Raw genomic sequence first — 60,948 nt, 5'->3', positions numbered from 1 at the left:
AGCAGTCTACTCACTCTCTACTCCAATAATTTTAGATTAGTAAAGGGTGGTATTAAGACAAAATTGATACAAAAAGTTGAAACTAGTCAACAGTCAACTAAACAAAAGGTTTGGAGAACATGAACTTTTTTAAAAATGAAAAGAGCTGATTTTAAAATCTATAAAAAGTTTAGAAAAGCACACACACAGTATGATTTTTACTCATTTTATTTAATTATTTTTTTATATTTATATTTTGACAGTTATAGTTTTACTATATTTAAAATGTATATTTATAATATTTATCAAACATGAACCCTTTTTATCTAATACTTGAATAGAAGGCCTTAAGATTTAGGGGTGTAATATCAGGCAGCAATTCTTGCCTGTTAAAGGGGTTAAAATCTGAGGCTTTTTCTGTGCCCCAGTTTCTGGAGTAACAGCACTGACGGATGCTGGTGTAAAAACGCGTTCACATCAAAAGCTGTCTGTCTGTCTGTCTGGCTGTTGCATGGTCGGATCTGTACTGAGCCCCGCAGTGTTGTAGAACAGCGTCCTCTGCTGATCAGTGATTAAAATTCAAGACAAACCCCACAGTCTGGTGTCCAGTGGTGGAATTTTGTTATTGGACCATCCTTTCTCATTTCTAAATACATGCGTATGTATTTATTTATTTATTTACTTACTTACCTACTTGTTAACTTACCTACTTACTTACCATTGCATTCTGCACAGACACATAATTACACACACACAGAGGAGTGCAGTGCTGGCTGAGTTGAACATCTGGCATGTGAAAGGTTGGGGATGCAGAATGAAAAGTGAGTTTTATTGAGCTGGAGTTATTTTTTATTTTTCCTGTAAAAGAAAACAGGCGGTCAGCGGTGCAGCTGTGCGACGTGAAAGCGACCTGGACTGGAGTGCTCCCTGCTTTTTATTGGCGAGGAAGTGAGGATTGTGTGTACACACAGGAAGAGCTCACACACAGCGATACACAGAGAGAGAGAGAGGGGGAGAGGGGGAGTGTGGAGCTGGAGTGGACAGCGGCTATGGATGAGAAACGACCGCTCGGCTTCATCACCATCTAGATACAGGAGCGAGCAGCGCCCGGAGGTCGTGCAGCCGGCGTGGTTTGGTGTGAGCAGTGTGAGGAAGGCGGTGAGTAGTGCTGGGGGCTCGCAGGCTGCAGGTTTACTCAGTACTGCATTACGCGCACAGCTGCCTGGACAGAGACTAAACATTAGCTAGCCTGTTAGCTAGCTGAACTAGCTAACGAGCCGGCAGGGCTTTAATAAACACAACCCGCCCGTCGCTGCTAATGTCTGTGTATGGTGTGACAGTTCTCCGCCCTATCCAGTGCTAAACTATAACAGGGGGCTGAACCAGTTACCTAGAGAACGTTAGCCTACCTAGCTAACTATTACACACGGTGCTTAACTGGGAAATGTACTTAGCTTGGCTGGCTAGCTTAGCTCCCCGCTAGCTGCCTGTGAGTTGTCATTTCAGCTAGCTTGGTTAGCTAGGTTAGCTTGTATTCCTACCTTGGTTCAGGATAGCTAGTTTTAACAAGAATTAGCAAACGCTAGCTAGTTCATTTGACTCATTAACGTTAGCTAACTAATCACTCAATGTGTAACCTAGTTGTCTACACACGGGGATATTTAGGTTAGCATAACTAGCTAGATTATGCTAGTTAAGCAGGTTAGCTTGTATTTATACCATGGTTCAGAATAGCTAGTTTTAACACGAAGATAGCATATTTGACTCATTAACTAATTGCTAAATGTGTAACTTAGTTATCTACCGAAGGGGTTGGTTAGCTAACTAGCCAGCTAGGTTAGGCCTGCCAATTAACCAGGTTAGCTTGTATTAGGTTAGCTTGGTTCAGAATAACTAGTTTTAACACGAACTAGCTAACGCTAGCTAGCTAATTTGACTCTGACTTTAACTAATTACTAAATGTGTATCTACACAAGGGAGTAGTTAGCTACTAAGTTAGGCTAAGTAGGTTAGCTTGCTACCTAGCTAGCTACCTCCCTTCTGTATTAGCAGCGTGGTATTAACCTTGCCCATATAATAATATAGCTTATACATATATATCTATATAGGCTGGCTAGCTAGTTAGCTAACGTTAGCTAATTATATTGCTGCAAGTAGTGTTACATTGGACTGTATTTTTTTTCTAAAGTTTTTTTTTTCTAAGAATCACCATAATTTCCCTCTGGGATCAATAAAGTAACGTTAGCTTGTATATCTATCCATCTACCTCAGCAGCTGATCCTCACTCCATGTATTAAAGCTAGCTAGGTTAGACTATTCAGTCAGCTGTTACATATCTGGCTCTGGATCTGTGTGTGTGCACTTTCATTAATAGTGAACTGAAGAAAATAATTTACATCGGCCACCTAACCCTGTGGGGAGTCTTTTTACTGTCTGGACTCTGAGCTTTTAATTCATATATCTATCTAAATAGCTTAGCTAGGCTACAGATGCTGGTGTGAGGGGCTGTGGTGTGTCTGCAGCGGAGGGCTGTCTATGAATGAGCGGTTGTGTAGAGAGAGAGAGAGAGAGAGAGAGAGAGAGAGAGAGAGAGAGAGAGAGAGAGAGAGAGAGAGAGATAGAGTGAGAGTGAGAGAGAGAGAGTGAGTGAGTGAGGAAGCTGGTTGAGTGCTGCTGGCTGCGTGTCTGTTTACTCAGCCTGCTGTAAGGTGGTGGCACATGTAAAGCCAGTGTGTGTATAGGTTAACGGCTCTGCCACGTAGAATACATGCTTGTTGTACACTGTATGTTGTGCAGTGGGTGTCTGACTAACTGTTAAAGTCCACGTAGACTCTGGGATCTCTACACTCCTCCTATTGGTGGCTGAGACTTGACACCGTCGTTTTCCCCGCCGCTGGTGAGCACACAGTGGGTATTAGGTGTTGTGAAGCTGTGGGCTGCTTTGTGAATTTGTAACTTCCTCTATCTATCTCTCTGTCTTTATCTCCCTCTCTCTGTCTCTCTGAGGGGACACTCACTGACTTACCACTGTGGAAGGCACACCCACGTGAACCCACGCTTCCTGGCAACTTTGTGACGACAATAATGTGAGATCACTGGTTACTGGATAAATATATTACTGATTGTGGACCCGTTAGTTTTACACTTTATTTCACACCCCACGTCAGTTTAAAGGCCTCCTCCTTTAAAGGCCTACACATTCAACCAGCAGCAGACCTGTGGTCAGAAACTGACCTATAATAAGGGCTAGGGGATGATGTGTACAGAGAGGAAAAAGAGTAGATAGCCTTTGAGAGTACACCTACAAACAGCTACAGCTCTGTAAAAATAAAATAAAAGACCACTTCAAAATGATCAGTTTCACTGATTTACTATCTATAGGTGTATGTTTGAGTAAAATGAACATCGTTGGTTTATTCTATAAACCACTGACATTTCTTCCAAATTCCAAATAAAAATATTGTAATTTAGAGCATTTATTTGCAGAAAATGAGAAATCAAATTAATGAAAAAGCTGCAGTGCTTTCAAACCTTAAGTAATGCAAAGAAAAATTGTTCATATTAATTTAGAAACAAGAATAATTCTAATGTTTTTTCTAAGGAAGAGTTCAGAATCAATAATTGGTGGAGTAACCCAGATTTGTAATCACAGATTTCAGGTGTCTTGGCATGCTCTCCATCAGTCTTTTACACCTATAATAGTTGAAATGCTTTTACATGTGTTTTACATGTGTGTTTACATGAACTCCGTCATCTTATCGTGATCAAATTTCTGCAGTCATATTATATATTATTTAAATAAACATTGTGGTTCAGTTTTTTAAATGGGATCAAGGCCTAGAAATCCAATAAAGAGAGCTGGATTTTAACTCAGTAACTGGACTTCTCATCACAAGTATATGCTTTTGTGGGATGCTTAAAAAAGTTTATCTCAGTCTTTGCAGCATTATTGAATACGCTGTAAGAAAGACAGCTATGTGCACTATTAGAAACCAAATAAATAAACATCCATAATTTCCAGTAGTCTGAAGTTTAACTCAGATTCTGCTGTGATATTATTGGCTGGGTTACCAAAAGGTATAGTATATTTTCTTACAAATAGTGAATTGCTATATTATGTTTTGCAATACACTATTAGTATTGATTTTTAATTATTACTTTAATGTAAAGCTTGGTGTCAGACAGTGGTTCATTTTATGTTATGCTTAAACTAGCAGTGTTCTTTGTTTTTGAATGACTGTTGTAATTGGATAAAAGGTAAAACCTTGCCTTTACTCAGATTTATGCATATGATGGTGTGTTTTTATACAAATTGGGTGAATCCCATTTCTCCCCTTGGCCCTACCCCTTACCCCTACCCCTTCTTTTCGAGTGTAATCCTTCCCCTTGGAACGGAGTTACAAGGGGAAGGGGTAAAATCCTACCCCTAGGAATTGGGACAACCCTTCAAGCACCCGGTGAAAGGTGAATCTTATTGAAAATAGCCTCCATAATATACTAGAAATTGTATATCACACTGGTTCCCAACACTGGTCCTGGAGCAGGTAATGTGTTACAAAAACAATATAATGTGCAAGAATATGGGTCCTCAGTGACAGAGGAATCACTGGTATATCACAATGACGTTTGTCAATGAACAATAAATACATAAATAAATAGCACTGATTTATGACCAGGCTACTAGCGGTGGTGTGTAGGTGACCCTGCTGGGCTGATGTGATGATAGCAGTGGAGCGCTAAAGTTCAGTAGCCTAGCTGCTGGTTAACTAGTTAACTTTAGGGCATTGTATGTGTACAGAAAGGGGGCAAGAGGTGCAGAAATTAATTAATATTGTCCATTCCTTAATTCCTCTGTGATGGGGAGCTGAAATTAGCTCTGATTATTTTTTATTTGATTAATTTTTTCCGTTCCGCCTTAAATGCGGTAGCGCCTACCTTCTGTTGCACCATTTAAGGTGGAACGGGAAAGTTAGCTAGCTAGCTAGCTACCGAAACGAACTACTAGCGAACTTTTTATGCTTGTTACGAAGAATTCAGCCATAAAACATCAAAACTACACAATAAACTAAGGTAATACAGTGCTAATCGTAATTTTTAACATGGAAAATACTTTCTTTGGTCGCTTGTTCCGCCATCTTGCCAGTCATTCTCATACCCCTTGGTACGAAGTGTGGGTCTGGAAAATCTCCGTTTGAAGGGCTAACTAGCCCTACCCCTTACCCCTACCACTTCATCCTAACAGGAATCGGGACACCCCTACCCCTTGACGTGCACGCGCAAAACAGAGGGGTAGGGGTAAGGGGTAGGGCCAAGGGGAGAAATGGGATTCACCCTTAGTCAAGTCAAGTGAAGTAGTTTTATTGTCAATACTGCATATTTACAGGACATACATAGAAACATCAGTCTGAACTGTTTCATTCAAAATATGATTCCAGGTTTATTGTGCATCTCTAATATTAACAGAATGATTTGATAATCATATTGCCCAACAGGGAGGGACAATTTGAATGAAGTGTTCTGTCCTGACTAGTTTACTATTTAAAGTTGAGATGTAATAAATGCCATTTGAACCTGTATGAAATAACATTTTTCTGGGAGCACCATCTGCTTGAGTTTGGACTGAGTGCTAGCTTGACTAATGATGAGGTAGGTCTGCAAAAGAGGTTCTGTGAGTAGTGATTAGCTGTCAAGGAGGGTTCCTGAGTGTGTTCAGTGGAACATGTAAGTTATATGAATGCTGATTGTCTAGTTTACACCCTAGACAGAAAGTAGATACAATTATAAACCTGCCAGGCTGTCCGTGTATTTATAGCACATCAGTCTTGATTGTTGTACTGATACAATAGGAAAATCTGTTGTTATATAATGTTGTTTAGCCAGGTGACATCAGGTCTTTGCTTTTCTTAGGGTGCTTTTACACACCTACCTTGTTTGGTCTGGACTGTTGAAGTGTGATGATGGTGTGTTTTTATACAATTAGTCAAGTCAAGTCAAGTAGTTTTATTGTCAATACTTCATATTTACAGGACATACAGAGAATTAAAATTGCGTTCCCCTTTCCAAAAAATCCTAGTATGTAGCCAGGGTTTTGCCAGTTCACAGCCCAAGTTGCAGTAGAACTCTTATTATTGTCTGACTTATGTAAACCTGGAGTTGTTTCATTATCTATATAGTTAGAGTTTGCATAAACGCATTAATTGCGTTACTGACAAAACCTGAATTTATGTGGATTGTAAAGTGTAGTAAATTAACTGTTACTAAGTGTATTATACACTATTGTACACTGTATAATTAAGTGTATTATTTTATGTTTATGTTAGGATTCAGATTGGTGTAAAATAAATGAACTGTTGAACCTGTTTGCATTTAATGTAGTTGGGTTGATTAATCCTTTTAGAGGGCCACAGATGTCAGTTCTAAAAGGTTGGGAACATCCCTTCACTTATTTATCTTTGTGCATTGGCGTTGCTTGCATTATAATCTACAGTTTTGTAAAGGTCATTATGTAAAGATCTTGCTGGGACTGGGTCACAAATGCAGTAATGATGTGAACATTTAAACTTGTACTTGTTGGCAAGTATAGTTCCTATATTTGTTACTTGCTGTGAGTTTGGGGTTTTCTTTTTGTCAGCATGTTAGTATTTTGTGTTTTTCATGACTGCTTAATTTGCTTAGATCTTGACTTGTGGCTGCTTTGTAGAGGTGTGCCAAAAAATCGATTCACATAAGAATCTTGATTCTCATTTACTACGATTCAGAATCGATTTAAAATGTCCCAAAATCGATTCTAAGGTCCAATCCCATTTCTTCCCTTGGCCCTACCCCTCACGGTAAGTTCACACTGCAGCGGCACGAAGCGTTTTTCGCTCCGCCTCCCACTGCCCAAAGCGACCGTGGCCGCTGCAGTTTGAACTTACCGTCAGACCCACACAGAGCGTAGGTGTTTGAGAATCACCGGTAAGATGGCAGAACAAGCACTATATTACCTTAGATTAACGTGTAGTTTTAATGTTTTATGGCAGAATGCTTCATAACAAGCATAAAAAAGATCGCTAGTAGTTAGTTTCAGTTTCTGTTAGCTAGCTAACTAGCTAACTTTCCAGTTCCACCTTAAATAACGCTACAGGTGGCAGCGGGCTGCAGCATTTAAGGCGGAACGGAAAAATAACAATAAGCTAATCAGAGCTAATTTCAGCTCCCCATCACAGAGGAATTAAGGAATGGACAATATGAATTAATTTCTCCACCTCCTGCCCCCTTTCTGAAGAAATACAACGGCCTAAAATTAACTAGTTAATCAGCAGCTGCTCCTGAACTTTAGCGCTCCACTGCTATCATCACATCAGCCCAGCAGCGTCACCTACACACCACCGCTAGTAGCCTTATAATAAAGCAGTGTTATTTATTATTTATTTATTGTTCATTAACGTCATTGTGATATCCCAGTGATTCCTCTGTCACTGAAGACCCACATTCCTGCACATTTTATTGTTTTTGTAACACATTACCTTCTCCAGGACCAGTGTATATTTTGGAGGCTTTTTTTTCAATAAGTTTTCAATAAATTTTTATAAATCAAATCGTTTTGAATCAAAAATCGATTTTGAATCGAATCGTGGCCCCCAAAATCGGAATCGAATCGAATCGTGAGATAGTAAAAGATTCCCACCCCTACTGCTTTGGGGCTTCATGTTTTATAGCTTGGAATTCTGTAACAAATCTAAATGCTTAATGTCAGACTGCCGTTTTTGTTTTTTTAATTTATATTTATATTTGATTCACACTAACTGGTATTCTACCTAATTTGACTCGTTTGTGTATCTGGAAATGTGATCAATTTAATGTTGCTAAATAGTCAATTCAAAGGTGAAATGATGAAAAAGATGAAAGATCTTTGCATATTACATTTTAAGCTACTTTTACTCCCCTTTATGTTACTGATTGTGTTTGTATCATTGTTGCATTTTGTTTTCATGAACTTTGAAAATTCCAGCCCACTGTCAGTTTAGCATTTTGACGTTCCAGTGGGTGGATGAAAAGAATTAATTTCTGTGGCTCTGGTTTGACTGGAGGAACGGTGTGCAAGACAAAGACATCAATCACAGTCAGGTTCTCTTCCCCAGGCATAACAGTAGAAGCAACCAAAGACAGTAGGAGAAGTATTTGCTTGTTCTTTTCATAATTCTGCAGTGGAAAATAGTGCATGCTTTAATGTGTGTATACTTAATTCATCATGTAGATCACACATCTATAGAAACCCAGTGTGGCATATCTTATGTAGTTAAATCCAGTCTGTATTTTTGTACAGATCTGTGTTTGAGTGAGAGCAATTTGTTTCTCTTACGTCTTCAGGTTTTTATTTTTTTTGCATTCTTTGTCTAAACTACCATGCACCCTTCTTCAAAGCATCATCTGGTGTCCTCGAGGTGCCATTACCGGACATTATTGTCCAGTCATCATCAGAGAGTTCTCAGAAGGCTCAGAGTAGTCCAGCAGACTAAGACGCTGGCACTATGATGTGAAGATCACTGGTTGGAATCACAGATCATGCCACTTCACCATCGGCAGCTGAAGTTCGAGGGAGTGTAATGGTTCCTGCTGGTTTAAATGTGCCAACATATAATTACCAACCTTGGAATTTGATAAAGCCAAACTGGGGAACAACATGCAATAAAATTCAGATCAGTTATTTGGTGCACAGTTAAAATGAAAGAACTCACTGATGAACTCAGACATCAAATGCATGCAAAACAATGGAAAACTGTTGTGGTTTTCCTGGTAAAGAAAAACCCTCTTCACCACATTTGGCCAGATCAACATTTGTACAAAGATCAACTTGGCCAGAATGAAGGGAAAAGAATAGTGTGAAGCGGAAAAAGAACTGTTTATAAGCCACAACACACCATCTCACCTGTTAAGCATGGTGGAGGTGTTGCCATGGACATGTATGGCTAGCAGTGGAAGTGGAAGTGCCTTATTTATTGTATTTTTTGACTTCTGAAGTCTCAAGTAAGATTATTTTATCTGCTTAGATTCAGCCAAGTAGAAATGGACAATAACCAGAATTACTGTAAATTTTCTGTACTTTCTGTCAAACAAAAATAATTGAAATGTTTCAAAAGGGGTTGAAATAGTAATATTTTACATTGACCTATTTTTCTTCAGCTCCTATTGTTTTAAACATAAATAATAAACAGATAGTCTTGAGTTTAAAATGTATTTTTTTCTACCTGTTACTTACTCCTCCTTTCTTTCTCTCTCTCCGTTCTGTTTTCTCACTTCGTAGTTTTCCGTTTCCTGTGATCGGTCTGTCTCCTGCTCATGCAGTGCTGGTGAGCAGGCTGTCGGAGGTGCGATGCCCTGGGCGTGACCTCGTGTGACCCTTCCCCTCCACCACCATGAAGCTGAAGCAGCGCGTGGTGGTGCTCTGCGGAGTTCTGCTGCTGCTGGGCCTGGCCAAGGTGTTCCTGCTAGATGGAGGCGAGGGCTCAGCTGCCAGCCGCCGTGACCTCCGTGCCTTCCGCAAGATGGAGGCCAGCTTGCTGTTGGCCAAAGGTGCACGCCTCACGCACACCCTGCAGTCTCCATGGGAGGTTGCCGCCCAGTGGGTAGGGCCACGTGAGGTCTATCCAGATGATACGCCAGAGCTAGCTGCGGTGCTCAATGCCCTGGCCAGTGCCCGCGTGGAGAGGGCTGACGTCGGCTACAAGGGCACCCAGCTTAAAGCCCTGCTGGTGCTGGATGGAGGGCAGAAGGTGGTGTTCAAGCCCAAGAGGTAAGAGGATGGATGAGTGTGGTCGTGACACTAGTAAGAAATGTAAAAGATGTACTCTGTACAGGACAAGAGAACATTATACATCACAAGCATACATGTTATGATTTATTAACAAATAATTATGTATTTTGTTAATTGGATATGCATATTCAGCGACCCAAAAGTAGTCAAATCAGCCTATGCTTGCTGTTTTCAAATACATTGTGGAAGAACCGTAATCAGCTGGATGTATTTTCAAGTCTAAAAGAATTAGTCTAACTTAAATTCCATTTTTTGTACACCAATATAATAACCAGATTTAAGTTGTTTTCAGCCAATTTGGACAAGCAGAGTTAGGCAACATCTGAATTAGAAAGAACAATTCTCACCAACTCTTATTTTGGTTGTTCCCACCTTCAGCAAAAGATGCGAAAGGTTTGTAATGCTATACTGTAAAATGATGTATAAAGTCTGCTGTTGTAGTTAGAACTGCTGTTTGCTACAATACAGTGATTTCCCATATAATTACATCATTACATGTTTATGGAAGTAAAACAGTGTCACCAGATTTTGAATTTTAAAAGCACTTGAATATTTAGCACTGAATTATTTTACATTGCATTTTACATGCAATTATTGCATGTGATTTTTTTTGCCTCTGAATTAAACACTTTAATTTTTCAGTATATCATTTTCACTTATTTTATTTGAATGTAAAAAAAATTCAAAAGCAAAAATTCAAGTTTTAAAAATTCAATTAAAATAAATTCAGGTTGCTCAAATTCGACCTGTCAAATTCGACTGCTAAAATACAACGCTCAAAATTCGCTGTAAACATCCGGGACACACAGGATGAGCAATCGATTCAGTCTTCAATCGAGCCAACAACCAGCCAATCACATCACGCTCCGAAGATCACGTGACAGGTAGCGCCTCAGTACATCAGAGCCGCTCAACGCAGCTCGCAGCCCCCTCCGCTGCTGCTCTCGAGAAGGTGAGTGTAAAACAGCTGAAAACAGGGCATTTACCTCACCACTGTGGCCATGTAATATCACTTAAACGGTGTAGAAATCCTCACTTTAACCACGGTTTGCTCTGTGGTTTGTAAACATATTAAATTAAGATAGATATCCAGATATACCTTGTTAAACTAACTAACTAAATAAATAAAGCTCCTCTGTTCATTTCAGAAAGAGCTTCAAACACGAACACTAGATCAATTATTTATAAATACAGCCAGACTGTGAGGAAGATAATTACTACTGTAGAATCTGAGATAGTAACTTAGTTTGCTAAATTATAGCTACCTATCTTGCTAGTTAGCTGTGGGACTGTGTGATTATAGACAAGATACTACCTAGTTAGCTGTTTGTTTAGCAATACCTTATTTACACTTTGCTGCAAAGTATGTTGCTTAGTGTACTGGCCACTGTCTAAATAAATATATTGAGCTATATTACACTTACTGTACCCCTCTCAGGCCGGTCCTCTTATTAAATAAAGGAGATTTATTACAGTTACTATATACCTCTCAGGCTGGTAACTAGGTCTAGATGTATGTGTGGGGATTATCTAATTTGTAATCAGTGCAATATTTATTAGTGATGTCTTTTATACATTTTTATTTATATTTAGGTCATGTTAATAAATGAGAATCAAATATTGCAACCCATGAGAGAGTATTATTAGTAATATTTATTAAATGTTTTATGTTAATAATAATTATCACATTTTGTAAATGCTGTCGCTAAAAGTGAATCTGATGTTTTTATTTAAGGTTGAAAAGAAGATGAAGTTTCAGCTTGCAGCTATGGAGAGTTCACCACGAAAAGAACGAAGTCAAAGAATACAAAGATCTGTCCATATTCTGAAGTCACCACTTGAAGATTTTATGCAGAATTATTTGGATTATGAATAGGAACCACATTATTTGCAACAGCTTTTATTATTTATACAAACAAGTTGAACATGATATGATGTGCCAGAATATAGGGAGGCTGCCTAAAACATACAAAAAAAAATACAGAACACATGTAAACAACTAAAGAAAAACAGAACATGGCACATGTAAATAAATCAAATAAACACAGCACAGACTGCATGAAATTGGATTTCTTTATTTGTTCTTTAAAAGTTTGGAGAAAGGAAACCTGTGGAATACAAAAGAAACTTGAAAAATTACTGCATTTGACACATGAATATAATTAAACATTTTAAGAACATTACCTACCTTTTATTATCCTTTCTTTTTCTGGGAGAAAATATCCTGTTTAAGAAAATGAAGGCAAGAAATATGACTGTGTTAAACTTGGTGTTGTTTGGATTCAGTATTTACTTCATTTATATTTATATAAAACATTTTTGCAATTATTATTGCATTGGTTTTGGCACAAACCAATTACTAATGCATCTCAGAAAATCTGAAGATCATGAGAATATCATAATTTAACAGAAATTATACATTACACTACATGTAAAGTGACATATTCCAAATCATTTTTACCTGGCTAAAAGTTCATTGAACCAGAATTACTGTCCTAACCTTAACCCAGTTTACTAGAATATGTAGTTTAAACTTAAAATAAAAAAAAGTTAAATGTGTCGCTTTAAACATAAGGTGACCGTTTACTGAACGATATTAAACACAAATATATATTTTTCACTTTTGAGATGCACTAGTAAACAGGACTAATCATGCTGTATCTTAATTACACAAGCATTTTAGGACTATTATTTACTGTTGATATCCTCAGTTAAAGCCTGAGTTGAATTGTTAACAAATTTATAAAATATATATTAAATATAAACTCAATATCATAAAATAAATACTGGTCATATCTTAAATTATCTCTGTTAAATTAGTTAGTAAAGAGACAAAAAGCAATTCTAATAAATTAAAAGTGCTTTTAAAATTCAAAATCTGGTGACACTGTTTTACTTCCATACATGTTTGACATTGTCACAATCCAAACAAGAATCGAAAGAGGTAGAGGCACACTGTGCAGGAATTATTGTAACAGCATGTTCCTCACACTAAACTTTGGTGGAGTCACATGATACAGTTTTCATGTTTGTTGTAAAAAGACACACAGACACAAAAAATTACTGAGAAATTCCTGACAAAGTGAAATCTAGAAATCAAAACTACAATGTCAGAAATTCTTTCAAGATTTTTTTTGTGTTTGTGGGTATGTTTGTGATTTTGTGTTTGTGGTTGTGTGTGTAAAGTTTATTGCAAGTAGTTGGTGTCCTAATATGATTGGCAAAGTGGTTTTGAATGATCATTTCATTGTTGTCCAATGAAAAACATGTATTTCCAAAAGATCAACTTTAGAAAAGAAAATGAAAACCTTTTAAAACTTTTTTTTTAATGGAATTTAATGTAAAAATAATTTACCCCTAATTATCACATCAGGGTACTACACTAATATGTCCAGTATGATTAATTTTACTTTAATCCTGGATATATGGAGATGAATGCAGTGCATTATTAGTATCATGACTTTCTGGATCAGTGACTTCTGGTGCAAATCTGATAAAATTCTTCTAATTTTTAATATTTCAGTTAGGGGTGTGCCATATCATATCATATGCAATAAAGGAATTTAATTTCCATTTGTTGCAGTAGTGTATTCTTAAAACCATTTTTTTAATTCAGTGTTTTGTCATATCGCCAAGAGTATTGTTATTGCAAAAAATAATATGAAATATTGTGATATTATTTTAGGGCCATAACGCCCACCCGTACATCAGATCATCACCTTTAACAAACTTATTAATGTCTGACAATGTGAAAACGCAGCTGTGCCAAGAAAACACCATATTGTCCTGTGCTAGACTGAGATCAGAAGAAATAAAATAGGGTTGTCTCATAAACACACAAACTGACCCCCTCTTACCAGTTTATCTAATTTGATTGAGTTAGTTCTGTAACATTTAAATCTTGTACAGACCTTGCCTGTAGATTCCTGGAAAATATGTGTTTTAAATACCTCTCACAGTAAAAAAAAACAAAACTCCTAGTAGATAGACATTTGCCGCTTTTTTCAGAGTAGGATTTTTCTCTTTCTATATTCTAAGTCTGGAAAGACTCTGCATAATATGCTACTGTTCAGTTTAGCATATTTTCTCATTTTAAAAATGTAAAAACAAATATGAAACTGTTCTGGACAGCAGCTCTCTTGTCATTTGATTAGTATTGTGGCTTTAGCTGTGATGAAATAAAGCTGGGTTCATTAAGCAACCATTTGTTTTTTCTTTTCACAGGTACAACAGAGATTACATAGTAGAGGGGGAGCCATATGCAGGATATGATCGACATAATGCAGAAATAGCTGCTTTTCACCTGGACAGGTAAGTAGGAAAGAATACAGAGAACCAGAAACCACAGGCATGGATAATAAGATAATAATATTGACAGAGCATTTCGAACCGGTTTTATGCACCTACACACCTAGACACACCCTTGTATGCATACAGATAGTAGACGTTAATAGTAAACTGTTACTGAACTACACTGATGAATTGTTGTATTTTTTTTTTTTACAGTTTTATTTGCATTGAGATCTAGTTATGAGAACAGTTTTTTTGTCTGTGAGGATAGTTTATCATGTTTGCCTTCTGCAGGATCCTGGGGTTTAGGAGAGCACCTCTGGTGGTCGGGCGATTTGTGAACCTGCGGACAGAGATAAAGCCTGTAGCTACAGACCAACTACTGAGCACGTTCCTCATGCATGGTAAGTCTTATCCACTGTTTCTCTCTATTTATTTATTTATTTATTTAAATATGCTGCCATTCTGAGCCACTCCATGAGAGTCTGGCACAACTTCCCATTATTTATTTATATTATCAGAATTATATAGTAGTATGTGGAATACCTATATATGCTGCCGGACCAAAAAACCTCATCTCATTTTTATCTCAACTCCTCTCCATTTTTTGACTTTTTGGCGTAATGTGAATCTGAGAGTTGTTTACTATGTTTACATATTCTCAAAATGTATTGATGAATGGACCAATAAAAATGATTCAGAATGACTTCTTTTTACATTAACTTTCACTGGATAACAGGAAGGTTTTTTTTTTTTTTCATTTTCCAGTAAATGATCAAATGTAAGTAGTTAGCACAAATTTGATTCAAGACAGGGAAAGAGGAATTTCAGTTGACAATAGACAAATTTGTAATTTCTGGTAAAGTTCTCTTTTTAGTTCTGCTTTTATAGGTTTCATTTTTGTTACTGGTGACAAACATTTGGTAAATTTCCGAAAGTTAGCATCTAAAATACACGTGTTATTTGGCAGGACTTCTGCAGTGTTTTTATGTGACAAAAAGAGAAGCAGTTCTGCTTATGAAGGATTCTCTCTTCTATTGAAGCTGTGGCCAGTTTCCTATTCTATTACTAGACAGAGAGGTCAGTGGAGGAACTTTCTGATTGCTCACCTGGTGTTAATATCTCTCTCAAGTGATCTGCTTACAAACAGTGATTATAAACACCCTGCAATTAGAAACACCGTAGAGCCCAATAAAAAAAAAACTGTACAGTGATTTGTGTTGCACATCCCTGGCTTTATTAGTAATATTATTTAGTTATGCAAATGTTACTGAACGAAAGATGGGATCACTGAATCATTTACATTTATTTGTTTCTAATCACCATCAGAAAGCCTGTGATTGTTTTAAATGAGTGTTTTAAAATGAGTTTATCTTTTTTAGGGTTCAAGCACCGAAGGTGCGTAGAACCCTATTGTTTTTGCTAAGATTTTTCTTATTATTATTATTATTCTTTTTCTCCTGTAAAAACAGTTGTGCAGCCTAAACCGTAAGTCATAGAGAAATGAAACTTGGTAGGTAGATGTAGGGTCAGTGCATCTCGGTGGACAACAAAAATGGCACCGATTGGTCAAGTGGTGGCGCTATAAACAAGGAAATTCATTTTTCACAATTTTCTCAATAACTCAAAAACCATAAGACCTACATTCAAAATTCTTTTTTTGATGGATTCCTTGGGTCAATACCAACAACTTTCCAATTTGGACCATGCACTTCCGTCTATATAGATTTTTTGCTAATTTGCATAATATGCAAAACCTACTTTTGCAAACTAGTCCTAGGAATTTTGACCAATCCTGGCATGTTTGGTATCAAAACACTCGTGAGAGCATGCGCTTCAATATTCATTAAGAAAAAGTTGAAATATGTAAACAATATGGCCGCCATATGCAAATTAGTCCTTCCGGATATATGCCCCATTCACTTCAAGAGGTAAATTTGGAACACTGTTTCTCAGCAACCGTGCAACCTAGCAAGTTGAAACTTTGCATGCAGAATCTATCATACAGCCTCTAAAGGATGTTCAAAAGGCAACTTAATCAATCAACATGGCTGAACACCATCAGCCAATCAGCATTCAGCAGACATTTTGGCAGGCTGAATGTTGCCCAATCTGGATGATATTTGGCAGTTATGTTCAGGTGGAGACACTGTAGTGACCTGCAAAGTGCTGAAACAATCCGCCCACTGGGGGGCGCTGTTCCAAAAAAACGAGTATATGTCAATCATGCTGTACTATTTTGACATCTAATTGTTTTTGCCATATTTAGTACAGTGGCTCTGACAAATTTCTCAATACAACTATGTTTAAAAAGTGCTTTGTTCATTCATAATTGCTAATTGTTTGAAAATAGCTATATTGAAACTACTCTCTGGATATTTGGCCTATCACCTCCATTTCAGTCTTGCTGCACACTGTAGAGTCTCTAGGTAAATGTTCATTAAAAACATTTGTGAAAATTTCACATACAATACTCTCCAGGCATCAAGCAATCTGTGCGTCCTTGGAATTTCTAACCTAAATTGCTGTAACTCTGCAGTATTTGCTGTAATCTCACAATGTTAAAGACCTCTGTACAATATCACTCTGATGAAGCGCCATTTAATACAGAACTAGATTAAGAATAACTTGACATTACATGTCATATCAGAACATTCACTCCTTTGTGCCTCTGCTCAACATTAATCACAGGTGAAAGACTTTTGATCATTTCTAAATGTGACAGAATGTCTCCAATTGTGTTAGACCTTCTTACACATCACCATCCTATGCTCTAGTAGGCACCATTGTGCTAGTTGGTGCTTGATGAAGCGCCATTTAATTCAGAACTAGATTTATAATAACTTCGTAATTACATGTCATATCAGAACATTCACTCCTTTGTGTTAATTTAAACTTGTTTGGTCAAACATTTCAGCTTGTTCTGCAAAGGTTCAAAGGTCAATCTGAATACCACTTTGTGAACATTCTGGTTGAAGCCACCTGATCAATACCAATAACATGTAGACACCTTTTGACTAGTTCTAACTCACTTAATGAATATCCTACAAAGTTCACTAGATTTACATGTGAATTTAAGCACTGATCAGGTTGAAAGGCCTCTGCTCAACATTAATAACAGGTGAAAAACTTGATAATTTCTAAATGTGACAGGGCATCTCCAATCATATTAGACCTTCTTACACATCACCATTCAATGCTCCAGTAGGCACCATTGTGCAAGTTGGTGCTTGAACCCGATGATTGCCGCTTGCGGCTATATTTATTATTTTGTTTTTAATTATTTATTATTAATTTTAACCTTTTTATTCTAATGTTTTATATTTTTATTCTTAAGTTCTTAGTTCATTATTATTCATTTTATCATTACTTATCATTCTTATCATTTTACTTTACTTTTACTATTATTATCTTTTCTTTATTTGAATTCTTTACTTTTTGTGTCAATTTGTTTTGATTGTCTATATATATATATATATATATATATATATATATATATATATATATATATATATATTAATCTATATAAAATGTTGATTTAAAATATATTTAAAGTATTTATTTTATTTATTTATTTTAATTTTTTACTATTTTTTTTCCTTATTATTTTTTTTCCTAACATATTTCAAATAAAACTGTGTGTGATCTCTGTCTGTTGTCTCTGTAGGGAATAATACGTGTTTCTATGGGAAGTGTTATTACTGCAGAGAGAGTGAGCCCGCGTGTGCTGAGGGTGACATCATGGAGGGCTCAGTGACTCTCTGGCTGCCTGATGTCTGGCCGCTACAGAAACACAGACACCCTTGGGGGCGCACCTACAGAGAAGGCAAACTCGCCAGGTACGCCCACACTTTCACACATGGTGTCTTATTGGGTGGCAAATCATCAGTCAGAAGCTTCTAATAACTGAAACTAATTGAAAATATAGTAACAATATATAATAATGGTACATTTCATTAACAGTACTAACAACAGATTATCTCAACTAATTTTTATTTGACACGAGTTAAAACATTATCACAACTCATTCCTCAATTCACTACTAGTAACAGCACTACTTCTTAAGCATTAAAATTTAGCCTTTTCTTAAATGATTTTGATTAAATGATCAAATGATTAAAGATATTTAGATATAGACATTTAGCGTTGTTCTGTGTTATTCTGTTTATGTATTATTCTAAGATATTCTCTATAAATAGTAAATGTATTATGTAACTGTATATACACTGTCTCTCTGTCTGAACATTTCTATGGAAAAGGAATATCTTAAGCAAGTATGGAATGAAAATGCAAATTTGTAGGTAGATTTTGAGGTGCTTAATTTAAGTTATTACTTCAGCATTTTAAAGAAATGATTCGGTTCTATGAGCATGTTTGCTATAGAGTTCTTTGTTTACTGACTTTTTTTTTTTTTACCCCACCATGGATGTTAGTAATTTAGGGAGAAAAAATGCCTTGACAGAAACTTTCAATTTCTATGAAAATCATGTTGCTTATGTGCTTCTTCACATGCCTTTCCCGTATGCTGTACAAATGCATGCTGATTGTGGCTAACCACAGAATAATCCCTTCTGGCTTGTTGGGCACAATTTCACACACTGGATCTGTATCTCTACTCACATGTCTGTCTGGCTCAGAGGCTGGTGCATTTAACTACACATTTCTCATTATCTTCAGTGTGGAATAATCACAGTGCCTCGGTAATGCAGAGAATTTCCTTACCTTTAGATTCTTTTAAATGGAAAACCTAGTGATCAAAAGACACATTTGTAAATGGGCTGTTGGTTAATACTGACTTACAAATTGTAAGTACTTTGTGAGATCTGCTGATACCCTGAATCCTCGCAGTCTGCTGAGGACCAGCAGACTGCGAGACAGCCCCATCCATCAGGCTGTGAGGATGCTGAACTCTCTTCCTGCTCTACCCCCCATCCCAATCCTGCCCCCAGCACACACTCACTCAGCATCCTGACCCCCCCACTAATAAAGTACTGAAACTCTGCACTACAATGCACAAAGTACTGGTCCCTTGCAAACGGACTTGCACTACACAACACCTGCACTACTGATATACTTGCACTGTCAATACGCACTTTAATTCCACTTAATTAAACTGTGAACTTTAAGGACTTACGCACCCATTCACTTTACCAGCCTTAAGCTATATACCATATACTGTATTTGCACTACTGTTATTTACTATTTTTACTGTCATTCCATCTCAATCACCATCAATATTGCACTATTGTCTTACGTATGTTTATTGTGTCTTGCTGTATTGAACATATAGTGTCTCCCACTCTTTTATATTATAATTATATATCTATTTTTACTTATTTACTTATATTTATACATCTATTCCTCCCCCACACCACTGCACCTTGTTTTTGTCTCATGTATGTCTATTTGTGTCCCTGCTGTATTGTACACATAGTGTCTCCCATTCTCCTTTATTATATCTATTATCTGTACTTGCTGTAAAATTGGGAAGGAGAGTAACGTAATTTCAATTCTCTGTATGTCCTGTACATATGCAGTATTGACAATAAAACTACTTGACTTGACTTGAATACACTTACGTTTGTGTGTGTGTGTTTTAGGTGGGAGTATGATGAGAGTTACTGTGAGGCAGTGAAGAAGATGCCTCCGTATGATGCTGGTCCACGTCTCTTGGATGTTATTGACACAGCCATTTTCGATTACCTCATCGGCAACGCAGATCGTCATCACTATGAGAGTTTCCAAGATGATGGTGGAGCCAGTATGCTTATTCTTCTGGACAATGCCAAAAGGTGAAGACAGAAAGAGGGACAAATAGGGGAAGAACTTGGAAAAGAAAGTTTTAATTTTAATGTGTTCTTCTGTGTGTTTCTGGTTTGCAGTTTTGGAAACCCATCCTTAGACGAAAGAAGCATTTTGGCTCCTCTCTATCAGTGCTGCATGTAAGTAAACACACACAGACACCTATTCCCCCCTCCGAGAGAGAAAGAGAGGAAGAGAGAGACCTTAAATCTGTGATTTGAAACAGACATACTCATACATGCCAGTTTATGGATGCCTACTGTATCTGCACAGATTTAACCCTCCTATTACGTTCAAATTTACTAATCTTTAATGTTTGGCGTCAATTTGACCCCAGCTATTTTAAACTACAGAAATGTATTATATAATATTATGACGTTTGGGGTCAAAATTGATTTGTATAAACCTATATCTCTGCATCATCGCTATGTTGTGTAAACTATCAATATATATGGAGGAACAATATATTCCTCCACTGAATGAGAAATATCAAAGTTCTCATGAGAATTATGTTTTCTCCGCCCCCCCGTTGAATGGTAGTGTTTCTAGCAATAATACAGATATAATTGTTATTTTAGGCATCTAAAGTTTTTTGAAGATTATAAAATTACATGTCAAAGTGACCTTCACATCATTCAACAGAAATGTGTGATCTCAAACAACACCGATGTATACAAAATGTGTACAGGACACAAAAACATACCATCACATTCATTTTATGTTTACCCAGTTGTTTCCAATAAATTAGGAAAAGTCAGTAAATATGAAGTAAATAAAATTTATATTACCTTCTTATTTAAAGGCGCTAAACATGCAAACTCCATCAATACAAAGAGAGAAGCATTATACTAATAACATATAAAGAACCTGAAAATGCATGGACAATATTATTTTCAGTCTCTGCAAACAGGTGTGGGCTTACCAGCAAATTCTTAATTAAAAAAAATGATCACTTCATACTCCAGACTGTCCAAGCATGTGTTTACATGCCTGTGCCACAATTGTGTTTGAACACAATTACATTTATGTATCATTTTGTATACCTAACAAAACTTTCATAAAGGTTTCCTCACAACACTTAAATACACATTTAAATCAGAGTCTCTTTAGAGCATCAACACCTTATCAAAATATAGATACATCTCTTTTAGTTCCTTATATAACCTTTAATTTAACCAGGCAGGTAATAAAGCATACGTTCATATTCACAATAATCTTAAAAATAATATTTACAGTGCTGGGAGCTCCCATGCTCCACTAGTTCTAGTATTGCACACAGTGATTAAAACATTTGTCATTTGTCAGAACTGGTAAGGCCAGTTGTTCTCTTTGGGAGCTAATGAATGGCTATAGCATCAACAGGAATTGAACAAGCAATCTCCTGAGGGTGGGGCTTGAATGATCAGGGCAAATTTTAACACCAGATGTTCTTTATCATCAACCTTGAACAAGACAAAAACAAAACCAATACAGCTGTGCTCTTGGGTGTGTGGTTACTTCTGGACATAACAGGAAATTGCAGTGTTTATGTGCATTTGTAAGGAAAACCCCTTGCTTAAGGGATGCATTTAATTTCAGCTGTCATCTGATTTAATAATTGGGAAATTATAGGCAACTTTTGCAGCACAAGAGTATGTTTTACTCACCTTTGCAGTTTAATTTCGAGAAAGTGTTCATTTGTTTGACCTTATCTGGATTATAGAATGAATGGCTCTGATGATATTATGATATTATTAATGAAATAAGATATTCATCAAAATGCAAGTCATAATGCATAAGGACAACTAAATTAACCACTTCTGAAGCTGCTGGCCAGCCCAAAGCAGATTTCGAGTTTCAGTTCTTTTATTTTTGAGATGTCTGGCATGAATGGCAAGCTTAATGTTACAATGCATTTTAGTGGTAAAATGGTGTAATTTTGTAAAACCCTCAGGGTTTGCAAGCTGCACAAAACCAGAGACAGCAAAGCAGCTGCAGTTTAAATATGTCTTTTGAATGTTTGTTTTTCTCCAAATATGGTCTTGTGTGCATTCATCAAAAAGTCCAACTTTTGCAACACCTGTCACCTGGTGTCATGCAGGGGAACATCCAGAAGGTCCTCAACACATTTGAGATCCAATTTTGTTTATGGTAATTTAAGTTAGTGTTTTCCTCCATGGTAACCTCCCTTGCGTGTTTTTCTTATGCTACTAATTGTGATCACAGAATCTCTAATTCTTTCATTTAAACTCAGTCATAAAGAAACACAACTAGAATATGTTGTTCATTAAGTAAATGATATGCTTGTTACAATGCTTACATTATTACAACCTTTTGTACAAAAGTTATTCTTGGTGATATTGCCTAGTATGCTTTTCTTACATGAAGAAGCTGGTATGTCAAATATGTTTAATAAATGTGGTTTTATTTAATTAGTTTTATTTATTTACAGTATTTAAAATAGTTTTTATTCCATTTACAATGTCTGAATAGGCATGATGATTAAAAATGAACTCTTTAACTCTGAAGTAAGTCTTTAAAAGGGTGTAATTGCAATTTTAATGCTATTGTATAAGCGCTATATTAATACCATAAAATGGTCTTATATGACATGGTGTCTGTATATCAGTTATTTTCTAAGAGTGCTGTTTTTTTCTGTAATGCACAGAAAATAAGACTTTATATTCTACTAAAGAATCTATATAGGAAATAAATCCAATTAACTAAAATATTATAAAATGTATATATAAAAAAAATAAATAATAGTTTTTTAATTCCACTGCATTGGAATCATGTGTGTAATATTTTAAATATATTAAATTAGTAAAAAATAGCTGTTCATTTCCCTCAATGGCTCTACTTCTCCTTTTTTACCAGTGGTTTTGCAGTGGATGAGGCCAAGCTACTGTTTCATTGGTTTATAAACTTGTTCATTGGCTGGTTCGCGGTCTATGCTGATGGACAACAGCTCTCAAAAAGTGTTATGTGCAACAAAACATAAATATACATGAAAGGCTCTGAAAGGGTTCATTTTTGCGATTTGGTAAAAGTTTTTGTGGCCTGAAGGAAGCACTTGTTATGTGCAGTGTTGGGAGTAACGGCGTTACTTTTTTTTCAGTAACGAGTAATCTAACTAATTACTATGACTGTAACTATAACACCGTTACCATTTCCGACACCCCGTTACTGCACGTTACTTTAGCCGCTCAATGAACTTTTTTTTTTTTTTTTTTTTTTTTTTTTTTTTTTTTTTTTAACTTTGCTTTGCCCTGGTTAACCCCTCCTCTTTCCGGTGAACTTGAGCTTCTGGCCGCTGTGCCTGTAGGTTTACGTGGTTTGGCGTGGTGAAGTGAGGCACAATTGTGACGATTTGCATGCTCTAATCAATTCAGTGATTGCTGTGGACAGTGTTGTGCCAGTTCACAGCTTTTCTAAACTAGTTCTAGTTCAGTTCATACATGCTCAAAGTGAACAGTTCACGTTCAAAGTTCACAATTTTAATTCTGAACTAGTTCAAAGTTCAGTTCATTTTACTTTTTTCGTGAGATATTCAAATAAGTACTTTTTTCACACTACAAGCTAGAAATCACTATACGTTATTTGAAACTGCTCATTGTAGACATTTGCTCATGACACTGCAATTGTGTGTTTCTTACCAGGTGATGAAAATGTTCATAAGGAGAACCGGTATCTGTCTTCGTGCCATCACTTCCACTATATAATTGATTTTCTTTTTTTTTTTTTTTACAGGTGAATAAAAAAAAGTAACGTGATAGTTACTTTTACTGGTAACTAGTTACTTTTATAGTGGAGTAACTCCGTTAGTAACTCAGTTACGAGTAACTATAACTAATTACTTTTTCAAAGTAACGTGCCCAACACTGGTTATGTGATTAGTATATAAGTATAGTATAAGTATATAAGTATATGGTTTAAGGATTTTTAAATACCAAACCAGAATATTAAGTGAATATTTTATGTTTTTTGACTAGATTTAAATCTATAGTCATAAACCTAATGCTTTAGATCTTTTAAGTTTTGCTATTCATTAATTTTCCACATACCTTGTCTTTTGGCTGTTAGGTAAGTTTGTTACAGTAATACATACTCAAGACGAGACACACAGGCAACGGTATGGTAAATTCCACAGACTGACACCTTGGTTCATGCCAGGAGAATGCTACTATCCTAAAAGCACAGGCAAATTGCATTGATAAGGTTTGATAGGCAGAAACAGTGTCTGTTGGATTTTCGTGGTTTGAGACCAGTTTGTTCCAGTGAAAGAATTTTTGTATGTAATATCAGGCAATTAGAGAAAATGATATTCCTCATTTGGTCATGGACTGTATTCCTTATGTGAGGATGACAAATCATCCTCAATTTCCTCTTTGTTTCTGTGGGTTTTGCTTCTTACTTCCTGTCTCCACAATGTCCAAAAAATTATATATACATTGTTTTTCTCATGCTTGCGGTTTCTAGCTTTGTGCAGAGCTTTTATGTAAGCGTGATGATGCACAAACGTCCATTCAAAGTTCTGTTTTCTGTAGATTAATAGGGTTTTCTCTGCCAGTCAACAAACCTGCCCTAAGAATCAACTTACTTATATTAAGAATTTTATTCCATGCATTTTCTAAAGACGAATAATGTGGCACATCTATTGCAGTGCTTTGCAGTGTTTAAATTCATTTCATTTTGTATTAGCATAAAATATAGGAAAAACAATTAATTGATCTACAGTGGTATGAAAACGTTTGGGCACCCCTGAAAATGTTATGATTTTCCTTTATAAATCATTAGTTGTTGGAAGCAGCAGTTTCAATTAAATATATCATATAGCCAGTGTTGGGAAGGTTACTTTTAAAATGTAATCCCTTACAGATTACTGATTACATCACTTAAAATGTAATTTGTAACGTAATCAGTTACATTACTTCAAGTGAGTAACGTAATCTGATTACTTTGGATTACTTACAATATTGTCATTTTTTAAGCCTGAATAAATGTAGCAACCACATATTGCATATTATTATTTTATTTTTCTTTCCAGTTAACAATTAGATAAACAAATAAAACAGCCTTTTTAATCACTCTATAAAAATACTTATGAAAACATTTCATCAAACAATTTTATGAAACACTTCTATAAATTGATGATAAAACCATTTAAAACCAAACAATGTAACAACAACTGTAAACTATCTACTTGCAGGTTTGCCACCAGTGTTAATTTTGACAACAAATTTTGATTTAGTCTTAGTCATAGTTTTGTGATGAAAATAGCATTTAGTTTTAGTCACAATTTAGTCATCTGAAATGTTTTTAGTTTTAGTCGACTTAATGTCATAAGAATATAGTCTACTAAAATTACAGTAAATTTAGTCGACTAAAATGTAAAGGGTGTAAATGTAAATGCTTTTTCATCAGTTCCCTTGAATTATTAACTATACACTTATACGAAATGAAACGTTTAATAACCACTTGAGTAATACTGTTAATGTTTGAAAATGAAATATATTTATATATGATTTAATGTATATTATTATTATAGGTGTGTGACTAGTTTACATTCAAAATTTAGCTCTAGAAATCAGGTCATAAAACATCTGAATAGTTAAATTATAGTTTGAACAGCGTTGTAGATGCAAAAACAGCTTTTAAATGATCTAGTTTTATCTCCAGCACTAACCCAGCACACCTACTGGAGCTACAGTCTATAAATGAGATCAAAAACACACCTTCACACACTGTCCTGTAGAGATGCTCTCAGGATGTACTGAGAAACTTATGAGAAAGTGCTGTATAGAACTTTACACAGACTTTTGGGTTCATAGATTCACTTATTTTATTGTTTTATTTCCGTTGTATTATCGAGTTCCTTTCTGACCTGTTCCTGCTTTAACACTAGCTATATCTTTCCCACTGTGAGACTAAACAGATGATCTGATCTTAATGAGTTAGGGTTCTGTATCAGTTCTGTGTTTTAGTGCACTGCTGAGTTAAACACATCAGCTCATGAAATAACATCAGCATTAAAACGCTGATCCCTGTATGAAGATCTGTGTGACTCTGGTCTGCAGAAGCTGAAAGATTAGTGGTGTTTTTACCGGAGATGGAGTCGCTCCACACGGTTTACACATTATCTTGTTTTTCGCGACGTCAAAGGAGAAATATATCGCCTCTCCCCTCTCTCTCTCTCTCTCTCTCCCTGCTGAACACTGTCGAGTTAGCTTCCAGTCGAGCTCCATAACGACAGGTTAATTCCCGGGTTTGTAACTGAGCGCGTGGCGCTACTGCAGGAGAGGCGGTTACTGATTGGATGACTACCCCGCTTGTCCCGCCTCTCCACCTTCGCTAAAGTAGCAGTGATTGGATCTCTTCCTAACTGGACCCTACCTTTCACAAAACTAAATCAGTTCTGATTGGATTTCGTCCCTGCCAAACATTTTCGTCTCGTTTTTATTCGTTGACCAAATGTCAGTTAATTTCGTATCGTTGTGTGTGTGGAGCCGCTGTCTGGCAGACAGTTCCCTGTCATATCAGAGCGATTTCACCGCAAAATGTTATTTGCGTTTTGTCAGTGTTGGATTGGAAGAGCAAAAATAGGGAAGTACCGCAATGTAACCCTTTTATTTTAGAGTAACTGTAATCTGATTACCACTTACTGAAGCAGTAACTGTAACGGATTACAGTTACTTATAATTTGTAATCTGATTACGTAACGCCGTTACATGTAATCCGTTACTTCCCAACACTGCATATAGCAGATGAACACAGTGCAATGAACAAGTACAAATCTGACTGAACTGGAAATGTTTTGTAAAGAAGAATGGTCCAAAAGACCTTCAACCAAAAGCCAGACTCTATAAGCTAAAGGAAGTGTTTAGAGGCTGTTATTTCTGTTAAAGGAGGATCTACTAAATATTGATGTATTTTTTTGCCAAATTTTGTTTAAAGAATTATTGCACACTTTCTGTAACTCTTCTTCTCAAATATCACTGTGCTCTTCTGTTATATGATCTATTTAACAGAAATTGCTAAACTGAACAACTGATGATTACCAGGTGCTCAAACTTTTTCATACCACTGTTATGGGCATTTGCACAACAGGTCCATATCTAGTTTTTGTCACTGGCATACTTGTTTGTACTGGAGTTTTAAATCATTTCCTGAATGGGGATGCCCGGTTTTTGGAATTTGGAGCTTCTCATTTACTCTACAGTTATGACTTAAACTGCAAAGTGATAGTAAATTCCACTCACTTAGTACATAAAAAACACAGCTAGGGATTCGTTATGAAAGCTTGTGAGAGTCCACATCATGTTCTGATTCCTCCAGTAATCCTAAACCTAGTAGCTGGTATTTCAGAGAAACACTGAAAGTCCAATGTTATAATAAACCGTCCTCCTGTTTTATTTCGATGTTTGATAATGGCCGTCAACAGTGGATAAAGAGTGAGTCATTGAGGTCATTGAGCTTCTGGTAAAGACTGGGAGGCTTCAAAGAATTAGGCATAGTGTGAGTAGCCACAAACAGGACACAAGAGTTATCTCTGCCATCAAATCATTTCATGACTGAAAACCCCTCGCAGCTGCAGCCCACTCTGTTGGTTTAAATGTTAAGTGCACATTCGCATATCTCTCTGTGCAGCTTGGAAATAAGTGTGTTTAGGCTTGTAAAACAGCACATAACGAGTATAAAGACAGTAAAAAAAAAAAAAAAAAAAAAAATGTTGTTGAGAGGTTGAGTAAGTTGAATGCACATACAGTACGCATGCTTTCACATAAAGTATTCTTGTGCAAGTGTTGGTTTCTTTGTAAATTGTTGAATTGTTGAAAAAGTCCTCTTTGTATGTTTTGTTCCCATATGGCTGCCCAGTGCTCCAGTCTTGTCTTGTACTGGTTTGATTTTGACTATATATAGCAGAATGACAGAAATGTCTGTGACATCAGTATTAAATTGAATATAAATAACACCGATTAAGCTTTGTAGTGCTGTTGTGTGTTCTGTTTTTTTTTTTTTTTTTTTTCCAATTTCTGGTGTTTGACTGCACATAACTTTCTCCTGTCCATTATTTCCAGAAGACTGCTGTTTCATGGTTTGCTCTCACATTGAATAATTTGCAAGTCTGTCTCTCGCTTTTTCTCACTGTCACTTTCTCTCTCTCTTACTCACTGTGATTCTCTTTCTATGTCATTCTCTCATTCTCTGTTTCTCTGTCCCACACTCACTCTCTCTCTCACTCTCTCTCTTTCTCACACAGGGTCCGAGTGTCCACTTGGAACAGACTGAACCTGCTGAAGGGCGGAGCATTGAGCTCGGCCATGCGTCAGGCAACAACCCATGACCCCGCTTACCCCGTGCTGACCGAGCCTCACCTGGCCGCACTCGATCGGCGCCTTATTGGCGTCCTGGCGACTGTTCGGCAGTGCATGGAGCTGCAGGGAGCTGAGAGCACACTTATTGAAGATCGCATGAATCTGCCTCACCCCTGATGTCTCGAGAGAGAGAGAGAGAGAGAGAGAGAGAGAGAGCAAGTGACACGGAGGGAATAGAGACGAATGCTGCTGGTCAACGTGTTCTCTGTCTTTACTCTGACTTCCTGCTCTGACTGTTACAGGGAGACTTTAAGACCTTGAGGAAGTGACCTTGTCATGAGCAGGTCGTTGTTAGAGTTGACGCAGACCTTGGCTGCTCTGAGCCGCAATTCGGAAATGTCTTTTCCCGACATGCGCGCGCATTACACGTTACAACTAAACATCTGTTTTTCTTCTTCTGAGTGGGATTGTCACAGACTTCTCTGCTTACCAATGTTCTTATTTTTCCTGTTATTTCTTTCTATGAATTTCTATGAATCTGTCTTATCTCTGTGGGTGTACGGGGCGCTGGTGCTCAGTTCCGAAAGAGTCCTCCTACAGTGACCTAGGCAGACTGACAGAGTGCCGTCCTCACCGCTGAGCTCTGGGCAGGGGCATTCCGTGCCGGCTGTGGGGGTGTTCGTAGACCCCGGGCTGCCCCCCCTGCGCCTTGAAGTGTCATAACTGAGGTCACAGATGAAAGTATCGACAGAACTGTTCCTCTCACCATAAACAGATTGTACATACTCAACTAATTATTTAATAACAATATTGATAAATTGTGAATAATGTTATTGATTTTAAGAATTATTATAATGATGAGAGATATGATGCAGGGTTGTCTGCTTTAAAACGTACAGTTTGAGTGCAGTACTGGAAAGAAACGGGTGGTGGGGAGAAGATATTGCTACTGATTCTCAGAGATAACATGACAGCACTGGAAAGCTGTATAAGAGCCTTTTCAAATTAAAAAACAAAAATGAATTCATCGTTTATCTTGTTTTTATATTAGATTTTTTTTTTGTGTGAGAATGTCTGCCCCCATTCATTGCTCAGAAATGTTTGTGTTTTATTATTATTGTTTTTTTTTATCAAATTAAATCGTATCACTGATCCCAGATGCACTCAGTCAGCTGAAGTATGTATGGATGTGTGTCTTCTTTGTTGTAAAACTATTATTTATTATTATTAAATTAACCTGGGCTGATTTTTGTTGTTGTAGGGGTTAGATTGGTGACACACATCTTCCATTCTCAACAAAAGAAGCAAACAAGCATGATGGATCCAAGTGTTTGCTCTGTAATTGAAAACATACCAGCTGGTGGCACCTCCATTTGTGCCCACAATAGGCATTATGTTTGGAAGGGTAATGATATTTTATTAGCCGTAGTTTGAGAAGATGTGGTGGTGCACATGGTAGCCTTCACCTTTCCAGCACTGGTAGCATCATGTAATAAAGAGAGTCCGAGGTAGGGAGCGAGAAAGAGAAAACTTGCCTTTGCTGATTAAATGCATCTGGGGGTCAGAGATGTGCAGTAGCTTTTTTTTTTTTTTTTTTTTTTAAATCATCTCAGGACCTGTCTGTAAAGTGCAAACTTGTTGTTTGTGCTTTTGCTTTAAATGTACAACTGTGTCAGATTTTTAAGTCCTAGAAGTAGATAAGGACAACAAAATTGAACAATTTGAAAGTTATTGAGAAAAATGATCCAATTTTATTCCATGTGTAAAACATGGTGGTGGTAGTATTATTGTTTGGGCCTCTTTTTCTGCATCTGGATCAGGACGGCTTGCCATCATTAATAGATGAAAGAATTCTGAATTATACCAGCAGATTGTAAAGGAACATGTCAGGACAGCCGTGTTTAAGCTGATATTCATGAGAACTACATGAATATTTTTGGAACTCACATATGTATTGCTGGATCATTTTCCTCAATAAATAAATCTAAGTCTAATATTTTGTCTCATTCATTATTGTGGTTATCCTTTAATACTTTAAAGTAAAACAATCGATTAAGTTTTAGGGTAAATTTACGCAGAAATACAGAAAATTCTAAAGGCTTTGCAAACTTTCAAGCACCACAGTACTTTAACCTGGCATATTAGAGTAGGTTTAACTGTGAGATATATAGAGCGTTGCAAATGTATTCAACCACCTTATCAGTCATCACATTTCTCTGTATTACAAATTACAAGTACACAGATTGTTGTTGTTCTAGAAAGTAATTTTATTGCAAACCAATATGCTGCTAAGAATTATTTCTCTCATATCTACTACAACCTACTTATTTTTTATTTTTATTTTTAGATTCAAAGCAGCTGGGTCTTCATCAGGGCAAAAGCTTTTATGTCTGAGTTTTCACATTTGCATGTGTATGTTTTTAAGTTACCAGTTTGCATTTAAGGTATCTTAGTACAAATACATTGTTACATTAATTAAGTAGAAAATTTGATGATCTAATCTTTACAGTTGTAATAATTGTTTTAGGCAACTTTTTACTTCTACTCCTTACATTTTTACCCAATTATCTAAAGTTTTAACCTTGTTTCTCCTTTTTAATGTCAGCTTGTTTTCAATCTTCTTTTAATCATTGTTAAAAAAAAAACTATCATCCAGTGAATTTGATTGTGGTTGGATGAGACGTATAAACATATAGGATTCTGACACCCTATTGGTTTATAAACGATCCATCACACCTGCACATGTCATGCCCACACTCCAGCAAGAACATAGCAGATGTATGTCTAGTATGAAGATTATCCAAACAGAGACTCGAGAGAAATTGAGACAAATGTGTTAACTAAGCTACATTAATATATTTATATTGTACTAAAATACATTCATTTTAAATGAGCTTATTTGCAGCTGAAACAGGGAGCCTAGTGCATCACAGTTCATTAAGATTACCAATTTAACTTTTGTCCTTAATGGATTTTTTTTTTCTTTCTTTGAATTTTGTCCTTTAGGTAACACTTTATAATAACTTTCATTAATATATGTTTAACTAATGATCTGTAGATGTGAACAAAGCAGTAGTCAGAATTTGAATATTAAAGGTCACCTTCCGCGAAAATCCGATTTTTCTTGTTTTTTGTGGAATACAGTAGGTCTCTCCGAGTTGAATGTGTACACCTGCACATTAAACTGTTTTGCAGCCCCCATTGTCTGCAGGAGCTAAGCAAAGAAATCCCCCTCCCCCCCTCCGAAAAACGGGTGAATTTTGAATTATCTTTCTGCCTACGTAGGCAGAAACTCACAGACCAGCCCACCTTGGCTCGAGAAACTCCCAGAGGCGGAGCTGAAGCGACGCAACATCACCGCTCATCAGTTAGGAGGTGGGAGGCAGTGAGCGGCAGAGCGGCGGAGGGGCGTCGCAGTGCTCCTAGCCAATCAGAGGAGAGATATTTGCATGCTGTTTGCATGTATGAATATTCATGAGCAAAGCTGGAATCCGGTCATTTTGGACACACCCCTAAAACAGTCCATTAAAAAAGAGCTATACAGAGACACCTGAGCACTTTTTTTTTACAAAAACGGCTCACATGTCATTCATTCATACTAGAGACCACAACTAGACATTTTAAAATGAAAGAAAAAACGACGGAAGGTGACCTTTAACAAATGCTCACACATGACACTTATTTATCAGCATGGATATTTATATGAAAAATGTTAGAAAATCTACAGCTAATCAGAATTTGAACATAATACATACGAATTTTAAACCTGGCAAATGTTTATCAATTGCAGTTCATGTTGCCAATGCGTTCATTAGTATTAGTACAAATGTAATAGCAACTTTTTAGTTTCTAAAATGTGAAAAATAACAGTTCGCATCAAATTCAAACTCTTACAATCTTTAAGAAACTCCTGAAGACTGAGCTCTTCAAAGAGCACTTACTCTCCTAACACCTCTAACACACTAACTACTTCTAACCTCATTTCCTTCTTCCCCTCCTTCACTCCTCTATCCTATTATTTCCCCTTGACCTCCTTTAGGCCCTATCTAAAGATGATTTTACCTTTAACTTCTATTATTTTTTTAATTCACTATTGTAAGTCGCTTTGGATAAAAGCGTCTGCCAAATATAAGTAATAATAATAAGTAATAATAATAATTAATGCTATATTAATAAATGTTATTATAAAGTGTTACCTATACTTTAAAGTCATTTTGAAAGCAGTACTTTTATACTAAAAAGCTTGAGTTGATACTTTAATTTCTACAGAAGTATTTTAAATAGTATCTATACTAATACCTGAGTAACGAATGAATGTTTTTAATTTACCACAGAAATGAATTTGTTTTAAGAAGTAAGACAGCGTTCACTGATTTTCATATCGAAGTGTTATTGGTTCAAGTATTTAGATATTTAATTTTTGTTCATTATATAATTCAGAAAAGTAAACTGTCATATTTTATATCCATTACATTCAGATTTTCATGAGTAAAAGTAAATCAAAAAAGGTCACTGCACATGTAATATATATAAAATGACATTTTACTTTTAAAATGTTATTATTTACAAAAGTAAATGATTTTTTTATTTATTTAGCTCACTGATGTATTTAGTTTGAGTATGTTGTTTATCTGTGCTCCGATAGGGGCAATCGTTATCCGTGCCACACTTGTACTGACCTCTTTACGGCAGCATCTATTCGATTACTGGAAATATGGAGGAGAGAATACTTTGATTATGTTTGTTGCTGCTTATCGTTTTATAATATCCAGTGAGTGAGACTGAAACTTTAGAAGGTTAAGTGTTCAGTCTGTGTGGATATTTCTCTAACATGATGAAAGGATTTCTCTATCTGCAGCTTCCCCCCCGATCTTGCTCTCTCTTCCCATGATTAATAATTCAGACCACTGTGTTGCCCTGAACGCCGCTTTCACGGCATGACACAGGTTTGGTGTGTTTGCAAACTGGGCTATGGAATTTCCAAACTCACTTGTGACAGCAGATGCGCTGCTAGCATTGCCCCTTAACCACCAATCAGCTCGAGCGCTCGCAGTCATTTCAGAATTCAATTCACTGCCTCGAATGACTGGATCCCTCAACCACACTTGCTCATTCTGAACTCTCAGATCAATCTGCTTCTCTTGACACTGTGTGTGTGTGTGTGTGTGTGTGTTGAGACTGAGATCAGCTGCTGGTATTGGCTTTAGATGATGTTTGTGATGAGTGCAGTGAGTGCATGTATCTGGACGAGTGGTAACTGTAAGAGGGACTGCCCTGTGGATTATCCAGCCCAGTGCTGGTAGTTGTGATGTTCTCTGAAGGGCTGTGACCTACAGCGTACGTGTTTGTGTAAAAACGTAGAGGAAGAGAGTGTGTGTGTGTTTTTGTGGACATTCAAGATGACTAAACCTAAACAAGGTAAAAATCTAGAATGCAGGGAAATTTATATTAAGTAAGTGATTGCTGTATGTAGAATTTGACCTTACTGAACAGCTTCTAAATTTAGTTTCCACCGAGTTTACCACGCTAAAGTTCCACTAATACATAAAAAGACATTTCTGTAGTCAAGGGGCATTTTCTGTTCTCTGTATTTGATGTTCAGGGTTACTCTGACTGAATTAAAAAAAAAAGTTGCTTTGTAAAGTGAAAAGTCATTCAATCAATGTGTGAATTTTGTCTATTTTAATTATATTTACTTGGCATTTTTAATATTAAATTGCATCATTAATACAAAAGAAATAATAACAAAAAATAAACATAGAAAAAAAAAACATGCATTAAAACATGCACCGTTTAATCCATCACAGTGACATTTTATAAGTAACAATCAGAACTTTCTAACACATGACTTTATGAATCTTTTAAAACCTAAAATTTTGTTGTACGTGAAAAGGTTGTATTTTTAAAATATATTTTTTCACAACATTCAAAGTATGGTAAAAATAAAAAATAAACATTAAATGCCATATGAATATTACTAACATCTTTAAAATTCAGATTACCATAACAATATTTATTTAACTTTTTAAGCTTAAAAAAAACATACCTTTTGCTGTGTAAATGAAAACATGGTTCTTGTTTTAAACAATAAGGATTCTAGCAGAAAAAAAGAACTCTGCTTGGATATTTGACCACTGTTTTTGTCTGAATGGTAGAGTTTAGTTAAGACCAGTTTTATACATTTTCCAGCAGTATGTTTGTGGTCATTGTTCTGTTAGAACACCCAGCTGTGTCCTAGTTTTAATCCTCTAGCTTCTGATTTGCTGTTATTACTGGTATATTGCGCTTCTTCCACTGATCCACTGGCAGCAAAAACATCCCAAAAAATGTGCTACCGCCACTATGCTTAACAGATAGTACAGTGTTCTCTGTTCTGCAATTAATTAATTAATTAATTTATGAAATATTACTCAAATAATTTATAATACATAATATATAAAAATTCCTGATGTTTGTAGTATACTAAAAATAATGTATTACATGCCATTCATGTGTTGAGACAGTGAGACTTGGTCTGTTCACAAAATAAATCTTTGAGATTATGTAAATATTTTAATGTGTGTTTTAACTAAAAAATATTAAAATTTCAGTAATATTATGTAAATTAAGTAATTGTAATTATGTAATATTGTATGCTGAAATTAAGTAAAGGTTACTAAAAGAAAGGATTGTTTGAGCAAAAATAAATCAAGTAAAGTTTAATAAAAGAAAGGATTGACTGAAGTTCCGTTCACTTTTTTACTCTATGCAACATTTCTTAAACCCGAGTTGAAGTTTATCTGAAATTTGAAATTTATCTGAAATTTGATGGTGATCTCATTTTTGTTGTCATCATGATTGTTGGGCAATTATGCTTTATTCTGGAAAGTGGAGATTAAATCTTGAGAGTCTGCATGATATGGTCAGTTTCACACTTGGCATAAACAGTAGAGTTCCTTCCCAAAATAAATTGTGGAAATATTTAGGGGAGGGACGTGGTGTTTACACAGTAGTATACAACTTTTTTTGTAGAACAAAACCCTGAGATATGATTTGATTCAGTCAAAGTAAGTTCTATTTATCCAATGCAATTAATTTGTTTTCACATCAAATGTTGTCAAGAAAGCAGCCTTAAAGAGATACAAGTCCAAGCCTATTTTGAGTAAAAACAGTGCACCAGTGTCCAAAAAAAGCTCTGAGAAGACTGAGAGGAAGAAACCTTGGGAGGCACCAAGAACCCATCCTCCTCTGGTCGACACACCTCATAAAATTGAACAGCTGAACAGAGAGAAAATTACATTGAAAAATGAAAGACAAAGCATGTAAAGACAGAAAGTGTGAAGACAGAGCGCGTAAAGACGGAGCATGTAAAGACAGAGCGTGTAGAGACAGAGCGTGTAGAGACAGAGCGTGTAAAACTGAGAGTGTGGAGACGGAGCGTGTAAAGACTGAGAGCGTGGAGACAGAGCGTGTAAAGACTGAGAGCGTGGAGACAGAGCGTGTAAAGACTGAGAGCGTGGAGACAGAGCGTGTAAAGACTGAGAGCGTGGAGACGGAGCGTGTAAAGACTGAGAGCGTGGAGACGGAGCGTGTAAAGACTGAGAGCGTGGAGACGGAGCGTGTAAAGACTGAGAGCGTGGAGACGGAACGTGTAAAGACTGAGAGCGTGGAGACGGAGCGTGTAAAGACTGAGAGCGTGGAGACGGAGCGTGTAAAGACTGAGAGCGTGGAGACGGAGCGTGTAAAGACTGAGAGCGTGGAGACGGAGCGTGTAAAGACTGAGAGCGTGGAGACGGAACGTGTAAAGACTGAGAGCGTGGAGACAGAACGTGTAAAGACTGAGAGCGTGGAGACAGAACGTGTAAAGACTGAGAGCGTGGAGACAGAACGTGTAAAGACTGAGAGCGTGGAGACAGAGTGTGTAAAGACAGAGTGTAAAGACAGAGCGTGTAAAGACTGAGAGTGTGGAGACAGAGCGTGTAAAGACTGAGAGTGTGGAGACAGAGCGTGTAAAGACTGAGAGTGTGGAGACAGAGCGTGTAAAGACTGAGAGTGTGGAGACAGAGCGTGTAAAGACAGAGTGTAAAGACTGAGAGTGTGGAGACAGAGCGTGTAAAGACTGAGTGTAAAGACTGAGAGTGTGGAGACAGAGTGTGTAAAGACTGAGAGTATGGAGACAGAGCGTGTAAAGACTGAGTGTAAAGACTGAGAGTGTGGAGACAGAGCGTGTAAAGACTGAGTGTAAAGACTGAGAGTGTGGAGACAGAGCGTGTAAAGACTGAGAGTATGGAGACAGAGCGTGTAAAGACTGAGTGTAAAGACTGAGAGTGTGGAGACAGAGTGTGTAAAGACTGAGAGTATGGAGACAGAGCGTGTAAAGACTGAGTGTAAAGACTGAGAGTGTGGAGACAGAGCGTGTAAAGACTGAGAGCGTGGAGACAGAACGTGTAAAGACTGAGAGCGTGGAGACAGAACGTGTGAAGACTGAGAGCGTGGAGACAGAACGTGTGAAGACTGAGAGCGTGGAGACAGAACGTGTAAAGACTGAGAGCGTGGAGACAGCGTGTAAAGACTGAGAGTATGGAGACAGAGCGTGTAAAGACTGAGAGTATGGAGACAGAGCGTGTAAAGACTGAGTGTAAAGACTGAGAGTGTGGAGACAGAGTGTGTAAAGACAGAGTGTAAAGACAGAGCGTGTAAAGACTGAGAGTGTGGAGACAGAGCGTGTAAAGACTGAGAGCGTGGAGACGGAACGTGTAAAGACTGAGAGCGTGGAGACAGAACGTGTAAAGACTGAGAGCGTGGAGACAGAACGTGTAAAGACTGAGAGCGTGGAGACAGAGTGTGTAAAGACAGAGTGTAAAGACAGAGCGTGTAAAGACTGAGAGTGTGGAGACAGAGCGTGTAAAGACTGAGTGTAAAGACTGAGAGTGTGGAGACAGAGTGTGTAAAGACAGAGTGTAAAGACAGAGCGTGTAAAGACTGAGAGTGTGGAGACAGAGCGTGTAAAGACTGAGAGCGTGGAGACGGAACGTGTAAAGACTGAGAGCGTGGAGACAGAGCGTGTAAAGACTGAGAGTGTGGAGACAGAGCGTGTAAAGACAGAGTGTGGAGACAGAGCGTGTAAAGACAGAGTGTAAAGACTGAGAGTGTGGAGACAGAGCGTGTAAAGACTGAGTGTAAAGACTGAGAGTGTGGAGACAGAGTGTGTAAAGACTGAGAGTATGGAGACAGAGCGTGTAAAGACTGAGTGTAAAGACTGAGAGTGTGGAGACAGAGCGTGTAAAGACTGAGTGTAAAGACTGAGAGTGTGGAGACAGAGCGTGTAAAGACTGAGAGTATGGAGACAGAGCGTGTAAAGACTGAGTGTAAAGACTGAGAGTGTGGAGACAGAGTGTGTAAAGACTGAGAGTATGGAGACAGAGCGTGTAAAGACTGAGTGTAAAGACTGAGAGTGTGGAGACAGAGCGTGTAAAGACTGAGAGCGTGGAGACAGAACGTGTAAAGACTGAGAGCGTGGAGACAGAACGTGTGAAGACTGAGAGCGTGGAGACAGAACGTGTGAAGACTGAGAGCGTGGAGACAGAACGTGTGAAGACTGAGAGCGTGGAGACAGAACGTGTAAAGACTGAGAGCGTGGAGACAGCGTGTAAAGACTGAGAGTATGGAGACAGAGCGTGTAAAGACTGAGAGTATGGAGACAGAGCGTGTAAAGACTGAGTGTAAAGACTGAGAGTGTGGAGACAGAGTGTGTAAAGACAGAGTGTAAAGACAGAGCGTGTAAAGACTGAGAGTGTGGAGACAGAGCGTGTAAAGACTGAGAGTGTGGAGACAGAACGTGTAAAGACTGAGAGTGTGGAGACAGAGCGTGTAAAGACTGAGAGTGTGGAGACAGAGCGTGTAAAGACTGAGAGTGTGGAGACAGAGCGTGTAAAGACAGAGTGTAAAGACTGAGAGTGTGGAGACAGAGCGTGTAAAGACTGAGAGTGTGGAGACAGAGTGTGTAAAGACTGAGTCTAAAGACTGAGAGTGTGGAGACAGAAGGTGTAAAGACTGAGAGCGTGAAAACAGAGCATGTGGAGACTGAGAGTATGGAGACAGAGCATGTAAAGACTGAGTGTAAAGACTGAGGGTGTGGAGACAGAGCGTGTAAAGACAGAGTATGGAGACAGAGTGTGTAAAGACTGAGTCTAAAGACTGAGAGTGTGGAGACAGAGCGTGTAAAGACTGAGAGTGTGGAGACAGAGCGTGTAAAGACTGAGAGTATGGAGACAGAGCGTGTAAAGACTGAGTGTAAAGACTGAGAGTGTGGAGACAGAGCGTGTAAAGACTGAGAGTGTGGAGACAGAGCGTGTAAAGACTGAGAGTGTGGAGACAGAGTGTGTAAAGACTGAGAGTGTGGAGACAGAGCGTGTAAAGACTGAGTCTAAAGACTGAGAGTGTGGAGACTGAGAGTGTGTAAAGACTGAGAGTGTGGAGACTGAGAGTGTGTAAAGACTGAGAGTGTGGAGACAGAGTGTGTAAAGACTGAGAGTGTGGAGACAGAGCGTGTAAAGACTGAGTGTAAAGACTGAGAGTGTGGAGACTGAGAGTGTGGAGACAGAGCGTGTAAAGACTGAGAGTATGGAGACAGAGCGTGTAAAGACTGAGTGTAAAGACTGAGAGTGTGGAGACAGAGTGTGTAAAGACTGAGAGTGTGGAGACAGAGCGTGTAAAGACTGAGTGTAAAGACTGAGAGTGTGGAGACAGAGTGTGTAAAGACTGAGAGTGTGGAGACAGCGTGTAAAGACTGAGAGTATGGAGACAGAGCGTGTAAAGACTGAGAGTATGGAGACAGAGCGTGTAAAGACTGAGTGTAAAGACTGAGAGTGTGGAGACAGAGCGTGTAAAGACTGAGCGTGTAAAGACTGAGTCTAAAGACTGAGAGTGTGGAGACAGAGTGTGTAAAGACTGAGTGTAAAGACTGAGAGTGTGGAGACAGAGTGTGTAAAGACTGAGAGTGTGGAGACAGCGTGTAAAGACTGAGAGTATGGAGACAGAGCGTGTAAAGACTGAGAGTATGGAGACAGAGCGTGTAAAGACTGAGTGTAAAGACTGAGAGTGTGGAGACAGAGTGTGTAAAGACTGAGAGTATGGAGACAGAGCGTGTAAAGACTGAGTGTAAAGACTGAGAGTGTGGAGACAGAGCGTGTAAAGACTGAGAGCGTGGAGACAGAACGTGTAAAGACTGAGAGCGTGGAGACAGAACGTGTGAAGACTGAGAGCGTGGAGACAGAACGTGTGAAGACTGAGAGCGTGGAGACAGAACGTGTAAAGACTGAGAGCGTGGAGACAGAACGTGTAAAGACTGAGAGCGTGGAGACAGAGTGTGTAAAGACTGAGTGTAAAGACAGAGCGTGTAAAGACTGAGTGTAAAGACTGAGAGTGTGGAGACAGAGTGTGTAAAGACTGAGAGTGTGGAGACAGAGCGTGTAAAGACTGAGAGTATGGAGACAGAGCGTGTAAAGACTGAGAGTATGGAGACAGAGCGTGTAAAGACTGAGTGTAAAGACTGAGAGTGTGGAGACAGAGTGTGTAAAGACTGAGAGTGTGGAGACAGAGAGTGTAAAGACTGAGTCTAAAGACTGAGAGTGTGGAGACAGAGTGTGTAAAGACTGAGAGCGTGGAGACAGAACGTGTAAAGACTGAGAGTGTGGAGACTGAGAGTGTGTAAAGACTGAGAGTGTGGAGACTGAGAGTGTGTAAAGACTGAGAGTGTGGAGACTGAGAGTGTGTAAAGACTGAGAGCGTGGAGACAGAGTGTGTAAAGACTGAGAGTGTGGAGACTGAGAGCGTGTAAAGACTGAGAGTGTGGAGACTGAGAGTGTGTAAAGACTGAGAGTGTGGAGACTGAGAGTGTGTAAAGACTGAGAGTGTGGAGACAGAGTGTGTAAAGACTGAGTGTAAAGACTGAGAGTGTGGAGACAGAGTGTGTAAAGACTGAGAGTGTGGAGACAGAGCGTGTAAAGACTGAGTCTAAAGACTGAGAGTGTGGAGACAGAGCGTGTAAAGACTGAGAGTGTGGAGACAGAGCATGTAAAGACTGAGTCTAAAGACTGAGAGTGTGGAGACAGAGCGTGTAAAGACTGAGAGTGTGGAGACAGAGCGTGTAAAGTCTGAGAGTGTGGAGACAGAGCGTGTAAAGTCTGAGTGTAAAGACTGAGAGTGTGGAGACAGAGTGTGGAGACAGAGCGTGTAAAGACTGAGAGTATGGAGACAGAGCGTGTAAAGACTGAGTGTAAAGACTGAGAGTGTGGAGACTGAGAGTGTGGAGACAGAGCGTGTAAAGACTGAGAGTATGGAGACAGAGCGTGTAAAGACTGAGTGTAAAGACTGAGAGTGTGGAGACAGAGTGTGGAGACAGAGCGTGTAAAGACTGAGTGTAAAGACTGAGAGTGTGGAGACAGAGTGTGTAAAGACTGAGAGTGTGGAGACAGCGTGTAAAGACTGAGAGTATGGAGACAGAGCGTGTAAAGACTGAGAGTATGGAGACAGAGCGTGTAAAGACTGAGTGTAAAGACTGAGAGTGTGGAGACAGAGCGTGTAAAGACTGAGCGTGTAAAGACTGAGTCTAAAGACTGAGAGTGTGGAGACAGAGTGTGTAAAGACTGAGTGTAAAGACTGAGAGTGTGGAGACAGAGTGTGTAAAGACTGAGAGTGTGGAGACAGCGTGTAAAGACTGAGAGTATGGAGACAGAGCGTGTAAAGACTGAGAGTATGGAGACAGAGCGTGTAAAGACTGAGTGTAAAGACTGAGAGTGTGGAGACAGAGTGTGTAAAGACAGAGTATGGAGACAGAGCGTGTAAAGACTGAGTGTAAAGACTGAGAGTGTGGAGACAGAGCGTGTAAAGACTGAGAGCGTGGAGACAGAACGTGTAAAGACTGAGAGCGTGGAGACAGAACGTGTGAAGACTGAGAGCGTGGAGACAGAACGTGTGAAGACTGAGAGCGTGGAGACAGAACGTGTAAAGACTGAGAGCGTGGAGACAGAGTGTGTAAAGACAGAGTGTAAAGACAGAGCGTGTAAAGACTGAGTGTAAAGACTGAGAGTGTGGAGACAGAGTGTGTAAAGACTGAGAGTGTGGAGACAGCGTGTAAAGACTGAGAGTATGGAGACAGAGCGTGTAAAGACTGAGAGTATGGAGACAGAGCGTGTAAAGACTGAGAGCGTGGAGACAGAACGTGTGAAGACTGAGAGCGTGGAGACAGAACGTGTAAAGACTGAGAGCGTGGAGACAGAGTGTGTAAAGACAGAGTGTAAAGACAGAGCGTGTAAAGACTGAGTGTAAAGACTGAGAGTGTGGAGACAGAGCGTGTAAAGACTGAGTGTAAAGACTGAGAGTGTGGAGACAGAGTGTGTAAAGACTGAGAGTGTGGAGACAGAGCGTGTAAAGACTGAGTCTAAAGACTGAGAGTGTGGAGACAGAGTGTGTAAAGACTGAGTGTAAAGACTGAGAGTGTGGAGACAGAGTGTGTAAAGACTGAGAGTGTGGAGACAGCGTGTAAAGACTGAGAGTATGGAGACAGAGCGTGTAAAGACTGAGAGTATGGAGACAGAGCGTGTAAAGACTGAGAGTGTGGAGACAGTGTGTGTAAAGACTGAGAGTATGGAGACAGAGCGTGTAAAGACTGAGTGTAAAGACTGAGAGTGTGGAGACAGAGCGTGTAAAGACTGAGAGCGTGGAGACAGAACGTGTAAAGACTGAGAGCGTGGAGACAGAACGTGTGAAGACTGAGAGCGTGGAGACAGAACGTGTGAAGACTGAGAGCGTGGAGACAGAACGTGTAAAGACTGAGAGCGTGGAGACAGAGTGTGTAAAGACAGAGTGTAAAGACAGAGCGTGTAAAGACTGAGTGTGGAGACAGAGCGTGTAAAGACTGAGAGTGTGGAGACAGAACGTGTAAAGACTGAGAGTGTGGAGACAGAGCGTGTAAAGACTGAGAGTGTGGAGACAGAGCGTGTAAAGACTGAGAGTGTGGAGACAGAGCGTGTAAAGACAGAGTGTAAAGACTGAGAGTGTGGAGACAGAGCGTGTAAAGACTGAGAGTGTGGAGACAGAGCGTGTAAAGACTGAGTGTAAAGACTGAGAGTGTGGAGACAGAGCGTGTAAAGACTGAGTGTAAAGACTGAGAGTGTGGAGACAGAGCGTGTAAAGACTGAGAGTATGGAGACAGAGCGTGTAAAGACTGAGTGTAAAGACTGAGAGTGTGGAGACAGAGTGTGTAAAGACTGAGAGTGTGGAGACAGAGCGTGTAAAGACTGAGTCTAAAGACTGAGAGTGTGGAGACAGAGCGTGTAAAGACTGAGAGTGTGGAGACAGAGCATGTAAAGACTGAGTCTAAAGACTGAGAGTGTGGAGACAGAGCGTGTAAAGACTGAGAGTGTGGAGACAGAGCGTGTAAAGACTGAGAGTGTGGAGACAGAGTGTGTAAAGACTGAGTCTAAAGACTGAGAGTGTGGAGACAGAATGTGTAAAGACTGAGAGTGTGGAGACAGAGTGTGTAAAGACTGAGAGCGTGAAAACAGAGCGTGTAAAGACTGAGAGCGTGGAGACAGAGCGTGTAAAGACTGAGAGCGTGGAGACAGAGCGTGTAAAGACTGAGAGCGTGGAGACAGAGCGTGTAAAGACTGAGAGCGTGGAGACAGAGCGTGTAAAGACTGAGAGCGTGGAGACAGAACGTGTAAAGACAGTGTAAAGACAGAGCGTGTAAAGACTGAGAGTGTGGAGATAGAGCGTGTAAAGACTGAGAGCGTGAAGACAGAGCGTGTAAAGACTGAGAGCGTGGAGACAGAACGTGTAAAGACTGAGAGCGTGGAGACAGAGCGTGTAAAGACTGAGAGCGTGGAGACAGAGCGTGTAAAGACTGAGAGCGTGGAGACAGAGCGTGTAAAGACTGAGAGTGTGGAGACAGAGCGTGTAAAGACTGAGAGTGTGGAGACAGAACGTGTAAAGACAGAGTGTGGAGACAGAGCGTGTAAAGACTGAGAGTGTGGAGACAGAGCGTGTAAAGACTGAGAGCGTGGAGACAGAGCGTGTAAAGACTGAGAGTGTGGAGACAGAACGTGTAAAGACAGAGTGTGGAGACAGAACGTGTAAAGACAGAGTGTGGAGACAGAACGTGTAAAGACTGAGAGTGTGGAGACAGAGCGTGTAAAGACTGAGAGTGTGGAGACAGAGCATGTAAAGACAGAGTGTGGAGACAGAGCGTGTAAAGACAGAGTGTGGAGACAGAGCGTGTAAAGACTGAGTGTAAAGACTGAGAGTGTGGAGACAGAGTGTGTAAAGACTGAGTGTAAAGACTGAGAGTGTGGAGACAGAGTGTGTAAAGACTGAGAGTGTGGAGACAGAGCGTGTAAAGACTGAGTCTAAAGACTGAGAGTGTGGAGACAGAGCGTGTAAAGACTGAGAGTGTGGAGACAGAGCATGTAAAGAGTGAGTCTAAAGACTGAGAGTGTGGAGACAGAGCGTGTAAAGACTGAGAGTGTGGAGACAGAGCGTGTAAAGTCTGAGAGTGTGGAGACAGAGCGTGTAAAGTCTGAGAGTGTGGAGACAGAGTGTGTAAAGACTGAGTCTAAAGACTGAGAGTGTGGAGACAGAACGTGTAAAGACTGAGAGCGTGAAAACAGAGCATGTGGAGACTGAGAGTATGGAGACAGAGCGTGTAAAGACTGAGTGTAAAGACTGAGGGTGTGGAGACAGAGCGTGTAAAGACAGAGTATGGAGACAGAGCGTGTAAAGACTGAGTCTAAAGACAGAGAGTGTGGAGACAGAGCGTGTAAAGACTGAGTCTAAAGACTGAGAGTGTGGAGACAGAGCGTGTAAAGACTGAGAGTGTGGAGACAGAGCGTGTAAAGACTGAGAGTGTGGAGACAGAGCGTGTAAAGACTGAGAGTGTGGAGACAGAGTGTGTAAAGACTGAGAGTGTGGAGACAGAGTGTGTAAAGACAGCGTGTAAAGACTGAGAGTGTGGAGACAGAGTGTGTAAAGACTGAGAGCGTGAAAACAGAGCGTGTAAAGACTGAGAGCGTGGAGACAGAGCGTGTAAAGACTGAGAGCGTGGAGACAGAGCGTGTAAAGACTGAGAGCGTGGAGACAGAGCGTGTAAAGACTGAGAGCGTGGAGACAGAACGTGTAAAGACTGAGAGCGTGGAGACAGAACGTGTAAAGACAGTGTAAAGACAGAGCGTGTAAAGACTGAGAGTGTGGAGATAGAGCGTGTAAAGACTGAGAGTGTGAAGACAGAGCGTGTAAAGACTGAGAGCGTGGAGACAGAACGTGTAAAGACTGAGAGCGTGGAGACAGAGCGTGTAAAGACTGAGAGCGTGGAGACAGAGCGTGTAAAGACTGAGAGCGTGGAGACAGAGCGTGTAAAGACTGAGAGCGTGGAGACAGAGCGTGTAAAGACTGAGAGTGTGGAGACAGAACGTGTAAAGACAGAGTGTGGAGACAGAGCGTGTAAAGACTGAGAGTGTGGAGACAGAGCGTGTAAAGACTGAGAGCGTGGAGACAGAGCGTGTAAAGACTGAGAGTGTGGAGACAGAACGTGTAAAGACAGAGTGTGGAGACAGAACGTGTAAAGACAGAGTGTGGAGACAGAACGTGTAAAGACTGAGAGTGTGGAGACAGAGCGTGTAAAGACTGAGAGTGTGGAGACAGAGCATGTAAAGACAGAGTGTGGAGACAGAGCGTGTAAAGACTGAGTGTAAAGACTGAGAGTGTGGAGACAGAGCGTGTAAAGACTGAGTGTAAAGACTGAGAGTGTGGAGACAGAGTGTGTAAAGACTGAGAGTGTGGAGACAGAGCGTGTAAAGACTGAGTCTAAAGACTGAGAGTGTGGAGACAGAGCGTGTAAAGACTGAGAGTGTGGAGACAGAGCATGTAAAGACTGAGTCTAAAGACTGAGAGTGTGGAGACAGAGCGTGTAAAGACTGAGAGTGTGGAGACAGAGCGTGTAAAGTCTGAGAGTGTGGAGACAGAGCGTGTAAAGTCTGAGAGTGTGGAGACAGAGTGTGTAAAGACTGAGTCTAAAGACTGAGAGTGTGGAGACAGAACGTGTAAAGACTGAGAGCGTGAAAACAGAGCATGTGGAGACTGAGAGTATGGAGACAGAGCGTGTAAAGACTGAGTGTAAAGACTGAGGGTGTGGAGACAGAGCGTGTAAAGACAGAGTATGGAGACAGAGCGTGTAAAGACTGAGTCTAAAGACAGAGAGTGTGGAGACAGAGCGTGTAAAGACTGAGTCTAAAGACTGAGAGTGTGGAGACAGATGGTGTAAAGACTGAGAGTGTGGAGACAGAGCGTGTAAAGACTGAGAGTATGGAGACAGAGCGTGTAAAGACTGAGTGTAAAGACTGAGAGTGTGGAGACAGAGCGTGTAAAGACTGAGAGTGTGGAGACAGAGTGTGTAAAGACTGAGAGTGTGGAGACAGAGTGTGTAAAGACAGCGTGTAAAGACTGAGAGTGTGGAGACAGAGCGTGTAAAGACTGAGAGTGTGGAGACAGAACGTGTAAAGACAGAGTGTGGAGACAGAGCGTGTAAAGACTGAGAGTGTGGAGACAGAGCGTGTAAAGACTGAGAGTGTGGAGACAGAGCGTGTAAAGACTGAGAGTGTGGAGACAGAGCGTGTAAAGACAGAGTGTGGAGACAGAGCGTGTAAAGACTGAGTGTAAAGACTGAGAGTGTGGAGACAGAGCGTGTAAAGACTGAGTGTAAAGACTGAGAGTGTGGAGACAGAGTGTGTAAAGACTGAGAGTGTGGAGACAGAGCGTGTAAAGACTGAGTCTAAAGACTGAGAGTGTGGAGACAGAGCGTGTAAAGACTGAGAGTGTGGAGACAGAGCATGTAAAGACTGAGTCTAAAGACTGAGAGTGTGGAGACAGAGCGTGTAAAGACTGAGAGTGTGGAGACGGAGCGTGTAAAGACTGAGAGTGTGGAGACAGAGCGTGTAAAGTCTGAGAGTGTGGAGACAGAGTGTGTAAAGACTGAGTCTAAAGACTGAGAGTGTGGAGACAGAACGTGTAAAGACTGAGAGCGTGAAAACAGAGCGTGTAAAGACTGAGAGCATGAAAACAGAGCATGTGGAGACTGAGAGTATGGAGACAGAGCGTGTAAAGACTGAGTGTAAAGACTGAGAGTGTGGAGACAGAGTGTGTAAAGACTGAGTGTAAAGACTGAGAGTGTGGAGACAGAGCGTGTAAAGACAGAGTATGGAGACAGAGCGTGTAAAGACTGAGTCTAAAGACAGAGAGTGTGGAGACAGAGCGTGTAAAGACTGAGTCTAAAGACTGAGAGTGTGGAGACAGAGCGTGTAAAGACTGAGAGTGTGGAGACAGAGCATGTAAAGACTGAGTCTAAAGACTGAGAGTGTGGAGACAGAGCGTGTAAAGACTGAGAGTGTGGAGACAGAGCGTGTAAAGACTGAGAGTGTGGAGACAGAGTGTGTAAAGACTGAGTCTAAAGACTGAGAGTGTGGAGACAGAACGTGTGAAGACTGAGAGCGTGGAGACAGAACGTGTGAAGACTGAGAGCGTGGAGACAGAACGTGTGAAGACTGAGAGCGTGTAGACAGAGCGTGTAAAGACTGAGAGCGTGGAGACAGAACGTGTAAAGACTGAGAGCGTGGAGACAGAACGTGTAAAGACTGAGAGCGTGGAGACAGAACGTGTGAAGACTGAGAGCGTGGAGACAGAACGTGTGAAGACTGAGAGCGTGGAGACAGAACGTGTGAAGACTGAAAGCGTGGAGACAGAACGTGTGAAGACTGAGAGCGTGTAGACAGAGCGTGTAAAGACTGAGAGCGTGTAGACAGAGCGTGTAAAGACTGAGAGCGTGTAGACAGAGCGTGTAAAGACTGAGAGCGTGTAGACAGAGCGTGTAAAGACTGAGAGCGTGGAGACAGAGCGTGTAAAGACTGAGAGCGTGGAGACAGAACGTGTAAAGACTGAGAGCGTGGAGACAGAACGTGTAAAGACAGTGTAAAGACAGAGCGTGTAAAGACTGAGAGTGTGGAGACAGAGCGTGTAAAGACTGAGAGCGTGAAGACAGAGCGTGTAAAGACTGAGAGCGTGGAGACAGAGCGTGTAAAGACTGAGAGCGTGGAGACAGAGCGTGTAAAGACTGAGAGTGTGGAGACAGAACGTGTAAAGACAGAGTGTGGAGACAGAGCGTGTAAAGACTGAGAGTGTGGAGACAGAGCGTGTAAAGACTGAGAGTGTGGAGACAGAGCGTGTAAAGACAGAGTGTGGAGACAGAGCGTGTAAAGACTGAGTGTAAAGACTGAGAGTGTGGAGACAGAGCGTGTAAAGACTGAGTGTAAAGACTGAGAGTGTGGAGACAGAGTGTGTAAAGACTGAGAGTGTGGAGACAGAGCGTGTAAAGACTGAGTCTAAAGACTGAGAGTGTGGAGACAGAGCATGTAAAGACTGAGTCTAAAGACTGAGAGTGTGGAGACAGAGCGTGTAAAGACTGAGAGTGTGGAGACGGAGCGTGTAAAGACTGAGAGTGTGGAGACAGAGCGTGTAAAGACTGAGTCTAAAGACTGAGAGTGTGGAGACAGAGCGTGTAAAGACTGAGAGTGTGGAGACAGAGTGTGTAAAGACTGAGAGTGTGGAGACAGAGCGTGTAAAGACTGAGTCTAAAGACTGAGAGTGTGGAGACTGAGAGTGTGTAAAGACTGAGAGTGTGGAGACAGAGCGTGTAAAGACTGAGAGTATGGAGACAGAGCGTGTAAAGACTGAGTGTAAAGACTGAGAGTGTGGAGACAGAGCGTGTAAAGACTGAGTGTAAAGACTGAGAGTGTGGAGACAGAGTGTGTAAAGACTGAGAGTGTGGAGACAGAGAGTGTAAAGACTGAGTGTAAAGACTGAGTGTGGAGACAGAGTGTGTAAAGACTGAGAGTGTGGAGACAGAGCGTGTAAAGACTGAGTCTAAAGACTGAGAGTGTGGAGACAGAGTGTGTAAAGACTGAGTGTAAAGACTGAGAGTGTGGAGACAGAGTGTGTAAAGACTGACAGTGTGGAGACAGAGTGTGTAAAGACTGAGAGTGTGGAGACAGAGCGTGTAAAGACTGAGTCTAAAGACTGAGAGTGTGGAGACTGAGAGTGTGTAAAGACTGAGAGTGTGGAGACTGAGAGTGTGTAAAGACTGAGAGTGTGGAGACAGAGCGTGTAAAGACTGAGTCTAAAGACTGAGAGTGTGGAGACTGAGAGTGTGTAAAGACTGAGAGTGTAGAGACAGAGCGTATGAAGGCAGAGCCAGTAAAAACAGAGGGTGCGTGATGTCAGAGCATATGAAGGCAGAGCGTGTTAAAACAGAGGGTGCGTGATGTCAGAGCGTATGAAGGCAGAGCGTGTAAAAACACAGCGTGTGTGATGTCAGAGCGTGTAAAAACACAGCGTGTGTGATGTCAGAGCGTATGAAGGCAGAGCATGTAAAAACACAGCGTGTGAAGACAGAACTTTTAAAGACCAAGTGTGTGAAGACAACATGTAAAAACTGCGTGTGAAATTAGAAGGCGTTATAGGAGAACAATTTCCCTTCCGCTTCTAGTGTACGCAATGGATTAGAGATTACAGATACTGTAAGGCCAGACCAGTGAGAGACGTATGTGTCTAAGGAGGTATCTATGTGGAATTTGAGCATAACCTTTATAACATCACACAGTGCTAGGTGTGGAAATGGAGAGAAAACTCCCTAAAGCACAGCAGTCCTTATGTGAAGTCTTGTGTATCTTGCCCAGCTGCCTGAATTTGTTATGGGGAAAATACACAGCATGTAAAAACAGTGTGTGAGAGATAGAGAGGTATTATTAATTCCTCCGACTTTGTTTTTCTAACATGAGGAGCTGATAATAGGCCAACATCTTAAGAACTGAGTGTATGCAATGGGTTTGTAAAGCTTAAGTAGTTTCAGCAGATACTGTATGTGAACCCTTTGGGATTGCTTGGATTTCTGCAGATATCTTGGGATATCTGGTGTGAATCGTTCTCTTGAGGTCATGATGCCACTGCATCTCAATTGGGTTGAGGTCCGGACTCTCCAGAGGGCGTATTTTTTTTCTGATGAAGCCGTTCGGTTGTTGATTTACTTCTATGTTTTGGGTCGTTGTCTTGTTACATCGTCCATCCTCTGCTGAGCTTCAGTTTGTGGACAGATGGTCTTAAGTTTTCCAGCAAAATGTCTTGGTTAACTTGGGAATTAATTTTACCATTGATGACTGCAATCTGTCCAGGCCCTGAGGCAGCAAAGCAGCCCCAAACCATGATGCCCCCTCCACCATGTTTCACAGTTGGGATGAGGTTTTGAAGATGGTGTGCTGTGCCTTTTTTCTCCACACATAACGTTGTGTGTTCCTCCAAAGAACTCAATTTTGTTTTCATCTGTCCACAGTATATTTAAATAGTACTTCTGTACTGAGGAACATACTGGTGCTCTTTTGCAAACTTCAAACCTGCAGCAATGTTTTTTTGGACAACAGTGGCTTCCTCCGTGGTGTCCTCCCATGAACTCCATTCTTGTTTAATGTTTTCCATATTGTAGATTTTTCAACAAAAATGTTCGAATGTGCCAGAGATTTCTGTAAGTCTTCAACTGACACTCTAGGATTCTTCCTCATCTCATTGATAATTCTGCGCTGTGCTCTTACAGTCATCTTTACAGGACGACCACGCCTAGGGAGAGAAGCAACAGTGCTGAACTTTCTCCATTTGTAGACCGTCTGTCTTACTGTGGACACATGAACATCAAGGCTTTTACAGATACTTTTGTAACCTTTTTCAGCTTCATGCAAGTTAACAGTTCTTGAACGTAGGTTTTCTGAGAGCTGTTTTGTTTGAGGAATGATTCACATCAAGCAATGCTTCTTAATAACAGCAACTCAAAACTGGTGCGTGTTTTTTTTTTTTAGGGCAGGGCAACTTTAACCAACACATCCAATCTCATCACATCCTGGCTCCAATTAGCTCTTAGAAAAGTCATTAGCCTAGGGGTTTACATACTTTCCCCCCCTTACTGTGAATGTTAACGTGTTATGTTCAATAAAACCATGCAAACATATACAGAATTTGTTTGTGTGGTATTAGTTTAGGCAGACTATGTTTGTCTATTGATGTGACTTAGATGAAGATCAGAACACATTTAATGACCAATTTATGCAGAAATCCAAGTAATCCCAAAGGGTTCACATATTTTTTGGAAATGGCCAGCACTCCAAAGGAGCATATTTACCCCACTGTTACTGAAAAAGGACAGTACAAGGTTGTTTCACAGTCCCTAATAGTGGTCTAACTATTCAAAAATTGTTAAAGATGCTGTGGGGGAGTGAAAAAGTTAAAAGCCTTCAAATATGAGGGTTGTTGCATGCCATTTACTAAGATACATTGGCTGTTACAGCGGTTTTAAATGTGTTCCACTATCACTATGAGTCAAACTGTTTATAATAATCTATCCACCTACAGTATGTGCCCTGGATGCCATTATCTACATTTCATGGATGAGTAAAGGTGTTCTTCCCTGACAAACATTTATTACATCTTTTAATGGGACAGCACTATAGAAATTAAACTTAACTTCTAACTAACCTAACTTCTGATGTCTTCCGAAAATAACTCAACACAGCCATTGATATCTAAATATCTAGCAACTTAAGTGAGTATACTCTACAGTAAACATGTCCAAATTGACCAAAAAATGTACATTTCTTTGTGTGTCCACCATCATTTTCCAGTACTTCCTTAACCAAGAAGGCATGGAATCCACCTGAGATAAATTGATTGCTACTGGAATCCTCTTCCACTCATCCATGACTACACATCACAGAGCTGGTGGACTCTCCTCCACCTTCTGCTTGAGGATGCCCCACAGGTACTCAATTGGGTTTAAGACTGAAGACATAATTGGCTTCAGCTTCCTTAGCAAGGCAGCTGTCATCTTGGTGATGGGTTTGAGGTTGGTATCATGTTGTAATAGAGTTGTCTTAGTACATCTTACCAAGGTGTCACCACACATGCTGGACACCCTCTGAGCCAAATAAGTTTATCTTGGTCTCATCAGACCACAGGACATGGTTCCTGTAATAACTACTTTTACTGCTTTTCTTCAGCAAACTGTTTGCAGACTTTCTTGTGCACCAGCTTCTGAAGAGGCTCCCTTCTAGGACGGTGCCATGCAGATAAAGTTGATTTAGTGTGTGATGTATAGTCTGACCCCTGCAGACTGACCTCGCACTTTTTCAAGCTCTGCAGCAATGCTGGCAGCACTCATGCATCTATTTTTTTTTAAGCGAACATCTACATATTACGCTGAACATGTGGACTCAGCTTCTTGAGGCCTGTTCTGATTTTTATTCTTATAGTCTAGGCCACCATCTTTGTGGCGAGCAACAATTCCAGTGGCCAGTATGAGAGAATTGTACTCAAAACACCAAATTTAACAGGCTTTCTCCAAATGCACACCTGAGACATTGTAACAATTACAAGTCACAGCACAAGTGGGCACAATTTGGACATGTTTACTGTGAGGTTTACTCACTTGTGTGTCCAATTTATTGTGATATGTATTTTATTGCCAAGCTGATTCTTTCGGGCTGTTTTGCGCTGTCAAAGTAATGAAGACCATAGTGGATCTAGCATCATAAGAAATTGAACCCCACACCATGATGCCTTCATGGATTTGTTGGTTGTCACTGATAAGCTGTCACTCTGTATTTCTCATTTGTTTTATGGATAATGTTTAGAGCATCCCTCTTATTGATGTTTCTAGAGAATTACAATAAGGCATATATAAGCATTGGTTTGAACAGCAAATGTTTTTTTTTATTGAAACTGAGATCTATAAATGCCTTTGTCTTCTCCTATATTGTGTAGAAGGAACTGTTTACCCAGTAATGAAGTCCATGTACCGTATTTTTTGGACTATAAGGCGCACCGTATTATAAGGCGCACGATGAGTGAACGGTCTATTTTTAGTGTTAGTCCATACACAAGGCGCACTGGATTATAAGGCGCACTAAATGAAACTTTATTTATATCAGTAACAATAACTCTGAGCAATAAATCCTTCACAATATCTGTGAAAAATAACAACATCTCTGAGCAATAAATCAACAAGCACAGCAAGTACGTATTACTCCGCGACGCTCCTGACAACGGTAGCCGCAACGCTCCGACAGACCATAATATTATGTTGAAGCACAGCAAGTACGTATTACTCCGCGACGCTCCTGACAACGGTAGCCACAACGCTCCGACAGACCATAATATTATGTTGAAGCACAGCAAGTACGTATTACTCCGCGAGGCTCCTGACAACGGTAGCCGCAACGCTCCGACAGACCATAATATTATGTTGAAGCACAGCAAGTACGTATTACTCCGCGACGCTCCTGACAACGGTAGCCGCAACGCTCCGACAGACCATAATATTATGTTGAAGCACAGCAAGTACGTATTACTCCGCGAGGCTCCTGACAACGGTAGCCGCAACGCTCCGACAGACCATAATATTATGTTGAAGCACAGCAAGTACCGCATTACTCCGCGAGGCTTCTGACTATAATAGCGTGTTGTGCCGAATTCGGTGAATAAAACGGTTTTAAAACAGAGATAAAGATTGGATAAGTTTCATTTCTGGATGAAGTGATTTCCAGCGCTGTTTGGATATAACTGTGGATTACAGGAGACTGGATTGATGGATTCTCTTTAGTCTGGACGCGTTTTGAAGGTAGGACCTGTGGCTGAGCGCGGGTGTGTGTTCGGGGGGTGGCGGCAGTGACCGGAGGTTACCCCAGGACAAAAGGAGAGCCTTTTATTACTGGAAACATGCGCTCTGACGCAGCTGTAATTCATGAAACATACATCCTACAGTAAAAGCACAGTTCTGGAATCCGGAGAGCCAGACGGTTCGAATGGTGTATGACATGACCGCATTCGATGAAATATGGACGAACGATAAACGCAAATATGAGAGTTATGAATGATTAAAATCATAACCAAGGCATATTTCGCCCTAAATGTTTATTTTCTGAAAGGATATTCCGCTAAATAGGCTAAATATCTCAAAAGCAGAGATTCTAAGCTTTAAAATGGTATATTGGATGTCTATATTGAACCTGTAACTGTTCATAACTATTCAGAAACACAGCCAGTTATGAAATATTAAATATTTCTGGCCCGCCGGTGGGCCAGCGCGTGTTAAGAGGTTAACTTTACTTAGAAGTGGGCGCTAAAAAGAAACAGTTTGTGCTATTACCCCAGAACGGGTGGAAAGGAAAGTTTACCGGCACCTTGTTCTGGCCACGGAGCTACAGTGGAAACTAGCTACCCTGAGCCACAGCCGAGAGGCAGTACGGCAGTCAAAGGTAACCGCGCGCTAGCCCAAGAGGGGGATCTTTTTCTGGCGTGGGTGAGGAATTCTGCACAACAGAGCGCCGTGTACCACATAAAAATCGAGGTCAGTAAACACAAGCAAAATCCATACACAAGGCGCACTGCATTATAAGGCGCAATGACGATTTTTGGGAAAAAATAAGTATTTTAAGTGCGCCTTATAGACCGAAAAATACGGTAGATTATACATTAATTATACAATAAATCTGACTGTTTATTTGATTAGGATCTTTATCATTCAGTGGAACATTACTGCAGTGACTGTAATCTATGTTGTATGTGCAGGGGACTACTAGCAATCAAGAATTGCTAATGTTTTCCATTTCTCTTCTTTGACACTCCTGCTTTACCCATAGAAAGGCTCAAGATAGCGAGTCTAAACATGGTTACTGACACACAGTTTCCATCCACTGTAAATGCATGCAATATTATTTGATTCACTCCATCATGACAAAAGCTGAAGAAAAAGTTAAGTTGGTTTAAAAAAGTTGGACCTACACTGAAAAAAGAGAATTGTTGGACCAACTTAAAAAAAATACTTCAATTGGTAACACATAAATAAATTAAGTTTTTACAAATTAAGTAAACAAGTTAGATCAACACAATTCCTTTAAGTTAGCTCAACGTAATTATTTGATTACTTTCAAGTTGACAGTTTTCATTATCTCAACTTAAATTTAAGGCAAATCAACTTAAATGATCCAGTTTATCCAACTTAATTACGTGCTTCATAATTTTAAAGTACAATGTAAAACATTTCAAGTTGTTTAAACTCAGCAATATAAGTTCTCCTGCTGCCTTAAAAGGCTGAGTTAACTCAATGTGGTATTCTCAACATATTTGGTATATTATTATTTAACTGCAAATACTGACAGTATAATACTGGAGTAAACTCAGCAAAGAGTGAACTCTGTAGCTCAAAGCCAGCATACTGTGATCACTAGAAACACAGAATAAAGTTAATGTGCTCTTACAGCCCACAAACACTGAGGCCTGACAATCAAATTACATTATAATATTGCACGCCTAGGATAAGGTAGCTTTGGGCAACAGACAACACAAAGATGGTAAGTAAGGAAGAGGCCACACCCAATATGCAGATATATGGTGCCAGGAGCCTATAGGAAAGCTGCATGAATCAACACTCTAGAAAGAGCATTGACACAGGTAGTGACTAAAAGTTGGTTCAACCAACATTTTTAAGTTTTCAGGTTGAAGTTCTCTGAACTCATTTTATTGAGTTATACTGGCCGATAAGTTCACTCCACTTAATAATATTAGTTTCCACTGACTAAAACACAATCACTTTTTAGAGTGTAGAGGAAAGTGTTGGATTGTAATGAAGATAAAGGTTACCAGGATCAATGAATGGTTATAAATATATGCAGACACACATTCAAAGTTAGTGTGTAATATCTGTGTGACACAACATGCCAGACTCAATTTCAGTGTGATCGCTATCCTCTCTGTGATTTCTGTTACAAGTCTCCTTCAAATTCTTTAATTTCTTTAGAATACTGTTTTTTTCACAGCTTTATTTCAGATTTACAGTCAGTCAGACATTAGTCAGAAAAGGTTACCTGTACCTTGTTTGGCATGTACAGTTATTAAACCACTTGAATACAATACTTTTATAAAACACTACCTAAATATTTATGTGCATCTAGAATCTGGCAAAAAGTCCATCAGCTTCATAGATGAAATTTCTGACACCAGAACCAATTGATTGCAACCTAAAAAAAAAAAAACATTGCTGATACAGATATGCAAATGCACACACATAGCTTCTTTAGTTCATGTAGAGAAGTATTACCAATAGAATAGGACTTATTCTATTCTATTCTAAACATGAGCCTATTGGCACTATACCTAATGCTAGGTGTGAGCTACAGTGGTATAAACCTCCCCCTGCACTGAGATGTGGAGCAGTGGATCTGTGGTTCTCAGCAATGATGGTGTTCCATCCAATACATCATCATCCAACATCATCCTGACCTCACTTATTGCAATACTGAATGCAATACAATTCTCATAGCAGTTCTCCAAAATCTAGTGGAAGCATGTTTTAGACAGTAGAATCAGTTCCTCATACCTTTGATTTTATAGGAACAAGTGTCCCTTTTCTTGTCTATATGGTATATGTTATCAAAACCATCAGTCTATAAATATATATTCCCTATTCCACCAAGCCACAGTCTTATGACCTAATAATATTAATAAAAGAGCAATATAAAGTTTTATTTGGTGTATCTTATAGCTAAAACTGTTCTAATAGCGTTACATTTATAGTACACTTTTATAAACTATTTCTGCGGATATAGCTGCTCAAGACCGTTACAGCAAAGTTTATAAATATGCACCCCTTATTGGGCAAATAGAACCAAGAATAGCTGTGGAGGGAAACATGTCTGCAACCTCTTCCTTTACTGTTTTGGGCTGGGACTGCAAGTCGGTTGTTGTGAAATCCCTGTTTGTGGTTTTCACATATACCAGACTCTGTCCCAGAAGCTTTCTCTTATCTTATTTCACACTTATGTGCCCTAATCCTGAAGACTTTCACTTTTATTCAGGTACACATTTGTTATACTGTTGTTCGGTTACCCTCTCGGTTTCATTGTCTGATTTTTGTGTTTTTTCAGTTTCTTATTATGATTCATCCCATCTCGTCTTGACTGGAAGATTTTTTTTCCGTGTTTGCACTTCCTTGCAGTTTTAGAACATAATTTCAGTGATTCTGATTTTAGTAAAAATACAGTCATTAGTAGATGTTATATGCATGCATACAAAAATAGCAACAATTTGAAGTGTTTTTAGTGTGAAATCTCCCCCAGAGTTTTAAAGACACATAACAAATGTATTTTGAATTCTCTTGCGTTGATTAAGGACCAGTTTCTGTTGCATTTCTCACTTCTTGGCCAGAGTGTCTCTTCATGTGTGTCTCTCTCTACCTCTACCTCTCTCGCTCTCTCTCTCTTGATTTAATCTGATGTGATTGCGTGATAAGGTATGAAAAGTCCCAAGCAGAGCGGGTCTTTCCCTTAATGCAGCTCTTAATGCTCGAACGTGTTCTGATAACAGTCTTATCATAAATTCTATGATTATACAGTATGTGCTACATTATTATTCACCCCCTGACCCCTCCATCGTGAGGTTAAATGTATTTAATTATTCAGAACGCTCTTCTGGCCGTGCTGTGTGAATACACCAATCCAACATATTTGGGTGCTATCAGAAATAAGCTGTGCAGACTGTCTTTAAGCTAACTGCAGAAGCCACGACTGCAGAAGCTTCACAGATCAACATTGGCCTGCTTAAGGAGGAATTTCCCTTTTATTCATTTACTATTCCCACCCAGTAAAAATGAAATAAGGTGGCATGCCAAAGCTCACAGGAACCATATACTGTTATTGCTCTGGTTTCTGGACATGTTCATCATGTGGCAGAGGAAGTACACTTGACTCATCCCAGGTAAGCCCGTTTGGAACTGACGGCCCATGTTGTTATACGAGAAATGTGTGTGTGTGAGTGTATGAAATGGGTGTGAGCAAACGAAATATTATAATAAGTCAGAGATAAGTACTGTCTTTTGGCACAGGCCAATTTGGTTGTCTCATGACAGACCTCCAACAACAAATTGTGACACAGTAAAGAAGCCCTCAAACCCAAAACCTGCGTTATTTCCCCTGATCATTAACATTTCCCAACAGAAACTCTATCACAGTTCTAATGGGCCTATTCTCTCAAAAGCACTTACACAGTTACACAGTGACACTGCTGAGATTCACCAACGTTTCTAATTTAGCATTTATTCATTTATTCAGTTAATAAACTCAGCATGAATCATTAGTTTTCTTACTAAAATAAAAAAAAACTAAAAAAAATAAATATATATATATATATATATATATATATATATAATTAAGACAGTGACAAAATGTACTGTTAATTTTCTTGTTTATATATGCAGAACGTGAGCAGAATATATATCTAAGAACAGTAGATTTACCTGATTGCCTTTACGTAAACTGTCAAATATATTAATACATCACTGACATTTGTACATTGCAAGTTACAGCACTACAAACTTGTGGCCACATTTTCATCTCCAGCTGCCTTCATGTTGCTGCTTTTAAGAAGGAACATTGTATCTCAAAAAAAACTTTTCAGGGGGAGAAAAAAAAATCTAGAAGACAAAATGTTTTTATTTAGATTTATTTTGAAGCATTTCTATCTTATCTTATCATTTATCAAGGCATCTGAAGAACGATCTAAGAAACAGCTACCTAATTCTGCACACTATAAAGTGCACTGGATTATAAAACGCATTTAGGCTACATTAGTAAGGAACAAGGGCGTCGCCATGAGTGCTGGATATTAATCCACACAGATTTCTCTCCTGAAAAAGGTGAGTAAAGCACTTTAGTTTACTTATAATAACCTTAGATTTACAATATTTTCCAACAGTGTGGTTAACATCAGTGCTAGCCACAGTTAGAAGTAGTGCTAGCTGCGGTTAGCAGCAGCGCTAGCCGCGGTTAGCAGCAGCGCTAGCCGCAGTTAGCAACAGCGATAGCCACACTTAGCAGCCTCTACATACACATATCGACATTTGTCATGCATTTTACAGACAAAAATCATCAGAGTTTGTGTTTTTGCAGTTCTAAAGAGTTCATGTGTTAATTACCGCCATATTCATAAGGATCTACCATGTTTCAGTGTTCCAACAAAGAATGTTGGAATGTCTGATTATGTAAAACTTCCAAGAGTAGGAATTTAAGGAAGCTAGGAACTATTATTCCTAACCTCAAGTTTAATACTTAAATTGCTATGAATAAATTTGCTAGACTTGGAGAATGTAACACACACCCACAAGAAAAGAGAAAACCCACATCCCTCTCATGTTGGCACTGTTTCACTTGCTCCCTGTAAATTACAGGATCCAACTCAAATGATCATCAGATCAGTTGCTCTTCACTGTGCAACAGTTTTGTTTTTATACATATATCACAGTAATCCCTCAAATTCTGAAATTCTGAATTATTTGAATGCTGAAATAAAAAAAGCCTCTGGTTAAAAACTACCACAGGTTTGCATATACAGTTAGACTTATGACAAATCTGAAAAAGCCTAATTTGAAAGTAAGTCCTGTTGCCACCTACACTGTGGCATGTTGTATTTTCCCAAATACACCACAACTCACTCTTTGGCTTATGGGTTGATAACCAGGTACTACATTGAATTAGATGTGTTCCCCATTCCTCGCATTATTCTTTTTAATATAGCTTTATTTTATATATTTTTGCATTTTTTATATATATATTAAGACATTAATGGCATGAGTGTTGAGGATGGTAAATTTGTATTGCTATACAAACACTGATTACTCATAGGTACCTCAAAGTTTCTCTTCAACACTGTTGTCCCATAAAAACATATAATACATATATATATATATATTTTTTTTTTACAGAAATGTGTACTCACTTTTATGAGATACTGTACTCTTGATAGTTACCTCAGACAAGTAGTGCTAAAAGACTTTACTTACATCCAGTCTGATACTTTAATAAAAGCAATAACCAAAGGCTTTTCATTCTTTTCACTATTCATAATATTTTTAGAATACACAGAAATCATATTTTCACAGTTTAATCACTTAATCTTAAGTGTGTGTGGTAAAGAGAGCAGTGTTTGGAGGCTGTGTGAGTGTGTGCTTGTTCAGGGCTGGTGTATGGAGGCTGTGTGTGTAACTGTGTAAGTTTGTGCTAGTTCAGGGGCTGGTGTGGTAGAGTGAGCAGTGTTTGGAGGCTGTGTGTGTGTGTGTGTGTGTGTGACTGTGACTGTGTGAGTTTGTGCTGGTTCAGGGCTGGCAATTGGAGGCTGTGTGTGTGTGTGAGTTTTTGCTAGTTCAGGGGCTGGTGTGTGGTAGAGAGAGCAGTGTTTGGAGGCTGTGTGTTTGTGTGACTTTCTGCTGGTTAAGGGGCTGGTGTGTGGTAAAGAGAGCAGTGTTTGGAGGCTGTGTGTGTGTGTGTGACCGTGTGAGTTTGTGCTAGTTCAGGGGCTGGTGTGTGGTAGAAAGAGCAGTGTTTGGAGGCTGTGTGAGTGTGTGAGTGTGTGAGTTTGTGCTGGTTCAGGGGCTGGTGTGTGGTAGAGAGAGCAGTGTTTGGAGGCTGTGTGTGTGAGAGAGTTTGTGCTAGTTCAGGGGCTGGTGTGTGGTAGAGAGAGCAGTGTTTGGAGGCTGTGTGTGTGTGTGCTAGTTCAGGGGCTGGTGTGTGGTAGAGAGAGCAGTGTTTGGAGGCTGTGTGTGTGAGAGAGAGAGTTTGTGCTAGTTCAGGGGCTGGTGTGTGGTAGGGAGAGCAGTGTTTGGAGGCTGTGTGTGTGTGCTAGTTCAGGGGCTGGTGTGTGGTAGAGAGAGCAGTGTTTGGAGGCTGTGTGTGTGTGTGCTAGTTCAGGGGCTGGTGTGTGGTAGAGAGAGCAGTGTTTGGAGGCTGTGTGTGTGTGAGAGAGAGTTTGTGCTAGTTCAGGGGCTGGTGTGTGGTAGAGAGAGCAGTGTTTGGAGGCTGTGTGTGTGTGAGAGAGAGTTTGTGCTAGTCCTGGGGCTGGTGTGTGGTAGAGAGAGCAGTGTTTGGAGGCTGTGTGTGTGTGAGAGAGAGTTTGTGCTAGTTCAGGGGCTTGTGTGTGGTAGAGAGAGCAGTGTTTGGAGGCTGTGTGTGTGTGAGAGAGAGTTTGTGCTAGTTCAGGGGCTTGTGTGTGGTAGAGAGAGCAGTGTTTGGAGGCTGTGTGTGTGAGAGAGAGTTTGTGCTAGTTCAGGGGCTGGTGTGTGGTAGAGAGAGCAGTGTTTGGAGGCTGTGTGTGTGTGAGAGAGAGTTTGTGCTAGTCCTGGGGCTGGTGTGTGGTAGAGAGAGCAGTGTTTGGAGGCTGTGTGTGTGTGAGAGAGAGTTTGTGCTAGTTCAGGGGCTTGTGTGTGGTAGAGAGAGCAGTGTTTGGAGGCTGTGTGTGTGTGAGAGAGAGTTTGTGCTAGTTCAGGGGCTTGTGTGTGGTAGAGAGAGCAGTGTTTGGAGGCTGTGTGTGTGAGAGAGAGTTTGTGCTAGTTCAGGGGCTGGTGTGTGGTAGAGAGAGCAGTGTTTGGAGGCTGTGTGTGTGTGAGAGAGAGTTTGTGCTAGTTCAGGGGCTGGTGTGTGGTAGAGAGAGCAGTGTTTGGAGGCTGTGTGTGTGTGAGAGAGAGAGTTTGTGCTAGTTCAGGGGCTTGTGTGTGGTAGAGAGAGCAGTGTTTGGAGGCTGTGTGTGTGAGAGAGAGTTTGTGCTAGTTCAGGGGCTGGTGTGTGGTAGAGAGAGCAGTGTTTGGAGGCTGTGTGTGTGTGAGAGAGAGTTTGTGCTAGTCCT

At 39.6% G+C, this 60,948-nt stretch overlaps 1 protein-coding gene and 1 long non-coding RNA gene across 3 annotated transcripts; both read left to right on the top strand.

The window, feature by feature from the left end:
• Positions 1–939: 939 nt before the first annotated feature.
• Positions 940–29,338, top strand: fam20b (FAM20B glycosaminoglycan xylosylkinase). 2 transcript variants are annotated; one of them, XM_007259480.4, is made up of 8 exons: positions 940–1,137; positions 9,266–9,754; positions 14,000–14,086; positions 14,360–14,469; positions 17,733–17,904; positions 19,666–19,857; positions 19,948–20,007; positions 28,107–29,338. In XM_007259480.4, the coding sequence occupies exons 2-8, from the start codon at positions 9,378–9,380 to the stop codon at positions 28,336–28,338; spliced, it is 1,230 nt and encodes a 409-aa protein (XP_007259542.2). In that variant the 5' UTR covers positions 940–1,137; positions 9,266–9,377; the 3' UTR covers positions 28,339–29,338. The 2 variants fall into 2 exon arrangements, with proteins under 2 accessions (XP_007259542.2, XP_022520530.1); XM_022664809.2 differs by lacking the exon at positions 940–1,137 and adding an exon at positions 2,658–3,065.
• Positions 10,456–11,839, top strand: LOC125803006 (uncharacterized). Its single transcript, XR_007440062.1, has 2 exons — positions 10,456–10,727; positions 11,511–11,839. It is a non-coding gene; the product is annotated as an uncharacterized LOC125803006 (long non-coding RNA).
• Positions 29,339–60,948: the final 31,610 nt, after the last annotated feature.

This window comes from Astyanax mexicanus, chromosome 1, assembly GCF_023375975.1.
Source record: "Astyanax mexicanus isolate ESR-SI-001 chromosome 1, AstMex3_surface, whole genome shotgun sequence".
NCBI classification, from domain to species: Eukaryota; Metazoa; Chordata; class Actinopteri; order Characiformes; family Acestrorhamphidae; genus Astyanax; species Astyanax mexicanus.
The sequence above is the reverse complement of the archived record's forward strand: the minus strand, read 5'-3'. Positions and strand labels throughout refer to the sequence as shown.

Bases quoted from the DNA above. Each gene is read 5' to 3' on its own strand.
- fam20b (XM_007259480.4), top strand. From the start codon at position 9,378: ATGAAGCTGAAGCAGCGCGTGGTGGTGCTCTGCGGAGTTCTGCTGCTG. The intron at 14,470-17,732 runs GTAAGTCTTATC...TTGTCTCTGTAG, and splicing joins GAGCACGTTCCTCATGCATG to GGAATAATACGTGTTTCTAT. The intron at 17,905-19,665 runs GTACGCCCACAC...TGTGTGTTTTAG, and splicing joins AGAGAAGGCAAACTCGCCAG to GTGGGAGTATGATGAGAGTT.